This window comes from Leptinotarsa decemlineata, unplaced genomic scaffold (assembly GCF_025532065.1).
Source record: "Leptinotarsa decemlineata unplaced genomic scaffold, Ldec_3_MD MMD2_tig00026361_RagTag_RagTag, whole genome shotgun sequence".
NCBI lineage: Eukaryota > Metazoa > Arthropoda > Insecta > Coleoptera > Chrysomelidae > Leptinotarsa > Leptinotarsa decemlineata.
Window position 1 is genome coordinate 7,125,621 of NW_027412704.1, and position 72,089 is coordinate 7,197,709.

The 72,089-nt window shown below is 34.3% G+C and overlaps 1 protein-coding gene across 1 annotated transcript; it reads right to left on the reverse strand.

Annotated features, from left to right (window-relative positions):
* Positions 1-8,438: 8,438 nt before the first annotated feature.
* Positions 8,439-50,555, reverse strand: Dfd (homeotic protein deformed). The gene is made up of 2 exons (XM_023156253.2): positions 49,307-50,555; positions 8,439-11,927 (listed from the first exon to the last, which is right to left on the reverse strand). Exons 1-2 carry the CDS (start codon positions 50,019-50,021, stop codon positions 11,344-11,346), a joined length of 1,299 nt encoding a protein of 432 aa, XP_023012021.1. The 5' UTR covers positions 50,022-50,555; the 3' UTR covers positions 8,439-11,343.
* Positions 50,556-72,089: the final 21,534 nt, after the last annotated feature.

Here is a 72,089-nt window from a genome sequence, read left to right on the forward strand (position 1 = left end):
GACTTCTTCTTGTTCCCAAGATGAAAGAAACTCATGGAAGGACGGCGTTTTGCGATAATTCAAAAGATAAAAGTGAGTCTCAGTGAGATCTCAAAGACATACCAAGAAGTGCATATCAGAACTGCTTAGAGAATAAGAAAAATCGCTGGCATAAGTGTATTATATCTGAGGAGGACTACTTTAAAGGGGACAAAAATAATTTCTCATTTTTCCGATAGATAACGTATTGAAAAACACCAATTTCATCAGCTGCTCGAGCAGCTGCCTTAAAAGAAGAACTCCAATCCCTTCTGGCGACTCGTCAAGCTCCACGCAGTACCAGCCACATCCATTATTATTATTATTCTTTCACTCACACGTGCCACGTGCTGCATGACACGTCCTAAAAGGAAATTTTCTTGTATTCGTCTGATTATTGTATTAAAAATGTCCATGAAGGACAAAACTGCAGTAAGGTTATATACAAATACAAGTGGTATAAAAACATGGACAGTTTTAATTCTCATTTTTCAAGAACAGTGAATGTTTATTTCAGCTGTTTGCAAACGTAATTTGAAAGGGACATTACAAAATGAACTGGCAATATTTTGAAATAACTTTTCATGCAAACGTAGAGTCTATAATTGACGTTGAGTTTACTTGGAAGACTTTTTCAGTTTTTGAAGATTGAAAAGAGTTCTATCACCAACTGACTGGCCTATAAAATTCCATTACAAATGAATTTCTCATTTATGCAGGTTCGCAATTGAGGATGATAAAGTCGACACTTCCATCAAAATGTTGAGATACGATGGGGGTTCATTCAGTTGTCATCAAAATGAAGGAATATGTGGGTACAAAGACATATATGTTAACATCATCCTTGAATTATGCCTTGTAATGAGCGATACCTACTTAGTACACATCAGTTACACAATGCTTCAGTTCCCAAGACTGTCCTGTAGGTACTAAAAAATACCATCTGCTATGAGTCTTTCCATATGCCAAAACCATATAACAAATGAACTTTGTAATTATCCTTCATAGTTGAACTAGCATCAAACTAGAAATTGATGCATGTAGCCGTTACTACGTGGTAGGAAATTATAATGAAGAAAAGAAAATCGAAACTGCCCATGTTTTTACTACTTTTATTTGTAACTAACTTTACTGCAGTTTCATCCTATAGGGACATTCTCAAACTTTTATACATTTAATGTATATGTCCTTATAGCCCGAAACTGCAGTAATAAAAGTGGTAAATATATAGAAAGTTTTAATTCTTTTTTCTTCACTAATATCAAACTGTTTTATTGAAGTCCCAAGTTTTGGCAAAACAAACATTCTAAAGTGATTCATCTCGAGGAACATCATAAAGAGGAAAGATTTGTCTGTAATAGAAAAACTCAAAAACAACCTGACCGATTTAGGAAAATTGGAACACCTTTAGGAAGCTTCAGCAAGTAAAATTTCGTTGAAAAAATTCAGAGATCTCTCTCTCTAACTTCAAAATTGTAATATACCGCGATGTCCTACCTTCATCGTTTGCTATTAGCGACCCACTCCGATTTTACACGATTTAATTTCAAAGTTATGATTTCATCTTGAGAGTTCATGGCCCAGTGAATTATTAATTTGTCCTGGACTTTAGCGATTTGGTTTTCATCTCCTCAATCCTCAACTATTTTTCCACGGGTTTCTTCGATTTTGAGAACAGTAAAAAGTCTCAGGAGGCCAAATCTGGCGAATACGTTGGCTGAGCATGGAAAAACTACGAACACGCAATGACAAGTGGACAAGTGCATTATTGTAATGCAAAAGCCCTGAATAGTTTCTCCATAATACCAGACGTTTTCTTCGTATTGCTTCTCGCAAGCGGCGTCAAGATAATACTCCTCATTGACCGTACGATCATATAGCAAGAACTCCTGATGCATTATGCCACGATAATCGAAGGAAACAGTGAGCAAAACCATGATATTTGATCGAGCTCGGCGTGCTACTTTTGGTCTTGGCTCTCCTGGGCTCATCCTTTGGAACAATTAGACTTTGGTTTTGAAGTCATAACCATATACCCATGAGTCGTCACTAGTTATGATCTTTTTAAGATAATCTAGATGGCCGTTGATGTCATTCAACAATTCCTGAGCGATGCTCATGCGACGGTTTTGTTGGGCGAAGTTCAGCAATTTTGGAACTAACTTCGATGCCACACCCTCCATGCCCAGAATTTTCAAAAAAAATGCATAACATTAGCTAACTGATATGCCGACATCCTTAGAAACTTGTCTAATAGTGATTCGATGATTCTCCATAAAAATTTTCTTCACTTTCTCAATATTTTCATCGGTTGATGATGTGTTATGGCGTCCAGGGCTGTTCCGGGGGTTGGGTTACCTATCGGACTGGCGGATAGGAGAACGGCCAGAAGACTGGGGGTCCCGTCCGGGAAGCCAATATGTGGCTTTACAGACGGGATCGCCGTACAGGGTGAGGGGAACTAAAACTCCCCGAAAGCCTTTGCAAAACATGCCACCGTGGACCAGTTTGCGGTCACAAACAATCCCCTTGGGGAACTGAGCGAAACTTCATTGTAATCTGCCCACCTCTGGTAATGCGGGGCTTTGCCAGAGGTGACCAACTCTTTCCTTGCTACTCGTGGTAACACACACGAATGAAATAAACAAAACAGAAACAACAAAAACAAAAACCAATCCGAGGCTGGACAGAAGTGCTCACCTCAGTCTAAGGTGGTGGCTGCGGATGAACAAAAACCTCAATCTACGGCTTGGAATGAGGCTGGACATAGCAGATTACCTCGTGATGTAATACAAAGGTCAAGGCGTGATCGCATTTGCGGCGCCTAGGCCTAAAGGAAAAAGAGAGTCGAAGAGGCCGGAGTGGCAGCATCTACAAGTGCACCCTCCTCCTCCACTCCACCTCTAACAGCAAAGGCATTTTCTGCGGCGTGCGCCAAGAGCTCCGCCTTGAATAAAGGCAAGGAACCGGATGCCCCTGCAGGAAAGCTCCCTCTCTTGTGCACCTCCATGGAGGAAACCTCAAGAAGGTTGAAGAAGCCGCGCAATGACATTAATGTCGCTGCACCTTACAAAACCCTCGCTGAGGCCACCGTGAGATATCTCAAGGTTGCCAAAGAGAGTGTGTGTTCGGCGAGTATTGGTTTACACCTGCTAATATGAAGGAGATGTCTCGTAGTGACCTGTCCACCTTCCTGGAAAGGACATGATTGACGATGACCTAGGGGGACAACTCCTTGGGAGGAAGTACAATGGGTCACATGTGGCCTAAGTGCTATGGGTCTGCACTCACCCTGCCTACTCTACAGATATAGATGACGTCCAGTGCAAGAGTCGTCATTCACATCTTCTCAGTCTTCTGTGAAAGCTTGTACCACTTCTAAACATTTTTCTTACTCAGAGTACAATCACTATTTGACACTGTCAATATTTCAAGTGCCATTGTCAACTTCAATGCCTCTCACCAACAAATTGAACAGGCTAGACAGCTGAAACTGTGATCATATGTTCCAGAAGAGTGTACCAACATGACAAAAAAAAAACGCTAATCAAATCTACGTAGCCCGCGAAATTTGAACATTCATTTTTAAACAGTTCACGAATTAAAACACCCGTCTAATTTCAGATTCCGTGGACATATAGTGATCCAAAGTTAGCCTACTTCAACTCGTTTACAAAATTGAAATACGATGCGATATATTACATATTTGAAGATTTATTATCTTCACACTTATCACTCTTTGAAAGACAAAAGACTCAATTACGTTGCAGTTCAACATTCACAATTTTATTCTCTTTGGATTATTTTAGTACTGAACATCCCATTTCTTTTTTCACTAACATTTTTGATAATTTTGAATTTTATCATTCTAATGTTTATAGTCCATCATTATGTCCACTTCATTATATCCATTCATTATATGTGAGGGCGGTATCAGTATGAAAATCTTCAGAAATTATGTCATCTCTTTTATTAACTCGCTTTTATCAGCTTCACCTGTATGTATGAATGTTTGTTTGTTTGTAACTCTCCTTTTCATTTCATATTCATTCCCGTTTGGATGCTCGGGATCTATATTTGACAGAATTATCGACATTATTGCTTGATCTACTCGCGGGCAGATGGCGCTGTACGTAATCTCCTTGATATAATTTCGAACTCACTTTACATGCATTTCTTCATTTGAAAAAAGGCTTTTTTTTATCAACATGCGCGTCTGCTACATTATTTGTATCCCTCCTTGGTAGCTGATTTTCAGGCTCCCTCTTCGGAATCGAAGAATATCAATGGTCATTTTTCTAAACAATATACGGCTGATTGATCCCAAAATTTAAATAAAATAAATATAGTTCAAAACGACTAAAAAACGAGCTTTTATAGCATACGAAACTAAAAAATTCCAAATGAATATAGTTTGAGAAAACTAAAACACACGCTTTCAAAGAACATTGAACTAAAAAGTTAAAAATATTATTTTAAATAAGCCTAAAATAATAACGAACGAAAAATACTAGTATTATTGTGAAAAAAGCGTGGGTGCTTTGTGCCATATTTTTGTATATCAATCAAACGTCGTTTTTTTCAAAAGAATACTACTATTTTTCGTTACTTATTGTTTTAAGCTTATTTGAAAAAATATTTTTATCTTTTTAGTTCGATGTTCCTCAAAAGCGTGTTTTCTATTTTTTTTCAACTATATTTATTTTGATATCTATTCTGTATTGTTTAATGTTCTCAACTGTGTGAATCAGAAAACAATTTTCAGTAGTGACTCCGCAGTATTTCATTCATAGTTTCGATCATGTCATTCATTTTGGTGGATATAAAGAAACTGGAATAGAGAAGGTTGCCAATAAAATCAACCCAAAGTTAGAAGTATACATATTTATTTCTAATATTCATATATACATGTCTATTTCTACATAACTTATATTCTCTTAGGATCACACTGGGCTCAACAACCGTAAAAATACATGCACAATATCAAAGTGATCATACAGAACGAACGTGAATGTAAACCCTCCAATAAATAACTTTACAATGATGGGATACATCAGTTATGTCAACAGTGTCATCGCCTATTTTTCAAAAATTTCACTCTGGTTGTTGCTGGGACTTCTGTAACACCGACTCTCTAATTGAAACCAAATCACTCCAAATGTGACGAAGAATTGGGAGTTCACCACAGTTGGAACCAAAAGAACCTTTTCAAATTAAAATATTGTGTGAATTGTTTTCCAAAATAAGTTTTCAATAAAGTAAGAAATTCTCAAAGAGTGGAAATGCTTTTACTTTCGTCAGCGAGCAATACGTATGAAACAATTTATTTTCTAATATTTGTCTGGTTGATTTGTGCGTTCTGGAAAATTATAAAAGAACAAGTACCAGCCTTTTTCGGTCGATTTACAGAAATTTCCATTGGATCAAAAGTCAGTTAGTGAAAAAAAGCAGATATCATTTACATTCGCTCTGTATTGGCAAAACAAATATTTCAAGAAACATATTATCCAAGACCAAAATATGAAAATTACCCTGAGAAACCTGTTTGGAAATGTATATTTACTGGGTGCTTAAGATTACGATAAGAGTGTTGAGAACATGTATTTCAGGTCTTAAATGATATAACAAAAATAGGTAACAATAAAACAATTACTAATTCAAAATGGCACTGCTACTGAACTGAAAATCAAAGATGTTCGAATCATCGGAGAGATAACATATTAAACAGGAGGAAATAATGTTTCGATTCAGAATGAGAAATTTAAAAATATATTAGTATTCTTGTGGACTAACTATGAGCTGTGTTCGAAAACAATATTCATTGTTATTTTTGAATGTACAGAGTGGGCCTGTTTCTAAACTAGATAAATGAAAACTCATGGCAATGTCTGTGGGTCCAATTTTATGACAAACTTATTGGTGAAAATGAGCCTTTTCGAAAAGTTGCTGTAACTTTTTTCTGTCAGAAATTTCTTGTTTGTTTTTTTCAAATGTAATGAACCATTTTTTTAATTGAGACACTGTGTATATTCCTGCATATTTCAATAGAGCTTGAAATTACCTATCCAAAAATGTAGCACACTTGATGTTTTGCTAGAGTCATCTTTGAAATACAGAGTTTTCAGGTTTTTTCATGTACAACTTTGAAACGCAGGCTTTAATCAAATAGGCTTCGGACGTATAGTGTATGAAACATAATGCATATCTCTACTGGTAGCTGTCAAATTTGGATTTGGGCTCTTCAATAAGTGTTCTTTTTTTGTTCAATTTTCAAACAAATTCGCAATGAAGTATGAGAGTTAGTAAAATTGGATATGATCGTGTGTTTTATACAAACCGGGGAAAATGCAGAAGAAGCAAGCAATTTATATCACGAGGTGGATCCAGAGAGTTATTAACAACCTTTCAGATACATTTTCTCAAGATTGCGACACAACCTAATTGTTGGTGGTTAATTTGAAAAGAAAAGGCCAAAATTATATGAATCAAATATGGATAAGGAGTTAGAAGAAATAGTCGATTCAGGAGCTGTTAAAAATAATCCCAAAACGTCAACGCGAAATTTGAGAGTATCAACAGGCAGCAAGAACGAACTTCAGGATGATTCTGGAAAACACATATTCAAGCCATACAGGACCAGGAGATTTTGAACGGCGCATGGTTTTTTGCCAATAGTTCCTGGAGATTCTTATATTTGGGCACAACAACATCCTCATTCTATTGTGGAGCAGAGAAGTCAAAGAAAGTTATGATTTAGTGTGTGGGCCTGCTCATTTATATTGGCACTCTCACATCTCAGAAGTATTTAGAAATTTTAGGACAAGATATTGAAACACTCGTTGATGAAGTGCCACCAATGGAGTTCAGAAAAATATATTTACAACAAGTTGGGGCTTCGCCTCACAACATTGCAATTGTCTCCAATTTTTGGCTGCAAATTTTGGTGATAATTGGATAGCCAACCAAGGACCCAACCGTTCACCGGCCAGGTCACCGGACCTAACGCCTATGGACTTTCATCTCTGGGGAATGTTGACATATCTCATTTTTAAATTGCCGACCAATTCTAGATACGAATTGGAAGCGTTAGTGATGCAAAGTTTTGCTTCTCTCACTTCTATTGAACTCATTTCTGTAAAAACCGTTCAGAAAAGATGACGCCTGAATATAGGAGAAGCTGGTGGATATTTCGAATAACTTGTTTGAAGAAAAATATTTCATTGTTTGTTCTTTATCATTATTATTATTATTATTGAAGTGATCAAAGAGTGCGTTTCAAAGTCTTAATGTGAAAACACAAAAGCTCTATATTTCAAAGATGACTCCAGCAAAACATCAGGTGTGCTTCATTTTTGGATAGGAAATTTTGAGCTCTATTGAAATTGCAGGAATATAAAGAGTGTCGCATTATAAAAAATTGTTATTCATCAATAACTATTAGTCTGGGCTTTAAGTTTAGATTCGTGTTAAATTGACATACTTTCAGTAAAATTAAGTGGTTGGGCTCATTCGATCCGGAATATTGTGTAGATCATTTTGAAAAAAAAAAGTAAATTAGTTCATAAAAAATTCTAAAAGTTATAAACAAATAAAGACCCTAAAAAGCGGTGTTCAGTTTTGTTGTTTATACTTAGTAAACTATAAATATTTTTGAATTTTGAAAAAAAGATCCTTGAAGAGAAGGAAATTTACTAAAAAAAAGTTCCAACTCCCGAAACGGTATCTCCATTATTTATAATTTTAATTTAACGCTTGAAATAGCCGTTCGCGCGCCCTATTTAGGTTGCGCGCACGGCCTCTAAGCGAGTACATAACTTGAAAATAATTTAAAAATTTATGATATAATTTAAACACCATAGAGAATTGATTCCCGTTGAAATTTTTCATTAAAGTTAATTTTTCAATAATCTAGACAATAATTGTTAATTAACAAACTTTAAACTTTTCTAAAACTTCCTTTATCGTTCAAAGTAGAATAAATATTTAAATAATTACCGTAACATTTTTTCGCATCGTGAAGCCCTTCTTAGATACATACAAAAGAAGATTGTATGATAAAAGTTCTGAAAATTGTAATACTTTGTTTATAATAATTTTTTGAAGTAAACAATAAAGAAAAAACACAATAATGTTGTAAAAATTTTTTTTCTTCCTTTATCATTATTTTATCATTTTATTGTCAATAAAAGACATTTATAAACAGAAACAAATGATTTTTATCTCCATTTGTTTGTGAACTTTTTATAAACAAATGGACTATTTCAATATTTATCAATTATGATAATTAAAAAAATAAATTTTCTTAATAATAATATTTAATTGTTTATAATCTATATCAATATAGATCTACTGTTTATATTATTATTTAAGACATTTTTTTCTTTTCTAAAATCATAATCAACAGTTCTCTACAAAATAAATAAAACATTATTGACAATTTAATAATATCTCATTTTAAAAAATGAGTTTTTGACACCGTTAAATTCTACGTAAAAAAGTGTTTTGGGAATGTTTTCATAGAAACAAGAAATTTTCAACAAGAAAAAGTTACAGCAACTTTTTGAAAATGCACATTTTTGAAAAACATGCTGCAGCTCTGAAACTATGATAGATATCGATATGCGGTTTTCACTTTTGACTTTTTCATAAAATTCGACCCTCAGATACAGCCATCAGTTTTCATCTATCCAGTTTGAAAGCAGGAGTTTCCCTTCAAAAGTATCCAATTTGGCTCACTCTGTACAATGTATCGTAAACAGTTGAAATATATGTCGTGTTTGATATCTTTGATTTTCAGATGATTTAACCAACAATCTAGTCCACGTCCACAAATAAAATATAAACACATTTCCGATGCGTTCCCCCGTTAAAGCCAAATAAGATGTAATCTGGTAAATTATCTTTAAAATCAGTGAACATCAAATTACAACAATAGATACGGGCTTCGATTCGTTTCGAATTTAACCATTTTGTTTCCGCTATTCAATTCAAAATGAATTATCGCAGTCCAGAGTAAACGGTTAAAAAGCGAAAAAAATTCATATTGTCGGCGTTTCATTTATACATTGTTATACAGGAAGTTGTGTGATTGGAATGCAGCTATTTTAAAAGCGGTTTTATTGTAATTTCATGCCATTTACCATGAATATTGGAGAGAAAAAATCAGGAATATATATTTTACTATCTCGCTTGATATATGTAGGTGAATCAAAGTTGGCCTAATGGAAAAAGTCCTATTTTTAGTTTCGGAATGGTTGCAAGAAATTACTAATGTTAATAAAATAAGAACATTTTGAGTAGTATTTCTAGTGGTTAACTGATTTTGCTCCTTTGATTGACGACTTGTTTATTTCGTGGAAATTTATGTTCACTATACACTATAAAACACACTTTTGTTGGAATCTATGGAAATAAACAAATCAAAAGAAAAATCCCAATTCGATCATCCTCAACGAACAACTTGATCTAAACAATAGTCCTTTACTGAACCTATAACCCAGTTATCAATACCTAAATTTTTTTCAAATTTTTTTGTGATGCTCATCGATATTCTTCTATTAACTGAGGTTATCCCAGGTACAGACAATATATGCATCAAATTATTTATGATAGGTATAATTAATGTAGGTATAAATACTCAGATTTGAATGTAATCTAATTAGTTTTGAAAATGCTGTAATAACCGAAACTATTCAACAAATATAAAACTATCGTGAAAAATAGACAAAAGTGTGTTTTCATAGTTCATCCAGCTAACTGATTTTATGACTCTTCACTCTATGAGATATTCTCTCAATGAATATAACTTGAGTATAACATGATCTCTCACCTAAATTATACACAGATGAAATTGCAAGTTTGTTCATCAAAATTTCATTACAGTCATTTTGCGTTTTCAAAATTCAAAATTATTTTTGAAAACAATCTCGATTAGAAATTTGTAGCTTCTTCATGAAAAAATTTGGTTTTCAAGAACGGAAAAAAGCAATTCTCTGAGATCTCAGCCATTTGTAAAAAAAGTTAGATGTATAAATGATATTTCCTTCAATTCATCTTATTTGATAGACAAGTTACTGAGTATACTCTTTATTGTGTAATATGTGCAATAACTTTTGGCGTCCTCAGTTTACCTTCATCAGCTTTGAGCAGACCTTCTGCTGAACTAGATTCATTTATATTCCTCAGATTGTGAAAAGTTGAGAACATCAGGAGTACTGAACATTGTGTTTGATCATTATGCAGCAATTCTGAACAATGATCCTCCAAATCGAAGTTATTACCTAATATCGTTGACAACCTGAGGAAAACTTTGCTGTTCACTCACAAGACGCTTGGTAATTATGGGGTGACACGTTTTGTGGGCTCGATCTGACAGGAACAAAGTTAGAGCTTTCCATTAACAATGCTTTTAAAGCGGTCTCTTTTCTGATTGCTGTGGAAGTGAATATTACTGAATTTCTATTCTAACACGAAACAGTTATTTTCAACACCTCGACATGTGTTTCAATTACCAAGTGATCATCTTCAACAGGAAGATAAAACAGTTTGATCTTCATTAAAACGGGTTTTGAACTCACTAAGAAGATACAAGATAGCCTCAGGTCGGCTAAAGACAAAAGGGACCCATGATCAGCAACAGGGGTTTATCGCATACTGTTCACTTATGGGAAGGTATACATCGGAACCAACAAAAGATCCATAGCAACAATGCTGAAGGAGCACGAAGGAAACTGCAGACTAGGCCAAACGAACAACTTGGCTGTGACCATAATACGCAGTCAGTGGAGGAAACCACAGGATTCTGTTTGAAACGGAACTCATTGCCCCAACCAGTGATAGCATAGTCGACTGGTACGGGAGACAATAGTAATCCACAAACACACGAATAATTTCAACAATATGTTTTTTTTTTCGATATGTGCAATATTTTTGAGCAGATTCAGTAATTTTTCTCAAGAGTATTTCATTTATTTACATAAAAATTTTCATTTTTATAAAGTGAAAAGTCGTCAAACGTCAAATGTTTACCTTCTTGTTAGATTTCTGCAATTAACGCCAGTTTTACTCATAAAGTATAGAAAATTATAGTAACTATAGAAGGGTTGATTCCGTGAAACTGCACTAGTCAGTGTATAATATTATATCTATGTACTACGCCCCATATGTTTTTCCTGAACCGTGACCTTTCACCCGTTACTGAATCGTAAAACTAAATGAACTATAGAGTGTTAGAAATGTCTTCCATTTCAAAATAACTGATCAATCACACAATCCTCCAACAAACCTAACCTTTTTACACATTGAGCTTCACACTCTCCCTTACTCTTAAAGGGCGGTGAGACCGTAATCCGATTTAATAACGGGCTGCGGCGTCCCTGGCACCCCACACCCCTCCGAAGACGAGAGGGCGGCGAGCGACTGCCCCATCGACCCTATGTGCATGCCACCGTCCCCGTGCAGCATGCCCCCGTGGTGGAGACTCGTGGGGGTCATCTGATGGGCCAGATGCCCGCTCAGCGACATGTCCATCATGTCCTCCCTCAACCCCTCCAGGTCCCTGTTGTTGTTTTTCCGTTTGTCATTGTTATTGCCCGGAGTGCCGTTTTGTGTTTTTCCCCGAACTTTGCCCCCCGACTTGGCGGCGGTGGTGACCCCGGCGGGGTTGGTTTTTCTGCGGACGTTTTTCGTGTTGGGCAATTTGTTATCCTTCTTCCACTTCATTCGACGGTTCTGAAACCAGATTTTGATTTGTCGCTCGGAGAGGACCAACGTGTGAGCGATTTCAATGCGGCGCCGTCTTGTGAGGTAGCGGTTGTAGTGGAATTCTTTTTCTAGTTCGAGGATCTGGTGGCGGGTATAGGCGGTGCGCTGCCGTTTTGGCTCCATGCCCGGGGCGAAGGCTCCGGTGGCTGTAACAACGAGAAACGAATGTTAGAAAAAGAAAGGACACATAAAATGATCATGTCACTGTATTTCAGTATCCGTCGTGGTATTATCTAGGAAAGAAGTTGATTGTGGTAGGAATTTGACAGATTTGAAGGGACGTTGGCAGAGGAGGTGAATTATAGGTATTTTTTTTAAAAGACCGTTGTTTTCAGATGGATACTAAATTGATGTTAAGAGAGATGAATGAAAATCAAAGATCCATTCTAGAATTGCTCAACTAACGGGGAACATTGTTATGTTCAAGCTGCGTTGCACACATTTTTGTGTGTTGTTATGATTGAAATTGTTCGTTTGTGTTTATAATATAAAAATGCAGTTTGGTTAAAAGTAAAAAATACATTTGTTTCCCCATCGAAAGAATTTTCTATAAACACCACTGATTTCAAAGAAAAGGTTAAATTTCATAACAAATATATTCTGAGATTATTATTCTTCAGAAACCAATAAAATTGTGGTATCTCGAATAATAATAATAATAATAAATAATAATAATAAAAAATTATGCATCTCTATAGGAGTTTGCATCCCAAATCGTCCGTTCCACGGTTGTACTTCCCCCGAAAACAGGGAGGCCGTAGACTTTTGAGTTTGGAGAGTCTACATGACAGAATGGTACTGGATGCAGCCTGTAAAGTCGTCAGAAGTTCGGATCCCCTTCTCTGCATGGTCCGTGATCATGAGAGAGCAGGAATTGGAGCATTTCTTTTTAGGGCAGCTGCCCGAGCAGCTGATGAATTTGGTATAGTTTTCGACACTGAACGAGGTGACCACAACTCTGTTACTGAGTTGGAACCCGTTCAGCAAAAAGCTCAGATAAAAGCCGCAGAGATCACCTTACTTCTGCGGAAACAAAGATGAGCCAATGCATGGGTTCTTTTTTTATAACATTGGAGACCTTGGCTTATCAAAGCGCCTGACGTTCGCTTTTCTCAAGCCGAGTGGGCTGAAGTCGGAAACTGAGGGGTTCATCATGGCCCGACAGGATGGTGTCTTCAACACCTTAGTCTACCGCAGTCGCGTGGTGGGTATAGAGGTTCCTGACACAAGGTGCAATGCCTGTCGCGAGGCGCCCGAGACCCTAATGTACTTGCTATCAGCATGTCCGGCATATGCGGTTTCGCCCTATATCCATCGAAATATTGCGGCCATTAGAGTGCTATATTACCATCTACGGCACTCTTACGGTATTGACGAGACGTAGATGTTGCCCTACGCTTTGGAGGATATTGAATCCTTTGTGGGGAACGAGAAGTATGAGCCTGATGTAGTCCTTCTCGACCACCAGAGCAAAACGAGGAGTTTTCAGCTCCTGGCGAGACAAATATCGTCAGAAAAGAGGAGAGAGACGGATAAAATATCGAGATTTTCTCTTCGAACTCCGCAGACTCTATTCAGATCACTCTGTCAAGATGGTTGTTCTGATTATTGGAGTCATTGGTGGAATGATGTCTTCTCTACTCTCGAATCTTAAAATCATACCGGCTTACCGCACTAAGGCAGAACTCTTAGCCGCACAGATGCAGAAGGCTGTCATTCTTGAATCACAGCGTTTGCTCAGGCACATGATTCTCGGACCCAATGATCACTTACCCCACGGTGTGGGGAGTGGTCATTGGTTGATAATGCTGGCGCGCCCTCCCGAATGTATCGGGGCTTCGGGGGATAGGGCCTGACCACCGCACACTACGGTGGAAAAAAATAATAATAATATGTTTATTTACCAGCAATAGAAAGAGTTTTCATTACATCGTATGCAATATCAGATAGAAAAAAAAGAAAAACAATCAATTAAAAGGAATGTTCTAGATATGGGTAATAAACATCGAGAAAACCCATTAAAACCCTAAGGTTGTGCATGGGAATTCTTTATTAATTGTGTTACCAAATAACCTTCGAATAGTATTTCAGTGTGAGTATTTACAATATTTACAATATTCTGGACCTGAGAAAAAGTAAATGACAATGAAAGGAGAATCGAAAATTCAGATCATTTCTATAGCGATGAAAGTAGGGAAATTTTGATAAGTTATTTGTTATCAATTATATTTAATATGATTTCATGATCTACATTGAAGAGATACTTTTTGAATATATTTTCTATTAGTGGTATCGAGTTGACTTTCATTACCTTATTTTTATGCATATCGTCTAGAAAGTTATAGAATTTATTTGCTAAAAAACTGAAACAACGCTGTCCCACCAATTTCTTTGTTGTCTGTATTTGTACCAACATTTTTGCTTTGTTTCTTGTGGTATAACTATGCTCTAACTGTTGAAGGGTGTATTTATTTTCACTTGTGAAAATTGCTATGTCGTTTAAATATAACTTTCAGACGCTGAGGATAGCTGAATCCTCAAAAGCTTTTTTAACGGATACATATATTTTTCTTTGGAAATTATTTTCAAAATTTTTTTCTGTACTATTTCAAGTTTTTGAAGACGGGTATCAAGTACACCACTTCAGCTAAGGATACTATATCGCAGTCGTGACTCCACAAGAGCATAATATAAAGTTTTGAGGGAACGAGTATCTAATATTCTATTGAAGCATTTGGTCTTAAACTTTTAGTTACTTCATCGATATGATGATTCCATCTTAAATGACAATCTATTGCAACCCCTAGATATCGGACTCTCTCTGCTTGTTTGATGGCAATCTGTTGATTGGTTTTCACCAGTGTGAGTTCCTTGAACTCACGTAACTCAGTTCTGTAACTCGAAAGAAGTATATAAAAAGTTTTGTCAAAATTTACGGTAAGCAACTTATGGTCAAACCAACTGATAATATTTAACAGATCGTTTTCCATTTTTATTTTCAGACTCTTCCAGGTTTCTGCAGTGTATAGAATTTGACCTGTAGTTTCATGGATGGTGAGTAGACTATTTATATATAATGAAAAAAGTAGTGTTCCTAGCACTGTACCTTGTGGTACTCCATATTTTATAAATATCTCTTCGCTGATTCCATTTCCTATTTTCACATACTGTTTGCGGCAACTCAAATAATCTGAAAATAATTCATTTGCCACATCTCGCATTCCTGAATCTTGCAGGAAGTCCAACAGAAGTTGGTGATCCACAGTATCGAAAGCCCTTGTAAGATCCAGGAACACACATGCGGTTGGTCGTCTACTACACTTTCATTCCGAAGCAGTTTTTATTCATTGAAGGGCTATATCCCGTGTCAAGCTATTATTTTGATAGGCATTCCATATTGATATGTGAGACATTGTTAATCCACACCTCGGACAAATTCGTTTTCAAAAAGTTCCAGTTCCACGTCAACGGAAACATCAATTTCAATCTCAATTTCAAAAAAGTGTTTATAATATCCACACCAATTCCAGAGTACAAGGATTCATTACTATTAATGTAGAATAATGCCGTTTGACGGCATTCAGAGCAATGCTGAAGGAAAGTTGAAAACTATTATTTTCACCCACTAGCTTAGTCTTTCCCTATATCTGTAATAGGAAGTAGTTCTTTCAAGTAGAATCTTTCTTCTTCCTTTTATTTGTATATGATAGGTAAACAAGAATTCAATCTTTTTTCTATTTTTCCATTCGAGCTATTAATAAAAAAAACCGTTTTCATCATCATCATCATTTTCACAGAATTGATTTCACAAACACTTGTATGTTCATTAATTCATATCATCTATAAACTAAATAACTTTCAAGCGTGAAATACTGCGGTTCGATGAACCTCAATATCATGAATCTCAAACTCAGAGATTGTTAAAAATTACTGTGTGAATAAATAGAAACTGTTCATGAGTCATAATCTTGACCTCTGCTGATTCTTTGGGCAGTAACTCATTTTAGCCATGAGAATAATATGGATCAATGCCTTCAGTCCTTCAACAAACTCAATAAAACACTAGACAAGTGCCATAAAGTCGTGGCAAAAAATAAAACTCTTCAAGACAAAACAATGAGAAACATCGTTCCATGGAACTTGCAGGAACACCCAAAATTCAATTAGTCGAAGAATTTCCAGTGGGTAGACATCTAGAGTAACCTGGACCACACCAAATACTGTTCCTAACCTTGGTTCAACCTAGACTGTCGGTGCAATTGTTGTTTACATCAATAATGTGCACAATCATGATTAGGAAAAACAAGAATGTCGGCCAGTGGAGACTGTTGCCTCTTTGAGATCTTTGTACCGACCAGTGGTGTACACAAAAATATTCTAGAGGTGAATTCGGGTAAGGTATATTGAGATGCCTGAAAACTAGTACAGCGACTCATAGGTAAGTGCAGAATTTTCATGCAAATCACATAAGCAATATGACATGATGCAAATTGACTTTCGCCTGTTATCTTCATATAACAATCAAATTGTACCTGATTAGTTTTCAGAAAACTGTATTTGAAGACGATATTATCATTATTGTCATTATCATTAAAATGTTCCTGCCAGTGTCTGTGCAACTACCGTGCATTGAATATGGAACATATCAGAAACATACTCTGTTTGAAAAAAAGGCAGTAAATAAAAAAAATCAGAACAATATCTATAATTTGTAACTGTTGTAAAATATTTGAGATGCGTCTAGAAGAGCCACTCTACTGTCATACAAGCAATATAATTGATTTGGACTGGTACACTCTACACTACTGTTACTATCTAATTACACCAGTAGGTGAAATTTGCAATAGAACTTGTATCCAATTAGTCGATGAACTTTTTGGACCTGACAATCACAAAAACATGAAACATGGAAAAACATGATTTCGCAATTCACCACAAACCAATCCACACAGACACAACACTCAACAACCATTTTAAGCACCACCAACAACCTGGAAGCATAAACTAGCAGCTAACCATAGATTGATCTACAGACTCATTATTCAACCGAGAATTTTAAAAAAGAATTAATTTTGAAAAAAACAGATCGCAGTTAATGACAACTCCAATCCGGACATGATTCCTTATATCTTTGATAAAAAAAAGTTAAAACATGCCGTTAAACAAATATACAAAGATAATCCTAACACTGACATATACAGAAAAGGCATCAGAAAAGACAAGTAGACTACTAACTAAAGAGTACATCAAAATAGCATTCCAGACTGAGAAAGGTATTGGGAAAAGAAGAAAAACCAAAAGAAAATGCTGGGTGGATTAATTGATCGAGAGCAAAAACTGGAGAAAATTAAAGCGGAGCTCAACAGAAAAACATAGACACAATTTTGAAAGAATGAAAACAAAGCTCATCAGCTGCTACAAAATTTGTTTCGAAGATGAAGATGGAAGTCTACTAGAAGACTCAGAAAACATAGAGGAGACATGAAAAGTATACTTTTTAGGGATACTGAACGAAGAATTGATAATAAAAAACAATGGCACACCGCTAGAGAGAAAGCGAATGGCAACATCTTGAAGCTTATGAAGGTCATCAATATGGAAGAACCATATGAAGAAGAAATGAAACTGTCCATTAGGTAATTGAAAAAGGCTCCTGAAAAAAAAAGGATAAGTGCAAAAATGTTGAAAAATGGCGAATAGTACAAGGCTAGTGACACTAGGCTGCTGAAGAGGGCAAATGGAAGAAAATGCAATAACTACTCACCAAGGTATGACAACGCTTGGCCTAACTTATAATAGTGTTCCGATTCTGGTTAAAGAAGGGTCACAGATGATGAAGTATCACGTTGGATATTTCAAATGAAATGTTGAATTGGACCTAATAGAGCAAGAGCTCGTGAATGCCACACATTCCTTATTTTATAAAAGCTGCAAGTTCCTCAGCGTATGCCCGCAATATATGTAAAGGAACGATGGTCTATTATGAAGTTTGAATCATCATTGTCCCAGCAGGTATAAAAGTATAATAAGAGAGGTTCCATTTATATTTCGAGAATAGCAAATAATAACAAACATTTTTTAATAAAATCGGCTTTATTATTTTTTGAAATAGTTCCTTTGACGATCAATACAGTTTTGCATTCGTTCAAACCATTTGTCAAAGTAGTTTTTCCATTCCTCTTGACACGCCTCCAGAGCATGTATTATGAAAGCTTTAACTGATTCATCGGCGCTCGTAAATCGTTGACCACATAGTTAACCTTTGATATTCGGAAACAAGAAAAAGTCTTTGGGTGCCAAGTCAGAACTGTACGGAGTATAAACCATCAATTTGATGTTTTGACTGCTCAAAAATGTAACTATTTCACGAGATGTGTGAGAGCTCGCTTTGTCATGATGGGGAATGATTCTTCTACGGCAACACACATGGTCATGTACCACTCAGAATTGGCATTTCGACGTTGCTCAAGCAGAACAGTGTCCAAATGAACCATTAGGCTAAAGAAATAGACTACCATTTGCTTTGTTGTGCTTTTTCCACGAACAATTTCTTTGGATTTAGCTCGTCTTGTAATACCCACACAATCGATTGCTGTTTTGTTCCCAGCTCATACGCATATATCCATGATTCGTCACCTGTCACGATTTTATACACGTCATTACGGCCACACCTTTTAGCTATTTTCTCACACCAATTGACGCGAGCCATTTTTGGAGCGATTAAAATTATGGGGTATCCAATGAGACTATTTTTTTACAACTGAGTGTTCACACAAAATCGAATGTAATGAAGTGGAACTAATGTGCAAGGATGCCTCTATCTCAAAATATGTCACATTACAATCGTGCATTATTAGTTCACGAACTGCATCAATGTTTTGTGGCACAACAACCGATTTTGGACGACTGACACGGATTTCGTCGGCGAACGAATTCACTATACCAGCGATATACTGTGGTTTTTATTGGGCTTTATAGACATACAAAGAATTGCATTCATTAACATAGTCTTGTTGAACATTGCAAGTTGTGAAAAATAATCCAATGAAATTCTTCTCTTGGAATTTTCATATTTTGGACGAATTGATTTTCCTAACTAACTGTAAACAAATAAATATCACTTGTAAATAAAAATGTTGTGGGTACGTTCATGATGAAAAATGTCGAAGTTTATTATGGTGTTGTCACATTTTACCTATTGGCATTAGTGTTGCCAGTTCCTGAAATAGTTCCTGAAATATAAATAGTACCTCATCCTATATATAGATGATATAAAAGCAGGTATAAAATAGCAACCTTAAATTATCAGAGAATGAAGCAAGTTTCTTTCGGGATAATACTAGAAATAATCCTGATAGCTTGGATAAATTGTCAATGTAAAATTCAGCTTTCATACTAGAAATTCAAGTATTTACAATTACCACGGAATATTAAAAAAGTTGTTCACTATACTTTGACGATTTTTGCTTGCTATTTCATAAACCTTCAATAGCTGATATCTGCCAAAGCCGCGCAATGATCCAAATTGAATAGAAGCCTTCTATTGTTGATAGACTTTATAGAATTCGAGCTCTTATACTGTGAAAAACCAGCAAATATTGGAACTATTGAAGCCATTTCAAGAGGAAAAATGTGCTCTACAGCAGTTTCCGTTGAAATATATTGGTTTCAGATTGCAAAAATGAGTTTCAAATTTTGAAAATTTCAAAATTGACTGTAACCGACGCCACTGATCCGTCGGCAGCCATCTAAGATCTAAAACTGAATTGTTTACAATCCTTTCTTCTCCACACACTCATACACGCCGATAATCCAACAATAAATTCATTCTATTTGTTAAGTCTCTAATTAGCGTTCATTCAAGTTGCCGTTATTGAAAATTTCCTTCAATAAACAGTGCTTCTTCTTACTTCTTTAGTAATGTGTTGAGGTGCCGAGTCAATTTTTAAAATTCATTATCGTCCAATGACTAGGCAAAAATACAGCTGCTTCAGTTGTTATTTCTTGCCCCTATATGGGCTGAAATTTGCCTGCATACGGACGACTTCAGAAGGTTTTCGATGTTGTTGTTGGTGTCAACTGTCAACGGAAGCTGGTGGGAAAGTAGTCAAATGAAGATGCCAGTAATTGCCTCTATGAAATCGCTTTCAACCACGAAATTAACCGAATTTCTGTAAATTTTTTTGGAAAAAGACTGCGAAATTTTATCGATGAATTTCAATTTTCTGACGAATATTTTGTAATTTAGCAATACTATGATAGCAAACAGCCCCAAGGTGTGTCCTTGTGCCCCAAGGGTCTGTTTTGAGACCCCTTCAGTTTACATCAATGATCTTTTTTACTACCTTTTTCCAAACACTATTGTCAAGTATGCTGATGATGCGACATTGGTTAACAGACACTCAGACTTGCGCACTCTTAAATAAATTGAAGAGGAGGTGGAAAATATAACAGATCACTGGTATAGTAATCTACTCTGTCTGAACAGAAACAAAACACAAAAACTGAACTTTTTCGCAAATCACACACTCTCAAACGGTGGCACTGTTAAACTACTTGGAATAACTTTGGACGATAATCCCAACTGGTCCGCTCATATAGATGAACTATGCAAAAAATATCCAAATACACGTATGTTCTGCGTCAACTCAAGAAGTTTGCAAAAATAGAAACCTTATTGAGTGCCTTTCATGGCCTCATACTCCAAACTCAAAAACAGTCTTCATTATTCAAAAGCGAGAGTCACAGCTAATGCAGGACATAGGGATCAGTGCTGGCCGCTATTTGCTGAGTATGGAATACTGTCTGTACCTTTCCTATACATATATCACTCACTACTACATATACATAAAAACAAAAATGCCTACTCAACTAATGCGGAGTTCCATAACTATAATATCAGAAATAAAAATCTGCCAAGAGAACCAAGACATCGAGCAAGTCAGCCAGAAACTCTGTTGATATTAGGATATATAACGCATTACCTGACGAAATTAAAAATCTAAATTATAATCAATACAAAACAGAAGTCAAGAAAATATGCTCCCACCACTGTTTCTACTAAGTTGACGAATTTATGGCCTGCCAATATATGAAGTTTTGTCCTATTTTCTGCCACACACCTATGAAACATATTCACAGGTCTGCCCCACAATATATTTGACTAATAATTTACCTGTCTGATTGCCTGCTTGGCAACATTCATAATGTTTTATGCCTATGTAATTTTTTGTCTTTGAGTGCATACTGTGTTCTACTATTTTATACATAACCCACCCCATGACCTACTACAAATGTAATTTTGTATATAACGTAGTCGATAAACATCTATCTATCCATCAATAAAACCACTAGTCCGTAGGACGAATTGCAGTTACCTGATTAATATTGCTCAAAAATAACAAAGTTTGCGTTTAAAGAATTTAATATTCACCTGAAAAAATTTTTGAGTCGAGTGGTAAAAATTAGTCCCTGAAATATTATCAGCTGAATGCATCAATATATGAACAATATATAAATATACCTAAATGAAACCAATTTTATCACCTGAATAACAAAAATCGAAAAAAAAATTAAGTTCAATCATTAAAGACCCGATGTTCCAATATATGAATAGAGTAAGTAAATGACTAAACTCGCATTTTTCAAAAATAACCGACCTATTTGACGCGATTGGATGTATCAACAATACGTCGCGTATTCTTTTCGATTTGATTGGAGTTCAGAATAATGTTTCTATTCAAATCGAAAATGTCTCATTACACGAAAAACTTTCGTTTATGCAAAGTTTCAATATTCAGTCACAATCATATTGAATATTTGATTCCATTGGTTCAAATTGATTAGGCCAGTAACATGGATTGAAATTTTGAAGTACTGAGAGTCATGTATGATTCAAGAATAATGACAACTAGATGTTAATTTCATGGCTGCCAGTTTTATTGCTGTTGGAAAAAAGCCTTTTATCACTGGAAAAATATGTTTTGATGGCCTAGCCTTCAATTTTTCATAATTATATCAGAAATTATCGAGAAAAAATTACAGTGAGATAACAAACATTTCTGTAACTGAAATAGAATAAAACAATTAGAATTTACTTATGTAATGTATAGACATTATATAACAAAATGTTTTCTGGAAGTGACTGCTGGAAGGAATTCGTAGAGAGAGCGGAATTGTAGCTGACAATGTATTTTTTTCACAAGCGGCTGGTCCAGTCAAGCAATTTCTGAAAAGTATCTTTAGAAAACACTGTCGAATTCTCAATGTGTCTCTGATGTTCCAGACTTTCAAGTTTGTTTATGAAGTTTGGGTCTAAAATAGGGCAAAAATCACTTTTGGTCTTTAGCAAACTCGGGTTATTCTTGGTAGCGTTCAACGTGATGCGTTATGGAGTGTGTTTTAGGGGGTGACCACCTGACATTTTTTGTGTTGAATCGTAAATTGAGAATTATTACTAATACTTCTGGCAGAGCTGTCGATCAATTTTAAAAAATATCTGAATTTTGACACTTTCTGCTTAAACGTTGGATGCATTTTGTCCTCTTTAGTACCTGTTGTTGATTATTTCTATATGTATCTTACATTTTTGGGGAAAAATAAATGAACTATTAGTAGACCCTCAGCTTTAAACCGCGAGAGTATATTGTAGCTCAAACCTATACAATCTTGGCCAAATAAGTCCAAATAACGAACGACGAAGAATTCTTACCTCATTTGGTGAATATTCTCTTAGGTCAGATGTCAAAAGTGGATATATATTTGCCAAACACTGGAAACCTGTCTTCCGGCAGTTGTCATATGACGATTCAGACGTCAGTTACCTGTGAGTAGACATGTAAGGCAACATAGTCTTTTTCTGCTGTCATCAGATCTGCAGTAGACTAACAATTCGAAGAATGTATGAATGCCTTGGAATGGCCAAATCTTGGTCGTTATGCCAATTGAAACTTTTCTTGCAGTCTGGATATTTAGTGTTTGTTAAACAAAGCCTAAAGGTATGCAAATGACGTATTCTATTCCGATGAAACCGCTTGCAGTGCCCTCCCTGCCAAGTCACCAGCTTCCATACCTTCCAGGTCGGTGTCGGCAGGAATCCAGACAATTTGTTGAGTCTTTCTATTGATGAAAGACTTTTCGGCAGTACTACCAAGTCATAGTTGACAATTGTAGGCATTAAGTCACAAATCATTACCGGAATGATGTGACTATTTTAGACTATTTTATGCACAATTCAGTATGTTGTCTACCTAGTACCCCTGTCCAAAAAGATGCGGAGACGAGGCAGGTCTGGAAGAATTTCCATGGCCGCTGACGATGTGTTGCTGACGGCCTGACGGCCTGCCTGTACATTAGAGAACTTTGCCTGAGCCTTTGCTGCGGAGCTTTCAGCCATCAGACATTTTCTCACCAAGTGATTATTGGTTTGACAATCATCAGATATATTCAATGGATTTGTTTGACCCTGAGCTTGTTTGAGTTCCGAATAATATTATAAAAATAGAACTATCTAGAAACTAGTAGAGGAAACAAGATTGGTGTATGACTCAAAAACTTCAATGTGGTGAATATTATTGTTGGTTATGAAAAATTAAGCTCGCCATAGAGCCAGTTGCGTTATTTACATACTATTGTAACTAGGTATATCATTATATGTTCTCGTTAAGTCCGGTTATAAAGCAATTACTCGTAGAGTTTACCGAAGAACAAACATTCGTAAATGAAGTAGTGAGCTAATGAAAACTATTTCAAATCACAGGTATAATTACTAGTCTCATATGCACTTTCCGTTTATATCAATGCTTCATAAACAGTTCGCGTGTGCCTGATTGCCATGAGGACATTAGCGATTGAAGCTCGTAGTTTTTCCTTCGCAGGACGATCAATAATTGATGGTTATTTCACCGAATATTACCTAGAACCTTTCACATTACTCTATTTTGTCCATGAGCGACTTCTGTGCATGCTTCCAACCAAATTAATGTTTGGGATTGATAATATTCAGTGGACAGTTGATGCCTGAGGATCGATGATATTGAGAACTTTGGTTTTCGGACCAAAATATATTGGGTTCGACTTCATCAGAAACGTGCATTTTGAAATATAGAACAATTAAATTATCCAGTGAAGGTATCATTATGGACAGCTAGAAACAGAAAACGGTAGATGTATAGCTGATCTGAACCAGTTCTCAATCAAGGGGGGAGGATTTTAGGTGAATTATCTCAGAAAACTCTGCATGATAATAATTTTAGAATTTTCACAATAAATTGCATTCAAGACGCGCTGCGCTATACGGTAGCTCCGTCAGTTACTGATGAAGTAACTGCTACAAAACCGGACCAGCAGCATAGGTGCACCTGGAAGGTATAACTCTAATCTCCCTTCGATACAGGCCGTGGGTCCACAGGTCTCACCATTCGGCATTCTTAAAGAGTTCCTAGATCACGAGGCAGGGGCACCCACAAAGGACATGATTGGAGGGATTGGAAGCAGATTGGTAGGACCCAGCCCGATTATTTATTTCGCCAATGATGATAATGAGGATATATGTGGATGTACGCCGCCAAAATCATCAGGAGCATATCTTCATTAAGATCAAGTCAGCGAGACAACAAGCATCTCATATCCAATATGTGATGGACTAGAGGACGGCTAATAGACATATTACGCTCAACGTGGGGCGCATACCGTTGAACTGGGATTTGTCCACCACACTTTGAGCAGAGGAGTGGTGCTAACCATCAATCTGTATGGCTTCCATGGTCAGTAGTAACGCAAGCCAGCAGTATCGCGAAAGTAACAAATTTTGAAGAAATCCTCAATCAAGAGTGTCTACTTGTTGTAGATATCTCGCCAACCTCTGATCGGGTTGAAACCTTGAAGGACATTCGAGGGCATATACAACCATTCAACTCAGACCCACCAGTCCTACCGCAGTTCGACACATATGTAGAAATCTTCTACAGCCTGAAGAGAAGAACCACCAAAAAGAAGAGCCCTTTCCAAGTAACTAACGAGTACCCAATGCCACTTGGCCAGAATTTTCAATTTGGATGAGGAGTAGCAGATTCTGAATTGGTTTGTCAACTGATGAAGTGTCCATACCCATAAAGAAGATTTGTCTAGTTCAAAGATTAGATACTTGATTTAGTGCTGTGAGTTATTCACCGGCAACTTATTTGCACGCATACTCTATGAAGTTGACCCAGTATTTTAAAGTGCATTTGGGCAGGAAGAGTCAAAGAGAGGTGTGACTGGGTTCAAAAAGAACCTGTTCATCAATAAATGTATAAAGCAGGACTCAATTACCGCAAAGCGTTTGACATAACATCCCATGACCTCTTGTGCATTTGTTCAGATGATTTTTGGTACAGGGTCAAATAGCGAGATGCTTTGAAGAATGTGCAATGGTACTCCTCAAAAGACTACGATTCGAGGATTAGGGAGATAATCGTCATGTCGCAGACATGCTACAATAACAAGAGACAAAGACAGGAAATAACTCTCTCAGCGGGAAAGTATCAGCAAAAACTCAATAGATCTGGTCATCGGAACTATCAAGGAAAAACAAAATTACTGTCAAAAAAATGCTTGCCATCGTGATCCTGCTCTACTCGTTTCGAGTAGTCGAATGGGTTCGACGTGAAGACCCAAAAATGATGCTTTTTCAGTTCTCAGTAACTTCGCGAAACCCTTTGAGGTGATTATGTACAACCACATTTACCTGTCATCCAAACATTCTCAATCATCAACATAGTTTAATGAATTATAGATCCACAATCAGTACCTTGCCTGTTTTTGATCATTTTTTTATGTGAAACACTGGACCCTAGGGGGCTGGTTGATGTGGTATACAGAGACATCTCGAAAGCTTTCGATAAAATTAATAATGCGATTCTTATTCATGAACTTTCTGGTATTGGTTTCAATGAAATTAATATTAATTTTTTCAAATCATATCTTGATCTAAGGAAGCAGTTTGTCTACTAAAATAGTTTATCTTCAAATATTCATTCTGCCTCTAGTGGAATCCCTTAAGGATGTAATCTTGGACCATTACTTGTTTTACTTTCCATAAATGATTTCTGCAACACATTGTACATTAGATTAATGTTCGCCGGTGGTATGAAGTTATACACCTCTGTTATCGATATAGATTTATTTTTTATTTATTCATTTATTTATTTATACACTGTTCTACAGGTTACACCCAATTACAGAACAGCCATATAAGTCAAATCACAATACAATACAATTACAATAAGTTATAAGATAAAAACCATACGAATTGAAGGGGTTATATTTTTAGGAGTGATTAATTTTAGGGAAAGAAAGTTTTTGGCTTTCTACTACTCCATCTTGATACAAAAAAAATGAGGGAATCTTCCAAAGAAAGGAAGGATGTAATCAATTTGAAAATGAGTAACTTTATTCATGTATGTGTAGATCATGCAAAGAAGCAACTTTCATACACAAACTGGAAGAAAGCCCTTCTGAAACAGCTACTTTCATATAGACATTGAATTACTCGAAAGAAAAAAAATCTTTCAAAACAAATACTTTTATATGAACACTGAACACTGATACTTTTCTCTACTCAGTTTGTATTCCATGTCTAGCTAACAATGCATCATAGGGAAATCCAATTGGTGGATAGATATTGTCTGATCTATAGGAGAAAAGTGAGGGTGAATGTGAGAGGTTGTTGAAGTGGAATATCGTTTATTGAACATTGATATGAAAATGGAAGAATTTTTATTATGTCATTACATTACATTTAATCGCGTTTAAAGAAGATTATTGCGAAAATACCATTGCTCAACACGTTTCAGATTGAGGGAGAGTTGAAGGCAGTCCTTGATGCCATTGATCTCACAATATAATTTCAGGTCATCCGCGTATATCAAACAGTTGATGTCGATGACTCCAACTATGTCGTTTATGAAGGCGTTAGAGAGATGACTGTACTAGACTGCAATAGCGTTTGAACACTTTAAATGACTGGTGCAGCAAAACCCTCTCAATTTCCAAAGGCAAAATTGTATGATTTAACAGAAAATTCGATACAAAACAATTTGCATATAGTATCGATGAAACTATTTCAGATAGAACTAACGCTATTAGGGATCTAGGTGTCCATTTTGATCATCAACTCACTTTTAATAATCACATTGACTATCGCTGTTAAGATTTTATTTTTAGAAATTGTAAAATTTCAACAATATTTTATCTTCTACTTCTCTATATTTTAGCTTAGTAAGGCCAAAGTTAGAAAATGGATTCATAATATGGAATCCCATTTATAATCAGTATATATCAAATATTGAAAGAGTTCAAAGAAAGGTTTTCGGCTCAAAAAAGGTTTCAAAACTACTGACGTGTATCCTCAAAGAAATTGCAATTAAATTGAACTGTTGCCAACATTCGATCCTGTATCTTGAAAAAAGGAGAAAACAAGTATCTGCTTTTTTACCTCAGTTGTTGAATGGTAGAATTGATCCCCCGGAATTACTTTCTGCAAGATGTTTTTGTTCCAAAATCAACATCTATAAATGATACCACTACGTTTGTGCAAAAGAGCTCAAACCAGCTATATCTTTTATTTTAGTATATGCGAGCTGAAAAATAAATCTCGTGCACATTAAGTATGATTTATAATTGCTATATTTTATAACGGTATAATTTCTTTAATTGAATTGTTGATTTTTGCTCTGTGAATTATGTAAGTATCATTATTATTATTTTAATAACGATTATTATTGTATGGAGCTGTATGGAGCTATTGTATAGCTTCATACTAATATTAATATTTTAGTATTTTATGTATATATTTTTCAAATAATTGAAATTTCAACCTCTATCATTCGTTATGACGACATTGAACAAATAATACCACGTTTACTGTTTAGCATGAATTTTTCATAAAATTTATATGTACATAAATATTGATACGTATTCATCATTATCAAGTAAACAAAGTACATCATTTCATGAATATGCAAAAAACGTATGTATGTATCAAAATTTTCGGGCACATAATATTTATTCGTCGAATGGTGACAGTAACTTCACAATGGTAATTTATTGATGCCTGATGTAACAATTATCCTTTAGTGAAGTTACACGTGAATATAATCTGTCACAAAATTCAATCGACCATCAAACTTTTGACATCACGCATGCGAACAATTGAAGGTTCAATATGTATAAAAATGACTTATTTCCATTCGATGGTAATTCAAGCGAAATGAAAACTGTAAGGACGAAAACAGCTCATGAGGATGGTAATAATTTTTTGTTTTATTAAGTTTAATTACGATGCGGAGTCATGGATATTAGTACCTAGAAGACATGATAAATGATGTGCTCATGCATAATTCAAATCGTTGTATATTATGCGTATATCCGATGAAAACAACTGAGTTAATTTATTAGTATAATTGATCTACTGACTTCTTTCAAATTGCCGTATTTTGCTCCGTGTTTTTCGTTGAGATGAGCGATCCATGAATATTACCTTCATATTTGTCCTGAACTGAAATTCAAGAAGAAAAAAAAACATGTTGAATGATATTCACGTCAAATGTTGGCGTCAGTTTCTTTATCAAAAGAGTGAACATTTCTGAAACAACACATAGGTTGTATCCCAATGCTTCATTTATCTAACTCGTTAATGATATAACCAAGGTGTTGTTTTGTCGAACTTTTTTAGCAAGTGTTATGGAGCTCATTGATTCAACGCAAACAAAAAATCATATGTTATTTTCTGCGTATTATCAACAATGCAGAAAAAGCATAAGGAAGTGCAGCGCACAGTTTTGCTGAGTAAACGTAGATTCTGAAGTCAGAACGGTTAAAGAATGCCCACACTGTCAAGGGCGTCGCCAGCTTATGATTTAGGGGGGGCAATGGGGCAATATCATGGAGGATAAAAAATATGAACACCTGGTACAGTCGAAAGCATGAAGCGTTACATTTTGAAAGACTTTGCCTCGGTGACGATTGGAATAAGAACGGTATGCATAAAACTTCACAAGCCCTCGGCAGCATAATAACTGAATCAAACTTTTAAACACAGTAATCATTATTTATTTTAACAAAACTAATATTTAATTATAACATAACCTGCGGGAATTTTCGGCAAATCTTTCAACCACTTTATCATTAAAATTATTTCTGTTTTCATTTAATATAGCTGTGTGTACACTCATCATGGCCAGACCATTAAGGCGATTTTCTGCAATGGTGCTTCTTCGCCATCTTTCAGTCTTCTGAGGCCGCTAAGGGATCGCTCTACTGTACAGGTCGTGCATGGTAAAGCTATCAAAATTTTCAATGCTTTTTTCGTTTCGGGAAAGAAGGAATTTGTTTCTTTTAGGACATCAACAACTGTAAGATTTGCAAGATTAAGCCTATCGTGCCGCAATTGCTGCCAAAGTTCGATTTCATTCTTTATGTTCGATAAATCATAAAACAGGGTAATTGATTTACAAGTTTGTTTCAGATTTTCAGTTGTCATCTTTTGCATCTGCGCCGGGTGTAACTTCAGCAAAATGAACTTCAAGGGAGGTGATAACTGAATCCAAGTATGGTATTACTGAAGACCTCCCCAGTATTCTGAAGGACTTTCTGCTGGATGATAGCTTCTATGACGTTGTTTCCCCGTAATATGCGGCATTGATGTAATGTCCTTCGCCAGTCCGACTTTCTCCGCAACAGCAGTAGCTTCCTTTATAATTTCGTCTTTCATTTTTTCCGGATTTTCACGGTGGTTTTTAAATAAAAGTAAAATCATTTTAACGTGTTCCAAGGCTTTGACCACGTCCAAAGCTGACACGGGTTCCCTCAAAGCCGAGTATTTGGCTACCAACATAATCCCGTAAATGAATGAAATTCTGGAGGTAGCCGCCTGCAGTTGTAAGGCACTTTTCCGAGTTGCACTTTTTCCTTCCTGAGATAATGTTTGTAAGGCTTCCAGAATTATTGGAAGATTTTCTTTAAAAACTCTGGTGATTTTGTTTCTCACTCCATTTCTTCTTGCGAAGTTTGGAAACATTATGTATTAACTTCCTCCTCTAAACTGATTCCGAAAAAAGTTTATACTATCTTTGCTGGTTCCCATAGCATTTCTAATTTCAGGAACTGAACTTAGATCATTGTTCGTAATAATAACTTCTACTTTAGGTATGCCGAATACACATTATACAAAACTAACGCGAATGCCAGTGAACGGCTGTCGTAGAAAGAAATGCAATGCACACAACACGCACACACACCGTACCTACGTACTACCTACATATTTTTACACTGTTTAATGGCAAATCTGATATAGTTGTGATGATAATGGCGGGGATTTTGAAAACGGATGTCAAAATCTCAATGTTATTCTGAATACTTCAGTACTTTCTACAATGTACATTAAACCTTCCTGGAATGAATTGATAGATGTACGCTAACTTACGAGTAACATACATCAGACCAAATATTTTTTTGTATGAATAATAAGAAAAAAGGAACTGAATTTAACATTTTCATGAAAACTTCCCGAAGTTGACATTATCCAACCGAATTTTTGATTTTCTCTAATTCTGACATATTTCCCTATAAAAACAAACTTCTCAAAATTGACATCCACTAAACCGATGTTGATAATTTCAGCACTCAGTCAGTTATATTCCGATATTTATTCAGAATCTACTTCAACTGTATTTATTCACTTCATTACAACCGCAAACATGCAGAAAATTTTTTTAATTTTAAATTGTATTCTTCTATAATTTTGAATTGTATTTTTGTATAAATTTGTAAACTCAATAAATGTCACGCACAAGCTCTATGAGCTTCAGTGACTTCTCATGTTTATTTCTGTGCTGGCTATATGTTCATCTTTCATCTTTTTATACATTTTTTTGAAATAAATATTATTATAATTATTATTACTACGTGGTAGGAGTATCATAAAAATTAAGGAATAGAACTGAAAAATTTAACATAACTACTTGTATTTGTAACTAATGTTACTTCAGTTTCGTCCTATACGGACACTTTCAAACACTGAAGTAATTGATGTTAACCCCTCATATATCTGTAGGTAATAACAGAGATCCTCAACTTAATTGAGTATCTTAATTTTGTTTACCTGACAATGCGTGTGACACTAATCTGAAACCTGCGAGTAGTCAAGATCGATTTGGAACTTAAGTAGGTTACATCTGGAATTCTTATGCATGCATGAATCTCCAAGGATTCCAAATATTTGAGTTTCCAACCCTAGCTTGCATAGTACAAAATTTCCGTGTCGTTTAGATTCGGAAACTTGTGGTTGCATTTCCAGGAATGCTTTGAAGTATGAGAAGTATGGTCAACATACTGTTTTGAAGAATTTCGGCCACATTGTTCCACAGAAACACTATTTTACTCTGGATACTTTTAAGCTTATAAACTCCAGATTCATCAATCTTGTCCATTTTATCTTTAGCATGTGACCTCAATGCCACCTCTACATTATTTCTTCTGAAAAAGTCCGCAATTGTCTCTGTTCTTTCACCAAAATATGTTGAAGTTACCAATTTCTTGATTTCTGATTGTTTGATCCGGGGGTTTAATAATCTGAACGTAAATTTGAGGTTTCGTTTTCTAACTTTTTATTTGTGTCTGCGCTGAAACCTTCGTTATGTTCTATCTGTATAATTATTTTGATTGTCCTATCTAGATTGTTAGCAGAAAAAGGTACCAAGCATGCTCTGTGCATCATAAATTGGTTCAGCTGTCGTGTAGTACCTCTGAAACTGGCGGGGACATTGTCTACATATCTGTACCAAAAATGGATGTTTTTTACCCAGGTCGGAATTTACTATGGTGGTCTTCAAGCTGTTCATCAATATGTCTGCTAAAAGTGGACTAAGGGTTGAGCTCATTGGAATTTTTGGAAGAAAACATGTCAATTATCAGCTTGACGGCATCGATATCTGTTTGCCCGCAAGTCACATTGCGAGGCCATATAGTTTCAACTCGATTCAGAATCTCTCATATTTGAATCATTAAAAGTTATAATCAACAAAATCTTCATAGATTCACCAGAAGAATTGATAAAACAGCGACAATAATAAACACTCCTAACTTCTGAGACAAATAATGTATTTGTCTCTATATAATTCACAATATCGAGACCACGGAGAGTATCGTATATTTTGAATTCCCAATAAAGCGAGTGTTGTCTACATTTGTTAATATACATTTTGCAAATTATAGAAAATGATCAAAATATATGAGTATTTCGATTGTCACCACAAGTAAACTCAGTCAAACAATTCGAATTATTTATATATCATTAGAATGTTTTAATGTTTCCACAGAAGAACACGCGTTTGAATAAATAAATGTCATAGTTACATATTTGATGACTTTTCATAGGTTATAACTCAGTTGAGTATTTTCAGCATAGCACTTTTATTGAAAACTCATTTTTTAAAGAATTTATGTGTTAGTCTTTTTCATAATTCATGTTTATATTATCATTATCCATTGGTCAACTTTTGTCTCTCCCTCTCATTGCTTTGCTGGGTTATTTGATTAACAGAAGTTTTGTTAACATAACATATAATCACAACTATTTTCCGTCGCTTAAGAATTTGTTGTGTAAAAGTTGGTATATCTACTTTGAGTGTCAGTTCTACGAATAGAATGCAAGAGGACTTCAAATTAATTAACAAATAGGAATGAGATATGATATTTCTTATCTACGGTCAGAACAAATTTCAAACATCATCATGTCTGACAGTCAATAACTTATCCATTACACAACGAACAGACTCTGTGACAACGCGTGTCCATTAAAATTCTTCATAGGTGTGATACATTGTTATAACCTGAAGCACTCGTATACTAGTTGGTATAACATCAAACTTTCTGAACATCGTATAAAAAAGGGTTGTTTGAATTTGAAAATATATTTGCTTGATCTGAGTAATATTTGTATTGAATTTGACAAATCGATTTATTTAATTTCAACGATATGTATTTTTCACATGCCTTGTTGCAAATTATTCAAACGCATGCATTTTTCTACTTCAGTCAGAACTTCAGACTGTTATTCCACTGAGAATATTTATTTATTCATTTCAAATGAGCATTTGAATTGTTTTCTCATAATATTTGTGAGAAACTTAAAATTATTTGTACAGTAGTGACAATGGTATCTAAATTTTGATTTTACAGTAAATGAGGAAAGTTTGAATTCAGTATTTTGATTTATTCATTCGATCCGAGTAATAATAACTCCATCGTAAGATATTTGTACTGAATTCAACAAACAAATTTATTTAATTTCAATAACCTGTTTATTCGAAATGTCGTTTTGTAAATAATTGAAAAAAATGCATTTATTAATTTGTCAAAGCTTCAGATTAATAAAATCTACTGAAACTATACATTCCTTCAATTCAAATGAATATTTGAAGTATTTCCTCATAACAGTTGTATTGAAGGTGAGGAACGTATAATAACTTCTTTTTCAAGAATATTTTGTTTGCATTCAGAAATAAAATTTATTTGTCTTGAGAATCATATTTTTCATGTATTTTTTTCTATTCTGAGTTAGACTTCAGGCAATATATTGGAAAATCATAATTATAAACCATAATATAACTACAAATTGCTATTTTCGCTTTGCAACCTACTCTTCTTCTAAATTGTAAACTCTGTGCTAGACTCATAGTCAGTTGATTTTACATTTGTAGTTTCGAAGGAAATATGACTAGAGAAAAATATAATATCTATATAATATCCAATATCCAATATGTAATATCCAATTTGAATTTCATTTGCAAAAACAACTTGAATTTTTTTGTCTTTCTAATTAGTTCAGTCAACTATATATACTGTAAGTACTACTTGTATATGTACTGAAAAGTATTATTAACAAATTTGAATGAATGTAAGTATATTTCAAAGATACATTTACGTTAAAAACGTTCGAAACAGATTTTAAACAGATTTTTTTTAGCCTCGAATGTTTAGAAACATGCATTATTAAACCGAACAGTGATCTATTAAACATTATTGAACAGATATTTATTTTTTCAGTCAAGTAATTGATTTGGTTTTGGTGTGTATATCATTTATTATAATCAATAAAGCTAAACTATCTGTTCTAGACTGAAATCTGACTTATTGGATATAATAATGGGACTAGAGAAAGAAGAAAATATTCATAGGTGTTGCATTTATTGAAAACACTTTTCAAAAGCTTGCCAATTGTTATGATAGGGACACTTTAATCAAAACGACACTTGGCATAAACTGGCATTGTGATGCTCTTTCCGATATTGCAATCAGGTGTCTGATGCTACAACCGGAAGCAAATAAGACATATTCCGATGGTACTAGGGAAGAGGAGCTGATAAAAAGGTTGATCGACATCGTGAAAAGAAGAAATGAAATAGTTGAATGTCTGGAAATGAATCGGGTCAGAGAAGCAGAGGAAGACGACAGTATAAGTAGCCACTTCAACATGTACACCCTGAATCGGGATGTGGATAAATCGATTTCCGAAAATCCTAAGAATGAGGAAGATAAGGACAAGAAGGAACAAGAAAGGGAAGAAATCAAAAAACAATTTCAAGGATACCGTTGACATGGACAAAGACGTTCGACTTATAATACTTTGGAGAAGAAGAACAAGAAAAAATTCGCTCTTTTTAAAGGAATCCGAATTCGTTGCCACTATTCATGACACCAATTATATACCAAATTATATGTGGTCATTATTTCAAACATAAAAATGGATATTTTATGTTTCACTTAGGAGATAGACATATGCCATCACTGACATCTTTGTAAACCTATTAATGAGTTTTGTTGTAACGAGGGCTGTTCGATGACTTTGATGAATAATAACATTATTCCATTCCATATTTAGGGTGATGGTTATGCATCCGGGTAGGTTCAGATAGTTTCTCTCCTGCTGTTATTGTAGACAAGTGAAAAGGTAATCCACTGTTAGGCGAATTCCATCCAGAAAAGAGACATTGATTGCCTGAGTCATCTAAGAAAGGTTGGAAATTTGTCTCTCTTCTATAGATACTTTCACCGGAGGTATACAAGTGACTTGTACATACAATTGTACCACCAAGACTGGTACATATCAGAAATACGCGACGGACTATGGCTGCTCATCTTTTTGAGGTTCAACTCAGTACACCTCGAGCTTCACTGTTTAAGAAATCTTTCATCTGGAAAACTGCGTTTATGTGGAATAAACTTCCTGCGAATGTTTTTCCTAATCGATTCAATCTCCAGCAATTCAAATCCAATGTGAATGGCTACTTTTCCACAGGCAACGCTCTGAGAGCGCCTTAAGGGTTTTTCTGTAGTGCTTGTGTTTTGTTTTCGCAACTTAGTCCAGCATGATTTTTTATTTCCATGTGGGGATTTATTTTGTGCAGTTCATTGGTGCAATTCATTGGTGGTTGAAGTTTGCCATTTCTGTTTTCAGACAAATTTTATGAAAGTTTTTATCTGCCGATATATGACAGTGTGCATGGTTTTTTGATACTTGCTGGAATTGCAGTTGTATAGTCAACTTATTTTGCACAAAGCCATGTTGATCTTGTGTCATTAGATTGATATAATTGATAAAAGATTATAGTCACTCTATAAATGATTATTCAAAAATTTTAGAGAGAATTGAAAGCTATTCAATATGTGAATTCAATGAAGTGCTATTGAATAATGATATGAGGTATTACGAAGAGCCAGAAATGATTAAAATGCTGTAGACAATACAAACATGGAACCTTTCACCAAAAAATGTGATATTTGTTTTATGGAAATCATGATTTGTGGCACGTGAGATATATGATCGATGGTCGAAACCCTTGTTACGATTCATTTTGATATTTAGAAGATTCCACCGTCTCTTTAGGATAATTCAACTAATTGAATTATTCATATTCATTCATTTTATTGAAAAACATATCGTTGAATATAAGAAATGCGTACTTACACATTAATTCCTACAGATGTCATGCCAATTTTGTTTATCATAAAGAACATTTGTTGCCTATATTACATACTACAAACTTCGAAATATAACCAAAACAAATGGGAAATAAGACGACAAAAAGGAATAATCACAACATATCTTGGCTTGAAATGAAATTATAACTTCCTCTCGAGGTATTTCAAAATCCAAATCATCAGTTTTCATAATCGTATACACGTCTATTCTGAATATTGACCAGTTTATACTATGATTTCTATTTCCACTCTGTAGATAACAATACTGTACTGTAAGAAATTTGGACTATAATGAGGATGTAACGATCACAATGAATGTTGAAGCGTGTATGGTGGGTCAATATAGTGGGCCAAGTTCTGACAAATTGTTCCCGAAATATCTACTGCATATAGTGACATACATTCATTTATTGTTTCAATGATTTGATCTATTCAAACATTACGATCGTAGATCCAATTACAAATACAACGTTTTCATAATAATTAAAATGTTTGTGGTGAAGAAAACACACTGTACTTTCTGAAATGAGGCACATAGAAATGTTTAAGAGAATGAACCTACAGAGCATCAATATTGCTCTGTAACAAGTTCTCTGCATATTTCGAGACATTCTATTTTGAATGAAGTAAGAAATCCGTATAGAATAATTATCAGACTAGATACCATGAGATTTGAGATAAATGAATTTCAGGAAACGACGTTGAACTTTCTCGATTAATGTAGTAGAGTAATTATGAAATGAAGACCATACAACAAAGCAGAGCCATAATCTAAGCTTAACCTCACCTATGCTACATAAAGAGTGATTGGAGCAGACAAATTTGATAAAGATCTGCAATTGGAACTATAAAGCCATAAAATCTCAAAGCCTAACTTACTTTCAGTACGATATGGTTGGGAAAAAAACTGATCAAAAAATACATCAAGATCTTTCATTTAGTTACTATGTGACAGTGAAATGGTATTTAATCGATAATTGTACTCAATGACTGATATTTCCCTACTTCAGGACCTTCCAACAGAAACTTCCGAACTTGTAGAATTTTATTATGGAAATGTGTATTCTATTCAGGCAACGTATCGCGCGCACAGTAGAATTTATATAACCAGTAGGCTCTCTTACCCCGTGATCCGCCCGAATTGTTGCCGGGGACCTTCAACCACTCTTAGGATGAGATTCTCATCCAAAGCGTTCAGTGCTGTAGTATCGAAGGATTCAACGGTCCCACGGGCATCTGATAAGTTATAATAAATGAACGGAAATTGATATCGTGATTAGTTTATTCGCTGTTATTATTGTTTTTAGTTTTTATAGCTGGTTATAAATAACTATACCATAATCTCCTACCGAGAGGACTATTCGCAATGTTGTGGATACATTTGAGTTCACTGGTTCAGTAAACGAACGACATACCTCCGTACGTCGACGAAACTTCATTACTGTCTATGAGAGTGTGCGGGAGAATCTGAGGCAGTCGATTTCGCGTTGCCTGTTGTAGACCACAACTTGGAGAATTTTGCATCGTGACTTGAGCCTACACCCGAAGGAAATTCAACTGAGCCAGAAACTGAAGGTAAACGACCATAGATTGGATATTCACGTGAAGGTGATGTGAACTAGACACCGAGATCGTGAGATTTGACCCCATTACACTTTTCCTTGTGAGGTTTTCCTGAGTTGTGGACGTATGAGAATTCGCCACAACCCACAGCGGTCTTTAAAGCCAACATAACCTACGCCGTGGATCAAATCCAGCCTGATGTATGCGCCAGAATCATGGAGAATCGGACGTTTCGGGTGCGCCCCACTCAGAGAAGCCGTGGCTGCCATTTTGATGATATCTCATAAACACTTTGTTTCATTCAAATTCAAAGATAGGAAGCACCTAATATAAGCGCCCTATAAAAGATGCTACTTGATTGCATACCATGTCAGTAAATATATCGTAACTAACATTAAAATGCAATAAAGAGAATAGAAGTAGTCCGAAATGCGATCACTGAGGTACTCCAGATGAGGGATTTTATTGAAAAGAATCATAGGCGTTATATGATACAAATTGTTCGCATTGAAATGAATCTAATGAAACGTACTGTAGGATAGTGTAATAAATAAATAAATTGAGCAATGTATGCGATTTTAGTTGACAATTTCGAGAAGTTCAGCTAAGTTAAGAAGTAGGGAGCAAATAGTATATTTGAGTACTTTTTTGAAAACCGGTGGTATAGTAACGGAACAAGTCAAGGAAATTGGAAAATCCTCATATAGTTTCACTATCAAATCGAATTTTGATGATAATGCATGAAAATCACTCTTGCGACTACTAATACTTGTTCAGTTGTTGATTATATTGATTGAGAGCCCTTCAAAATCCTTGATGTAGCCTGTAGAAATAGTCCTCTTGTTGAAACTTTCACCAGATTCAGTCATGACAATCAGGTAGAGGAAAATATAACCTTCAAAATCACCCAACCTTCAAAAATGTAATCCAAAACGAATGTGGTTCAAATTGAACAGCAAATACATTCTTTGACATCTACCACACACAAAGCTACCCTCAATAGATAACTAATTTCATGAATCAATCAAATCCTCCAGTCAAAACATCACCTTGAAGTATCCACCTCACAATCAAACCCCCGACTTGAGAATATGCAACCGCAATCGATTATTTCAGCCAAAGCTCTTGTCGTACACAAAACTTTAAGCACCTCCAATTTATAATCTTTTATTCGGTAATGGCAACGATTTGTAACTCCGCATCTCTGTGACCTCGGACTGTTTACATCGACGGCATAAGCATGCTATTGTGCCGAAGATATGCCTAAATGGATGTTAAATGCGCTTAGGACCTTTTAGTGAGAATCAAAATGAGCCACTTCAGTATTTTGACTGAATAATCTGTTTGGCGGGACTGCGAGACAAATGGCTTGCTATCAATTTTCTTGGATCCGAAGGACTCGATAATGTGACAGTGTTACAAGGACGACTGGATTTTCAACGCTTCCTGTGGAAGGAATGTGATCACAGGAAAAAATAGCATCTATATATTCAAGATTATCACTATTGCATCAATGTTTTTATTGGAGCGCCGTAATATTTATACCTCGGAATTCGGAGCCAGTCAATGAATCACTTTTAAAATGTGTTTTTAGAAAAGAAATGGAAAAAAAATGTGATCCTAATTTATTAATTATTTGAAAGAATATCTATAAATTTTTCAGAGATTTCTTTGATTTTTGGACCAGGGTCAATAATTTTTGAAACCAAAAAAATAACAGAGAAAAATATGATAGAAATTAAAGGAGAAATAAGGGTAAAAAATGGGTTTATCTCGATTTCCGGCAAAACTACAAGTCATATGGAAAAAAGCTGAGAAGTAAAATTGTAGGTAATGAAAAGGTCTACAACTTTTATATTCACAATTTTTTCATATAACCTCAAAATTTATGTAAAAAATTCAAATAAACAAGTGTTTGGTTTTTATTTTTATCCTTTTGAAAAAAAAATTACGAAATTTGGAAAAAAACTCATTTTTATGTCCCAAATACACTGTAATTCATATATTTTGAAATATTTATTTTTTTCACCTTATTTTGGACTTAATATTAAAAAAGCACCCTGATTTTCAAACGAAAATTCTCGCTTCAAAATATCAGCTTTTTTCAAAAATATACATTACTATAGTAAATGTGCTTAGAAAATGCAAAAAATCTAAATGAACTCGAATTCGAAATTTCTTTTCAATCATTATGTATAATTTCACCTACAAAATATGATTACTGCAATTTTATTCAGTTAAAAAGTTCATTTATTTAAATGTCATTTCATTCATGTCATAGAAAATCTCATAAAATATAAATTGTGAAGAATCCTTGGGTGAATCTCGTGAATTCATAATCACCATTTATGTCTTTAAGCTCACGCATATCTTGGATATACAGATGAACAGATTTTGCGTATAAAAAGTTTCCACTTGCATGAAAATAGGGTAGCATTCTTTCCACGCATTTCAAATGTAATTCCCAATTACCTGTACGTTCAGTCCATATGAAATCTTCAACGAATGAGATAATTTACCAGTACTGCATCCGAAGTTTTGCGATAGTACCTCTTTTTTGTACTAATTTTAGATGCTCAATGAATTTTTCTTTGATGATTTCAAAATCTTTTTGATGCTAATTGTATTCGAAATTGTTTGTTCCTGAATCCAACAAAAATGTATCCATTAGCCCCTTTTCTGTTTCCGACCACTCAATCGATGATAAAATTAATTCAGACAAGGCAAGCTGTTCTAAAAAATGTCCTCTGATAGCTCGTGCATATACGTGCCCGAGAAGAGCTCAGTCGGATGAATTTTTGGCATATATTTCCCAAAATGCCTCCTTAAGTCCACTACCATCCATGATGAATCCAATTGCTCCGAGAAACGACATCAATGAATGAAATCTCCCAAGTCTTACTTGGATTGAGGATAAATTGTAGAGATCATTATTTAAATCAATACTGGCTAAGACTTCATGAGCTCTTATTTTTGGCATTGTTTAGCCGCTTCTACCAACCATGTAAAAATGGTATCATAATCACTCGGTAGATTTCTTATGAATGGCAGAGGAATAGTTTTTGAAGTATGATAAGTCAAATTAGTGTGTACCTAAGAACTCCGAAAAACTCATAGTTGTTCGTAACATCTAAAATATCTTCTATCTGAACTGTTTTCAATCCATCGAAATTATTGTTTTCGAAACGTTTCAATTTCACAAATCCAATTTCGTCTATCTCTCACGTTTTTTGAGTAATAAAATTGTGAATTTTAATAAATAGCTCAAAATTGTACATAAAGATTAAAAACAAATTTTCGAATTTGAGTTTTTTTCGATTTTTGCATTTTCTATATTATTGTACACTTTTCACACCATCAGAGAGTAGAGAGTTCAAAAAACAAAAAACACACCAACTTTTTGAAAAATTATGACATTTCGACGCGAGAATTTCCGGGTGCTTTTTTGATATTAGGTCAAAATAAGATGAAAAAATAAAAATTTTCACTCAAATAAATTACAATTTATTTGGGACCTAAAATGGTGACTTTTTACCGAATTTAGTAGAAAAAACATTTGTTTTTTTTCAATAGATACAAATGAAAAACCAAAACCTTGGTTATTTAAATTTTTCACATACATTTTGAGGTTATATGAAAAAATTGTGAAAACAAACGTTGTAGATCTTGTTATTAACTACAACTTTGCTATTCAACATTTTTCCATAGGACTTTTAGTTGTGCCGAAAATCGAGATAAAGCATTTTTTAGCCTTGAAAACTCACCCCCTCCCACATCTCAATTCAGATCGCCCGTTATGTATTATTATTCCTTTCATTTTTCTCATATTTCCCTCCTTCTCTAATGGGTTTCATCCTACTATTATTTTTTTAATTTTTTTATCATTTTTGAAGGCTTCAGTCCTGTTCTATTTTATTAATTCAAAGTTATATTTTGAAAAAGAGAACTACTACAAACTTGTCTTTGGATCATAAGGGACCGCAGGTATGAAGATGAGATGTGGTGTGATCTATAGAAAAGACAACAGCATGATATTAATTTTTAATCATAATTTGAACGTAAGTTATTAATATTACTACAGCCTCGAACCAAAATGATTTTTTTATCCGAAATGACATGTTCATGGTGCCTTATATAAAAATTACTACTGGTATGGCCTGTATATATGGCGGGGCATTCACCACATTCTAGTCTATATATACCAGATCTTTCTCCTTTGTCTAATTTAGGTTTGGCATTAAATAATCTGTTTCCTAAATTTCCATTGGATGTGTATGATGTTTTTAAATTGAATTTTGATAAATTATTTTAAATATTCTCGGAGATTCTACCTGCATAACATATTTGTTTTCTGGTCTAGTGGAAATTGAATATAGTTCTTTCATTGCTGATTTTTGTTGATATTTCATCATAATGTTGTTAACTAGAGTAATAGGTATTTTGTTATTAACTGCTATTTGTTTAATGATTGCGTTATCACTTCGAAGGTTGATTATATAGGGTTATTGTGAAAGCCATATGTCATTTCGGATGAAAAATCATTAACGTACCAACATATTCAAAATTCGAAACATAAAATAGATGAAGATAATTTAAAAATCCTCCACACATGCGAAAAAGGAAAAATGATGGATTTTTTGCAGTCCCTGGAAATAAACAAGTCAAAGAAAAATCCCAATTCTATTATCCTCAACGAACAACTTGATCTGAACAATAGTCCTCTCCTGAACCTATAACCCAATTCCCAAAACCTACATTTTATCAAAATAAATGTTTGTTATGTTCATCGATATACTGCTATTATTGAGGTTGTCCCAGGTATAGACAATGTTGGTACCAAATTATTTATGATACGTATAGGCAATGTAGATATAAATAACTCAGATTTGAATGTTAAAATTACCAAAACTATTCAACAAATATAAAACTATCATGGAAAATAGACAAAAAAATGTGTTTTCACAGTTTTTATAGTGTTAGTGTTATTCTCAGTTAACATGGATTTCCACAAAATAAACAAGTCGTCAATCAAAGAAATAAAAATGAGACTAATAAACCATTATGAGAATATTGTTGTATTTTACAGCAATTATGGATCTAATAAAAATACGAAATATTGTCCGATAATTGGTACATTCAGAGGTCAAAATATAGTGAAGAAGAATTTCGTATTTTGAAGGCTGCTAGTGATATTTTACGACGACATATCCGGACACAGGTTTATGATAATAAAATTTATTTGACTAGTGATAAAATTTTTGACAACATTAATGACACAATACCGAAATCCCAATCATTTTTTGATCAGAAATAATTTTTAATGGCGAAAGAAGTAAACTTGGGTGTATTAATTATTATGAAACAAAATGCACCTCAAAAGCTCATGCGATAATATTTGCAGTAATGCCTCGCCCATTCATATCAGCACCGCACTGGTACTAGCTATAACTCATCATTTTTTGCGAAATATGATTGAATTAGGAGTGAAGTTTCTATGCGAATATTATTTATCAGACTGAGAAAAGGTTGGTTGGGTAACAGAATCAAGTTTTCTTACCCAACCAACCTTCTTTCAGAAAAATTACTGGATCACTAAACTAGTTAACTGATTTTTTATTAGGTATAAAACTGATAACTTGGCTCCAAATATTTTTCCCCTGTCCTTGTCAGTTTTTAGTAAATTGTTGTTAAACATTGTCGTAATCAAGATTAAGAATTTTTTTCCACTTTTTTTATCAAGACTGCAAAAATGAGGCCCAACAGTTTTTATTAAGATTAATTGATTGGCCCTGGATTCCAATATTTTACAGTTTTCAAGCCTTACGGCAGTCCAGTATTTACTATATTTGTATATCCACAAAACTATTATTGATTCTGAAGACAAAATATATTTGACACGCTGGGTTATCAGATCTTCATCCAGAATGGAGTTTTAAATTCATGGAACCGTGAAAAAATTTCACCGACGAAGAAAAATAAAACTTTGTCTACTTAATTCTCAATTTTATCCATTTTCAAATATAAAGTTCACACAAAAGAATCGTCTGCAAAACAAATAACTTATCATGCACATTCGATTATGGTTACATTTGTATAACTATATTAACCTTTTTGAACTGTATAGAAACCTTCTATTTTGTCATTTGGTTTTGCGACATCGGTAATATCAAAAGGTCAAACGTAGTGTTGTAATAAAACGCGGGAACTTTGCGAGAACAACATGCAAGCCAACAACAAGTTACAAAGTATCGTCACGATTCCACAGAGGACATTAATTATTAATAACTTAATCATCGGCTGATTTCGTAGCACCAAGTCGCTTTTTTGTCATACTCGTTGAGAGATAAAGTAAAGAGGAGATCTTTCTCCTTCTTAGGTATCACATAAAGAAATCAACCATTTGAAATGTAGTTAGTAAATTTACTTTGGTCGTTTTCAATACAGTGAACTTCTATTAATCGAACAGCATTATTGCATTCATCGTTTTTTCAGTTGGTACTAACCTTCAAAAGAAAGCTGTTGAAGATTCATGATATTCTACTCATAATTTTGAGAGTCATTGTGCTAAGAGTGTCACAACTTTTGTTATTTTCAAAACAGTGGATCAAAAGGGATCCGCACCATCTGAAATAATGGTTCAACTTGGTTTGCTGACTTCAAACGTTGACACCGTGGACACCGATGATGCAGAACGCAAGGGAAGTCCAAATGAGGCAGTAACACCAGAAAACATTAAAGAAATCCACAAAATTGTTTTGAATGATCGAGAAAGTGAACTTGCATGGTAATGATATGGTAATGATATCGAAAGAACGTCCTGGCTTTATATTGCATGATATGACTAGGAAAAAGCTCTGTTCAAAGCGGGGGCCGCGCGAGCTCACAATAGATCAAAAACAACAACAAATTGATGATTCTGAGAAGTGTTTAGCCATGTTCAAACATAACAAACCGGAATTTTTGCGTTGATATGTGACAATGGATGGAACATCGATCCATCACTCCGCTGCGGAATCAAAACGATCTTCATCTGAGTGGAGAGCAACTGGTGAACCTCATTCAAAGCGCCCGAAAGTACACCAAGCAGCTGGAAAAGTTGTGGCCTCAGTATTTTGGGATGTACATGGTGTAATATTCGTCGACTATCTTGAGAAGGGGAATACCATCAACAGTAAATATTTGATCGTTTGAAGGCCGAAATTGCAAAGAAACGACCGCATAAGGCAAGACACCGCACCGTGTCACAAAGTAAATCACAACAATGGCAAAACTACATCAATTGAACTTTGAATTGTTCCCACAACCACCGTATTCGCCAGATTTGGCTCCCAACGACTAATGGCTGTTAGCAGACCTCAACAAATGCTCACTGGTAAGAATTTCAAATGAAGAAGTCATTGCTGAAACTGAGGCCTATTTTGAGGCAAAAGGCAAATCGATCTACAAAAATATTAGAGTTAATTTTGCTTAGGCATGAGAATTTTCAGCCCATGTGATATACTAATGGATTTGTGTACAATTGCTATTGCTTTGGGCTGCGAAGATTTTTCTGCTAGTGTAGGATGGTTAGACAAATTCAAAAGAACGGATTTACATCGTTCCAAGGTCGGTTTGTAGGGAAAGTGCTCCTGCAGATTTGCAATCTAGTGAGGACTGGAAATAGATATTTTGCCGGATTTGAACAGACAATACGATATAAGCGACATTTTTAATGCAGATGAAACAGACATTTTTTTGAATGTTTACCAAACAAAACGTTATCGTTTAAAAATCAAAAATGCTCTGGTGGCAAAAACAGTCAAGAGAGAATTTCTCTTGTAGTTGCAAGCAATGTGATTGGATCGGAAAAATTGAAATTGCTCGTTATTTTAAAGGCACGAAATCACCTGATGTGGATTATGAACACAACAAAAATGCGTGGATGAGAAGTGAAATTTATGTGAAGTGTCTTGAAAAGCTAGATAACATCTATGCTGCTCAAAATAGGAAAATTCTAGTGGTATTTGACAATTGTCCGCACATCCTAGGAATCAGGAACAAGACTAAAAAACATTAAATTCAAATATTTCCCCCTTAATCTGACGTCTGCTCTTCAACTAATGGACCAAGGGATTATTAAATATCTTAAACAGTGTCATATAAAATGAATCGTAATGGAAGTAATGGTTCATATGGAAGAATCAACTCCTATGATTTTGTCGTTACTTGATGCCACAAGGGATCTTAACAAATCCTGGAATCTTGTTATGAAACAACAAACAAACAGCAATTGTTTTAGTAAGTCAGGTTATGCTAAAGATAAATGAATGCAGTATAACTGGGATGAAGAAAATGATCCTTCACTTTTTGAATTGAAACAAGTTTGAACCTAATGCAGAACAGCAATGGAAAGCGATGATGGGTCGTTTGAAGATTATGTTGATATTGACAATGGTGTACAAACAATGGACTTCCCAACAGACGACATTTTAGACAGCGTTATAGAAAATGTTACATCTTGTGAAAATGGTAAATTTGAGATGAAATGTTGAATTGTTAGACACAAATATTTTTCTCAGATCATTTCTGGCTTAGAGGAGAGGGAGAACGGTGAATCACCTCTTACCAAATCTACAATCAACCAGACGTATTCTTCTATCCAAAGCTTAACGTAGATTTTATAGAAAAAGATAAGTGAACCATATTTAAACAAGAAAACTATTAATTTTCCAGTCGATTTCAATAGTATAATATAGAAAGCCAAAATGCTTCTTTCCCAAAAATAAATTTCTCCTAAAAATATACCCATTCAATTTAAACAAAATTCCTTTGGCTGGGATTCAATTTAAAGTAATTTTCTTTCATGTAATTCAATGTTTATATGAAAATAGCTGTTTTGCATGATTTACACATCTATGTAAGTATAGGAATCACGTGTTAGGAATCACACGTTAAAAGGTAAGACCTCGTTAATCCTCAGCTCGCACAAGTTTCGACTTCTGAGGGTTGTCGTTCGTAGGGGTGCGACAGCTGGTTAACGGAAAAACAGATTTTTTTTTTAAACAGATAGAGTTATTTCTTATGAAATTGATTGCTTCTTTCCTTTCTTTGGAAGATTACCACATTGTTTTTGTATGAGGATGGAGTAGTAGAAAATCAAAACCTTTCTTTTCCAAAAATTACTCTCTCCTAAAAGTATACCCTTTCAATTTAAATACGTGTATCATTCATTTTGAATACTCTCTTGTTCATCTTGATATCTGAAAGAAATTTCTACACATATACTACACATGTCCCATATTTTATTATTTATGCAAAAGTTAAAAAGCAAAAAAGCGTTTTCCCAATAAAATATGTTTTCACCGTGGATATATCTGAAAGAAAACACATCTTCCATTTCAGAAATCATAGTAGGTACCTACTTCTCATTTCACTTGGCGAAAACGCACGTCGAGATAATTGTTCTAGTTGCTTTGCGGGTTGGGAATTTTTATTGCATTCATTATGCCTTTCCATGAATATATTGTTAAAAATGTTATTTCAAAAAATGACTATGGGGCTGAAAGAGTATATTATGCATCTACCTATGCGTATATATCCTTGATAGTTTCCACTTTGTTAATGTCTCCTCCATTTTCAAATATACTTATCTGGAATGTATTCGTATGAATAACTTGCGTATATAGTTTTACTCACTTATAAATACTTTATTTTGGTTCTGATTTTTGATTGAATGTTGTAAGCCAGTGAAATGTACAAATTTCATTACGTTCACTTTTTCATGTATCAAAACTCATCAACAAACTATATTCTTCAAATTATTTTGGCCTTGAATATTTTAGGTTTGGTTCAAGCATTTTTGTGAAGCGATCAACTGTAAGAGAAATCTATAAACAAGCAAATTATAGACAGAATATGATCGAACAGTTTGGTGAAGTAACTCAAGTAACTTGAGTCATCTCATAACGGTCACAAATCAATTGAAAAATAATAAATAATATAATGTATTTCAGTCGAAGGGGTTATATTTTTCAGGAGTGATTAATTTTTGGGAAAGAAAGTTTTTGGCTTTCTACTACTCCATCTTGATACAAAAAAAGAAGGATTAGGGAGTCTTCCAAAGAAAGGAAGAAAGTAACTCTATACATGGATGTGTAGATCATGCAAAGAAGTAACTTTCAGATACAAACTGAAAGAAAGTCCCCCTGAAACAGCTACTTTCATATAAACATTGAATTATACGAAAGAAAAATTTCTTTCGAAACAAATACTTCTATATGAACACTGAATTATACAGAAGATACTTTTCTCTACTCAGTTTGTATTTCAAATATTCGTTGTGGAGTAAAAATCAGATATCATTCATATGAGTTCTACTTTAAATGAATGGTAACAAATTGCACTTACATAGAACACTGCCATCCTTAGGGCAAGTGTCTTAAAGCGAAACATCGGTGTATACCAGTGAGGATGGCAGTGTTCTATGTAAGTGCAATTTGTTACCATTCATTTAAAGTAGAACTCATGTGAATGATATCTGATTTTTATTCCACAACGAATGTTTGAAATACAAACTGAGTAGAGAAAAGTATCATCTGTATAATTCAGTGTTCATATAGAAGTATTTGTTTCGAAAGAATTTTTTCTTTCGTGTAATTCACTGTTATTATGGAAGTAGCTGTTTCAGGAGGACTTTCTTTCAGTTTGTGTCTGAGAATAATGTATTTCATTTATTATTAGTAACAATAATGATACCTTATACTTTCTCAGGATAAATTAATTTGATTGTTACCAAAATTTCATTCTGATTTCATAATAATGATAATAAGTTTATTCAGTCATGAAGCTACTTAATACAAATTTCAATTAACATAATATAAACAGATCATTATAATTGGTTAACAAAAAAGGAATTATATATTCATATTATTTTTAAGTAAACTCTGTATAAAGTCGATATGATGAAAGAAAAAAACGAGAGTGAATATTTTAATGAAGTTATCAAATTATCACTCAGGAATCAATGTTATTTTGTGACTACAAAAATTGAACAAATTTTTCAAAATTTCACAAAATTTTCGGAATTTTTCATTTCTGATGGCAACTTATTATTATTTTGCAAACCTTAATAGAATACTTGATTTTGTCCAGAACTTGTGTTATATCTCTTCAATAGGATATCAGTTGAAATTCTTGTATTATATAGATGGCTAATATTCGAAAACTGCAATTTATCTTTGAGATATTCAGGAAGCCTATCATTAATGACTCTATATAAAAATATGAACTCATTTTGATATATTCTCCGTCTCTCACTGAAAATTTCAAAAGACTCATGCATCCACTTCAGTTTTGAAATTATAGCCTTATTTAAAATAACTCCCAAATGTCTATTATTTTATTTTGTATAACTGACGCTTCAAAATAATATCAATTATTCTCAGATATGCATTGCAATACAATTTTTCGTTAAGAATCGCACCGTTAAAATTAAGACCTCGTTAATCCTCAGCCCACATAAGTTCCAACCTTTGAGGGTTGCTGTTTATAGGAGGGAGACAGTTGGTGAACGGGAAAATAGGATTCAACAGAATTTTTCTACATCTTTTTTAATTAATATATCTCCGTTATAGATTCCATTTAGATCCCAACATTGCTGTTGATCAGTTCAAGGTCTTGGATAGTAACGATTATCATCATGATAATTTTCAATTTGAACTTCTTCAAAAGCTAGTAGAAATTTCAGATAATTGGCAAGGTTTTGTATAACTACAAATGGGTAATTTTCATATTCTGTATTAAACAGTCCTCTCTGAATATGTACTGATGAATATACAGTAGGAAGTTTTTCATCGTAACTAGATACTTTCCAAAATTTCAATGCAATACGTTAATTTCTTTCACTTGTCAACAAATTCTCGAGCAACATCAACGAACAAAGTAATTCAACAAACAAACTTACAAGCTCCTGCAACATGGACCTTTTTCATCCAAGGATAAATCGGCCTATCACCATTTTCATCGTCATCGTCATCTTCATCATTGTTCGTTGAGCTACCCTGATCATCCAGATCATCGGGTCCATCAGAAACACTATCTTCTAACCTGAGTCCTAACTCCTGCAATGAATGTCCGGGAGGAGACCCTCTGGATTCTTGTCCATGACCAACAGAAGCAGGACTACACACACTAGAGTTCACATCACTTGGTTGAGAAACAGAAGGCGCGATGACTGCAATGTTTTGCAAAATATTAGACGAACTGTTTTGATTGTGGCTGTTTGGTAAGGATTCGCAGTTGACCAGGGGTTGCGACTCGTGGAGCTGAATAGACGGGCGGATTTGGTGGGAATGCAAGGGCGGTGCATGATGCAGCTGATGGTGATAGTAATTACCATAAGTTCCGTACTGGTTCGATAAGGGCATTCCTCCGGAACCGTAGGAAGTCGTTTGGTGGTGGTTGTGGTAACCATATTGCAAGTGGTGCTGTGGCTGACTGAGGTGGTGGTTCCCGAAAAAATTTTCAGTTGGCGACGGGATGTAACTGTTCTGACTGTACTCCTCACTAGGGGGAAATTTCGGGTCAACTACGACACCGGCTGATATATGTTGAGCTTGCTGATAGCTCGACGGGAGAGCTCCAGAAACGGGGTTCATCAAAAACGAACTCATGATCATTAATTTTTCTAAAGCTCTAACGCAAAAGCTCTGAAGTTGCCAGAGTTTACGGTGGGGACTTCTAACGCACTACCTCATTGCATAGAAGTTCTTTTTTCTGTTCCCCTACTACCGAAGGCTCTCTCTCGCGCTCACACTTGTTTACGCCCACCGCGGAGTTTTAACCCACCACGTGATTACTGGCGCTCCAATAGAAACTTGTGACGTCACACACCATGATGGATGACGGCCGACTGGCGCCTGAGTGGGAAACGCTAGCACGAGGTAAATGTTACACGTTTACGTACTTAGATTAGTTATTGTTTGTTATCTACGAATTAGAGTTAGTCGTATTATAGCGTTTATCGAAATCAAGCATGCAATTTAACGTTACAGGAATCCACGAGGCGTAATTATCCTTTTTAAGCACAACAAAATTAACTGAAGCACTACCAACACCGTGAAAATAACAAACAACCAGTCTGCAGTCGGAAAAAAACACTTGTCATTCAACAAAATTAGAGTTTCTTTATCTGTCACTGCAAAATAACTACTCTCTCTGATGGGTTCACTGAGACTGGAGGCTGTTTGAAGGTTTGGAGTTGGAGGATTCTTGGCTCCTCCCACTTTGGTCGGTTGCCACTTATCGGGCTGTTTTACCTTTCTCTCACGCATCTCGCTGCCGGTCCCTTGGGAGTGAGGGAGAGGGGAAATGCTCTTTAGCGAGGCCCGTCATCATGTGCGTCCCGTGAGATGAGAGAGCTTGATCGCTTTCAGGAAAGAAGTGGATATATGTATGAAGTTTTTTTATTGGAATTTATTAATTGTAAGAGCGATGGATTTTCGCTCTGTAGTCGGAGTTTGGACGAGAAATGATGGGAATGTTCGATTGCGCAATTACGTGTGGATCTGGGATCCTTTGTTTGGGTAAAAAATGTGATGGGATATTTAATTTTTGTTGTTTGAAACTTGTGCATTTCAGAGGGTCATCTGCAACAGATTATTTCCAGTATATCAAAGAATTTATTTTTTGCCAGAGCCAAACACAAAACAATTATGATTCAACACTAAACGGCGCCGTTTAGACCTGTCACAGGTCTCATCAGTGGTACTAGACTGAACCGTTAATGCATTGCTGGATTCAACTGCCCTCAAAAAAAAGTTCAGCGCTGGAGTAACAACTTCAATGAAAAATTCTCACCTTCATGACAATTTACATTGTTGCAAAAATTCTGTTGCAAAAATAGTGGGACCTGTGTTCTGATTTGTATTTGTACTATTTTTATAATTATATATACCTTTCCCAGACCAAACCTTAATATAATCAAACCTAATTCTAAGAAAACAATTTATTTCTGAAAATAGAGTAATTTTATGTTTATCACTTTGAATACAAGAATTATGAGGAAATAGATCAATTGAATAGATCAAATCTTTGTGGACTGACAATTCGACTGATAATAATGAAATAAATGAATGCATTGAAACAAATCAATTCAGTTTTTTATCGACCTTTTTTGGTTATTTGTTACTTCCCACAATCTGAAAAATATAAAAATTATAATGTAGAACTTTATACAAGTGTAGAAGGGCAAACTTTTTAGTTCACCCCGATAAGTTACTGCGAGAAAATCAAAGTATTTTTGACAAAGAAAAATCTTCTATTTATCAGTAACTTATCGTTTTCAACAATTTTGCCTATCAAAAAAATTATTAAGAAATAATACTTATCTTTTACCTCTCGGAGGCCAAAATCTGCTTCCGTTTTCAGAAATGGATAAAAAATTCGAATATATTCGCAATTATTCATTTTTTGATGACTTATTTCTTTACTTCTTCGACAGATGTCAAAGAAGTTTTGAAATATGAAATTATGTCAATGTTGTTGATTGACAACTGAAACATTCGATGTAATACAAGGTACTCGCCACTATCGAAAGTTTTCTTCAAGATGGGTAGCCAAGTACGGTCTATTTCTAAGGAGCTATTCAAGATACAATTCTCTCCAGACATGAGAATATACGCTGATTCTTTAAGCTTAAGTCTCTTAGAATGACGCTCATTGGTAACAATTCTTGTCCTATTCCATTCCACCCGATGTTCACCGTCTGATTTTAAAATGTGTTCTGATAATTTTGATCTTGTCAATTGTCTATTTTTTATAAAATCTCGATGTTCATTCTCACGCACTTCCAATGGTCTTGAGGTTCCACCAATGTAACTTTTACCACAAGAACAAGGTATTTTATAAATACAATTTTTTGTTTTTTCTTCAGTGTTGTTGGGTTTTGTATGTGTGAGTATAGATCTCAGTGTATTTTTTTTTGAAAGTAGTTCTAACATCATACCTATTTCCAATTCGTCTTATTTTTTCAGAGTCTTGGAATGTAAGGTATAACGTTAGTTGTGAAAGGTGTCGGTGGATATTGGGTCGGTAATTGTTTAGTTGGATGTTGTTGAATTTGTGGAGCTGTTTGTATGTTCGTTTGGTTTTTAATTGACTCTTTATTTCCTATTGCATTTATCGTTGAATTTATGAACGAATCTGGATAAGCGTTATCTTTCAAAACAGATTTAATTAATGATATTTCTTTATTGAGATTTTCAGTTGAATTGCGTATCGTTTCAGCTCTTTTGTAAAGGAAATTTATTATACCTTTTTTAACACTCGCATGATGATTTGATGTATAGTGAAGATATCTATTTGTATGTGTTTTCTTCCGATAAACATTTGTACCAAATTGATCTGATGATTTCTCTAACATTACATCAAGGAAAGGGAGTCGACCATCTTGTTCAATCTCTATTGTGAATTTTATTGTCGGCTCCCGCTCGTTAATATAATTCAAAAAAGCATTCAGGTCATCATGGTTTCTATTCCAAACAGCAAAGATATCGTCAACGTATCTCCACCAACTTTGGGACCATTCTGATAAGTTTCAGCATAAGATTCTTCAAAATACTCGATATATATGTTACTTAAGATGGGAGATGAAGGGGAACCCATAGCCATGCCAAATTATTGTTGATAGAAATCATCTCTATATTGAAAATAGATTTTGTCTATACATAATCTTAAAAGTTCTAGTATAGAATTAACATCTAACTTCGTTCGATGTTTTAAAGTTGAGTCAATTTCCAACCTGGATTTGACAATTTGAAGAGTTTTATCAACTTTATACACTTGTATAAAGTTCTCCATTACAATTTTTATATTTTTCAGATTGTGGAAGGTAACAAATACCCAAAAAAGGTCGATAAAAAACTGATTTTTCCTCCACAAAAAATGACTTTCGTTGAATAAATCAATTCATTAAAATCAATTCTAATATTTCATGACGACGTAAATATTACACTATTTAAACGAATATATTTCAAAAGAGTGAATTCAAACAATCCTATTTCTGTGAAAATAGTTGTGAAAAGTACATTCGAAAATTTGAATTGGTTTTGATGCCAACTTACTACTTAGTTAATTGATTGAAAACTGAAGATCAATCATACAACCATTCAAATGTGTATCTTATGTATTCCTTTATCAATAATCATAGCTGAATTCTATTCATGTTTCTTTTTCAATGATTGGAAGCAAGTAACCTAAGAATATAATTCAGAATATTAACCAAAATATGTATTAAAAACATCATACAGTTGGAATAATAACAAAAAAAACTCAATATGCCGATAATTTAAAAATAATCAGAGAAATTTTGGAAAATTAGCAAAATTTTGATTTTCTACGATCATTCCATTAACAAACAGATCCAACAAAAAAGATCTCTCATGAAACTACATAAAAAAATTACGTATCAAAGCTTATGCATTTATTCGTATTCGTATCCATTCATTTCCACATACATATCATTTAAAACAGAGATTGCCAAACTACATTTCTACCATATTCCCAAAACTCGCCAAAAATTGTGAAAATTAGATCAAACTACGGAAATTTGCGTTGCAGCTACGTTCCAACCAGAAATTAATATAACAGTTTTCCAATGTAAAGTGAGAATTGATTGGTTGATTTATCAATTGATTGAGCTGTGAGCGGATATCAAGAAAATGAAGTTGGTCAATCAAAAAAGTTAATTCATCTACCTTTACTTTTTTGACATCTACTCACTTCAAAAAAAACAATGAATTCTCATTTATTATGTTTAGACAACTCACCATTCATTATGGTAAAAAAAAATTGTTAAATTTCTTGTGTTACTTGTAATGTAATTAAAATTGAACATTAATAACGTAACTTCTACACTACAATGACAATTCCGCAAGTTCTCACATATAACAGTCGCTGATCTTAAAATATAACCTGCCTACATTGATAGGTGAATTCGAACCTATATTTTCGGTAATTAACTATCGAAACCAGATAAATTTCCGTGGACCTCCGCTTACGAATGGTGAACCCCCATGTTTTGGTCATGCCAACGTTGAACGCCAGGAGTCCCAAGGGGACTCCTAGGGATCTATCTGGACCACTTTGGAATCACCGATTACTGATTTAGAACGATGGTTAATCAACGAAAATAAATAAACAAAGAGTTTTGAAAATAATAAATTGATGGATGTAGCCGTTACTACGTATTATGAAGACAAGAGAAATGAAAATTTCTATTTTTTCACCACTTTTATTTTTACTAACGTTACTGCAGTTTCGTTCTATAAGGACATTTTCAAACATATACATTTAATTTATACATTTAATGTATAATGTATAATGGGCACAAGACAATTTTAAATAATAATTATTGTTCTTCAATCGCCGGAGTGTTTTGGGGAATTTTGAGAATATCGAAGTTATGTTGACCCGCCAATCACCGCCGTTTTGTCTCTGCCGAGTCGACAAGATGAAGACTTTGTATTCCTGCACCAGTTTTTTATCATACTATCTTTTGTTTAAAATATATCGCAGCAGATTAGACCAGTAAATTTGCAGAAGATATTATTGTTGAAGAAAATGATGCTTGAAAAATAGTAATATATATGAATTGAAGAGGTTATATTTTTAGGTGTGATTAATTTTTTTGGGGAAGAAAGTTTTTGGCTTTCTACTACTCCATCTTGATACAAAAAACAAGGATGAGGGAATCTTCCAAGGAAAGGAAGGAAGTAATCAATTTTAAATTGAGTAACTCATTTAAAGTAGAACTCATGTGAATGATATCTGATTTTTATTCCACAACGAATGTTTGAAATACAAACTGAGTAGAGAAAAGTATCTTTTGTATATTTCAGTGTTCATATAGAAGTATTTGTTTCGAAAGAATTTTTTCTTTCGTGTAATTCAATGTTTATTTGAAAGTAGCTGTTTCAGGAGGACTTTCTTTCAGTTTGTGTCTGAAAGTTACTTCTTTGCATGATCTACACATCCATGTATAGAGTTACTTATTTTAAAATTGATCACTTCCTTCCTTTCCTTGGAAGATTCCCTCATCCTTGTTTTTTGTATCAAGATGGAGTAGTAGAAAGCCAAAAACTTTCTTTCCCAAAAAAAGTAATATATATTTTTCCATATCCAACCCATTTGTTGACTTAACTTGATTTTTATACACACATGAGCGAAATATGAACACATTCTGTTGTAATTTATTTATTATTTTAGCTCACCGTATAGAGGTTTTGGAGAGGAATGTTAAACTTTGACAGAGATGTCATGGAGATTGTTTCTTTTTATAATTGAAGTAATTTTCTTCCATTCTTTTACTTTTCATATATTAAAGTTAAATTCAACTTCGTCGAACACCCAGAACCAGTAACCGAAAATCTTGACCGATATTTCCAATAATTCAATGAAAATTATATTGAAAAACTGATAATTCATAATGAAGAATGATTTATATAATAACTTCAAAATGATAACATACCAAGAACTGATCAATAATTGACATATAGAGCTACAGCTATCGTTGTTTTAGAAGTAGTTTCAAACGTTTTTAGAAGTATATTGATCGTGTAGGGTCTGAAATCATCAGGCAGTACCTGGTAGAATCCAAACAAAACTATGAGTTTTGTTGGGCAAGAGTTGTGTTTGGAAATGACCAAGATATAGTCATTGCGAATGTAATAATGTTTAGTCTAGGGAAAACTAACAAGTCTGTTATATAAATGGCCAGTTTTTTTATAGTGGTTAATAATGAGAATAGATGTGAATCCTGAAAATATGTAACTGGTTTCAAGAGGTTTCTATGAGTCAAGTTTGTACTGTAATACTTATTCAATTTTATCAAAATTAGCGCCATTCGAATAAGTGCATTTCTGCCAACGTAATATTGGTCGATTAACTCCGTCAGCTTAAAAATTGTGTGGTCGGGATTCTATTCCTCACTCAATTCGTTTAATTTTTCTACGGAACGTGTGGACAGGCGTTATCGTGGAGCAGAATTGGACCTCTCCTGTTGAGCAATGTCGATTGCTGCTGACGCAAATTTCGGCACTCGTCGAGATTCTGCTGTGTTGATTTGGTCCGGTTGCAAAAAGTTATAGTGAATCACACTAACCGTTAACCACCAATGCAATAACCAAGGATTAATTTCTGCGTTTTTGCCTTTGGGAAGTGCCTGGGTGGCACATCAGTTTCCAACCACTGTCCCAAACTTCTCATGTTGTCGTAGAGGATCCACTTTTCATTACACATGATGATCCAATCTAAAAAAATATCGTTCTGGTTGTGCAAAAGCAAAAAAAAACAGACCTCGAAAGGTGGCAATTTCGGTCAATCATTCCGGTTGTGTGGCACCCACTTTTCGACCTTTACAATACGTTTTAACTCATCAAAAACTTCATGGAAGCTGGAAATATAATATTTACCCAACTATTAGATAAAGCCACATAGTAGCGGGAGGTTCCATATGTTCCACCTTCACTCTGAACAGAACAGGCTTTAGCTAGAAGACAGCAAGAGCTCCACAGAGGAGAGAAGCATCCACAACCAGTACTTGTTAGATGAGAAGGATTGGACCCAAGTATAATATCAGGACCTGCTTCAGATCTGGGAACACTATCCGTAGCAGCCTCACGAAAACCAGGCCACCAAACACGGACTGCGGTTCCAAGAATTGCATTTACTGGACACCTGCTAGTGCGGAAAATCATACATCGCTGAAACTAAGAGGTCATTGAAACTAAGTTCGCATTGCTGAGTACAAAAAACACACACAGCGAGGAGAAACCAGCAAATCCGTAATAGCAGAGCACGTTTGGACCTATCTACATAACATCAAGTGGGCTCAAGCTGAAATCATCTACAAGGAGGAACACTGGTTTAGGATAGGAAAAAATTCAAAGAAGCGGTGTTGTCCAACAACGCATTTAGCCAAGCTAGCGTAGAGATACGCAACATATGGAAAACGACCAACTCCCGCCAAACGGTCATCTCCCGCTAAAACCAATGAAGCGGGGAGAGGAAAGAGGGGATCGGTGAAAGCACTCGAATGACCTATAAATAGTCAGATCTTGGAAGAATAAGTCCAGTTATCACCCGAAGACGACTGTGGATACTAACAATTGAACCGTCGTGACTTGGTTTGGAATCTTTCAATTTCTAGTTTCATTTCCTGTTAATAATATTTTTCAATGTTTTAATTCTCAGCTAGTATTAACTTTTCAATTTATTTAATTTTTTTGGTTGTTGCTTGTATGTTATTTCTTTAAAATTTCAAGTTTTTGTTTAATAAAATTGTTATTTTCTGTTGAATTTTTTAATTCCTTTCGGGGATTTCGAATCAATTTATATTATATTAGACAATGGAAATCCGAACTGATGAAATAATTTGAGAGTAGTTGATAGGGCAACACTGTGAAATTAATTTAAGAGAATTAGGACGCAGATTCCCAGCAAAGGTATAAATAAGGACAGTTATTGTATGTATATTTAGTTTAATCTTCTTCTTGAAGATGATCACTTGGTGATCGAAACACGTATCGAGTTGGTGTTGGGATAAAACTCCAGTAATATTCATTACTACAATATTTTCAAGGATTGTCAACTATTCACACAGTAGCGTATGCAGATGACACAAATTTCATAGTGAAGGAAATCGATGTTACGATCCTACAGGAAAGAACCCAGGATGTACGTAAACAGGTAAACATATGGGCAGAAAAAAGTCACTTAACACTCAATACATCTAAAACTGTGATGATAAAGTTCACAATTAGTAACTGGCCCGAACATTTTGTTATCCATGAAAATGGGGAACTGCCAATTGAATCTTGTACTTCTACAAAAATGTTAGGCGTCACCTTGGACTACAAACTCACATGGACTCCTCATATTGAGACCCTCTTCATTAAATTGAGAAAAAACTGCTATGCTCTGAGATTCATGGCTAATTTTTGTAGTGAAGAGATTCTACTGAGCTTATACTATGCGACCGTAAACTGCCACTTGAGATATGGAATTTTGAATTGAGGTACCGGATCTGCTGCTGAAAGAATATTTATTTTTCAAAAAAATGCAATAAGAATCATTGCCGGTATTGGTTGGAGAGAATTATGTAGAGATGCTTTTAAAAATCTCAAGATACTGTTGCTGGTATCTATATTTATGAATTGTGTATATACGTATATAGAAACAAGCATAATACACCTTTCCAGCAACATAATTATTCAACTCGTTCTAGAGACAAACTGATGCCCAATATTCATAGAACAACTCTTTATCAGAAAAGTTTTCTTTATCTTGGACCAGAAATGTTTAATAAATTACAAGAATCAATTAAAATATCACCAAATCTTAACATTTTTAAATCAAGTCTGAAAAAGGCACTAATTGAAAAAAATTGCTACACACTTGACGAATTTTAAACTGTTTTTTTATATTTTAATGACAAAATATCACAACTATGTGATAAAATTGACTTTCATTTATTTATAGTTACTTTTTTTACATAATCTAAGCCAAACAAATAATTATATGTATATACCTATATGTATCATATTTTTAGATTATTGATTACTACAAAAATTATACTCTGTAACGTGTCCTACCCTCAGACGTTTTCCTTGTCACTGTACGTATAACAATGTACTTTTTAACAAGGAAATAATAAAAAATTATTATTATTATTACTACACCAAAAGTTCTAAACAGTGCATCACCAACGCGGTGAAGTAGTTTCTGAGTTCATCCATTAGAGACAAAAATACAAATTAACAAATCCTTTTTCTTCAAAATAATGTCAAATTTAGTTTAGTCGAAGAAAGTGATTGCAAGACAATTCATCGACAATTCCCTGAGGGATTCAATAACCCAATGGATATGGGCCAACATTATCAATATCTTCACGTCACGTCAGTTATCCATTCCTTCGGTGTCAGGAACCTTTCATAATTCCGCTCACCTGCATGACTAATCAGTATTGTTGAAGAGCATATACATTTCGGTTGCAGAAAGTGACTTGCACGACTCTCATGAGACTACGTTGGGTTCTCGGTGGATCGATATCGCTGTTTGGAAAAAAAATTATGTGCAAACATTCATTGTTGTTTGCGCATGATGCGTGGACTGATCCATCATGCGAGTCATAATATTGAAATTGATGCAAGCAGAAAGATGAATTCCCGAGTGATTGGAGGTGAAATGTGTTGTGTATGGAATCTGGACGCTAAGATGTAGATCCGTATCGAAACATGAAGAATAGAATTTCTTGGTGCTTTTCAGCAGCTGACAATATCAAATGGTTGCTTCCAGGTTGGGTGATCTCGATCTCTCAGTACTTTTTCACCTGAAAAAATTGGAGATATCTGAGAAGATAAAGACAAGGAGAAGAAGAAAAACAAGAAGTTCATCCAGTAGTCCAATAAAGATGTAGTGCCCTTTAGATAATTGTACTTATTCTTTTGCATATTTATTTATGTATATACACCCTGTACATTAATCATTTTCATTTATAACTAGGTCAACTACGTTTTGCTAATATTGCAAATATATTTATGTAGGATATACAAACTGTATCGATAATGAACGATTTGTCAATTGTAAATCAGAATGAGAAGAAAGACAATAGACTGAAGTGAAAACTCCATCAGCTTTTTAATTTTCACGTCCTTCTTTATGAAACAACCTTTACTGTATGATTTTTGAGCAATGCCGATTTGCACACAAATTATATTCAGGTTCTATATTTACCCTCGTTGATGTTTTTTTTTATTCAAACACCAAAATTGAAAGCTTTCAACATTTTTTGGGGGAAACTCATGTAACCTTACTGAAGTGCTCTTTTTTCTGAAATTGCCCAGCTTGGAAAACTGATGAAAATAATGTTTGACCCAATTGTTTTCTTTGAGAAAAATGGTAATATCACCCCTAATTACCACCCCAATCGAAGGTAATCGTTATCACTCTAAAATTCAATTCATTTTTGTATTTGTATATTATGCTGTGGAATTTTGATCGATTCAAAGTAGGTACTAAATTAAAAAAAAACACATTACAGTTATAGTCATAGTCAAAGTCATTTATTTTCACCTTTCAACATACAAAGTACATAGGCACATCTGACAACTAATATTTCATTGAAACAGTATAAATATACAGGGTGTTCCAAATTAAGTCGGCATCATTGCCAACTCCGTTATTATTGATGCAACAAATTCAATTAAATGGGCAAGCTAGTAGCATTTTTAATGGCCTTCTCGATGCCACAAACGAAGGGATATTGACAGTCGCGTTCTCAAAATATTTCATAAAATGATATTTTTTTAACCTCAATTCTATTAATCATATAATTTTCAGTTCATCTACATTATTATGTTTCATTTTGTACACCTCATTAGCTAAGGACTATATATATAACTATATATATAACTATATATATATATATATATATATATATATATATATATATATATTTTGTTATGATAAGTTTTTTATAAGATTATTCTGTTTTCAAAGTTAAAGATTTTCATATTTTAATTAGTTAAATGTTGAAAGTTTGCATTTATTTTAGTAGTTAAAAGTTAAAAGTTTGTATTTATTTTGATAGTTCGATGTTAAAAGTTTTTCATATTATTATTAATTTGATGTTAAAAGTTCACATATTTTGTTAGTTCAGTGTTGAAAGTTTGTGAAAATCAAAGTTATTCTTAGATGTTTAATTTTATTAGAAAGCCAGATACTTTACCTTTATTCAAATTCTTATCTGTATAATTTGGAGTAATGTTCATGCCCAGATCAGACAAAGTTGTGACTTATCAGTATTAGAGTATTTCAGATCATTTCCAAACAGCACAACTAACCAGAAACCATCAATCATCGGGATAAATACACTGAAAACAGTAAAGACATTAATACAACATAATAACATACAATAAAACAGATTTACACTACAAATTAATAACAAAAATTCAATTAACACTGACATTAGGAATTTTATCTGAAAAATGGTAAGAACACTCAGTACATGATTTGGATGCAACTAAAGAGTAGCCAATCAGATTGATAAATTGAAAAGTAGGTGTTAACTTCTGAAAAATGATGAATTTTGGAATCAAAATTAGAAAAATTCAAAACTAAATGTGATGAAATGTAATCAAAATTAATCATTATTAGTATTAGTGAAAATTGGGTAACAGAAATCATAGATATAATATGTGTGAACAGTGAAAAGTATCAAAATTGAAGAAATTCCAAAATTATTGTCATGAAGAGTAGCAGGCAGAAAAATTTTGTCTGGTTGCCAGGAGTGAATGAATAATCAAGGAGAGAAGCTTTTGAATTGTCCAGACGCGAATTTTTTTGAAGAGCTGTTAGAAATAAAAAGGGAAAAGAAAGAGAAAAGGCCGTTTTGCATGTTCTTATCAATATAAAACCATCAATAGGAGCCAGAGTATAAATAATAATAACGAGAAAGGACACTTACTGGATATTTTAGAGTGTCTGGAAGAATTCAAAATTCCAATCAGGGGAAAACCAATCCAGGGAAGCTGTACCAGTTTTGAGGTATTACAATATCATTTATAATTCCCAATCCATAAGAAGAATACATTTTTGAAAATCTTGAACAATTCATAACCTCCAAATCGAATCAAAAGTTTTCCAGTCACAAGGAACTTCCAGTGTGAAAATCACAACTTCTGAACTTTTATTTATCAACAAACTTCATCATTTTATTTACAAGAACTATTATTGGATTTAATATTAGGAAAATTTGAAAAATTCACTGACATTTAGCACAGATATTTTTAGAATCGTTTCCCACGCACGAACCACAGACATCTTAAGTTTTCAAGTAACTAATTTGCCGTTACACGTAAATTTAACTGTACGGAACACAATTCTAAGAATATTTTTGTTTCAAATTTAACATTTACTGGAACATTTCTTAGCATAAGGTATTTTGGCGCAGTTTTAGGGTAATTTAAGTTTGGTTTGACAAAACATTTACAAAATTTTACATTCATTATATTTTTTTTAACTTTGAGACAAAGTTTTATTTTCAAAAACACAGACATAAAATTTTATTCATAACACCTTTCCAAGAATTCTACTTTGGGAAAGAGAGCTGCATGAGCTTCGATTGAGCTGAGCAACCTTAAAGAATAGAGGTAAGATTTAGAGGTAAGGACAGGTATTTGCCGGAGCACTAAGAATTTTGATATCACAGAAAATTTTCAAATTATTTGAACCATCAGGATAACAATCAAGAATCAAATTAATTAATGTATATCCGTGAAAAAAGTACTCACTTTTTCCCGGGGAAAAGAGTAATTTCATGAAAGATGAAATTTTGTTACCTGTCATCAGACATAAAATGTCAAACTTTTTTTGCCGTCACAGAAAAAACACATTTTTTTCCAACCTTATTATTATAATTCTCCAGTATTGCTGCAGAAATTCCGGTGGAATTTCAGTTGGTACTCAATAATCTAGTTCTAGTTATTGATTCATCTCGATTTTCGCTTATATCAGCAACATTCCACTTTGCAGCTCTCTCAAAATGTATTTTATTGTATTTCTCTCGAACAACTTGCATGTAGGATGCTGGAACACTTCACATACTTGTTGGAAATCGCACCTTCATAGGTAGGACCTCGTTAATCCGTAGCTCGTCTGAGTTTCGACTTTGGAGAGTTGTAGTTCTTAGGGGGATGACAGCTGTTCAACTGCTGGTTCTTTTACATTTGACTACATAATTCCTGAAGCATTGAATATATGACTGCCCGGTCATCTTTTGATAGGGGTATATTCAAAATACTACGAAGATAGCGAAAGTAATAGAGAGATATATATATATATATATATATATATATATATATATATATATATATATATATATATATATATATATATATATATATATATATATATATATATATGAAAGTGGTAAAGATATTCGACCATTTTTTCAAATAAAACCCGACAAAACATTCGCAAAATCCTAATAAAATATTCATACGTATGAAACTTTCACTGTAATTAACCTCTTTTAGCTTAAGAAGGTCGCTGGATAAAATAAGAAGATGTAAGTAACAAAAAATTATTCCTAACTGCAAATAGAAATATACGCATCAGGGTTAAATTTTCCACATATCTCTCAGTTTTCCAGTTTGCAGTCCCATACTGCTGGATCCATTACAATATGTCAGTGTTTACACAGGCCTGAAGTTATTTGGGCTGGTCCTAATGCCATCATTCACAATTCAGAAATCTAGTTGTGTATATTATCTTCCTTCCATTTATTTCGTAGTACGAATTTTAATAAGACAGGAACCAAAAGCGGCATGCGTTTTTAAAACGTCGCGTCGTGTCGTTATTAATGATCATTTAGAGAAGTTGACGTTTTGACTGAATATTGTTGACGACTGTCCTGGATGAGATCCAGAAGTATTTTTTCTGTATAATTAGTTTCATCAAGTGACTTCAAATGTGACTGTTCGGTTTGAAGTCAAATAACGCTTGTCATCTGCTGTTCCTACATGCAGGGTTTTTTACTTTTTTTGTGTGGGTTATATTTCATTGAACTATTCGGTGTAAATAATTACCTACCTTCCGAAAGAACTTACTTTCCGTGTTTTTTTCAACTGATTGTTTGAAAGTCTAACTCTCCGGACCTATATATGCAAAATAAACGAAAAATAATCAAGTCGTGTTTTTGAATAAGATGGAAAACCTTTGACATTATGTGTCAAATATTTCGAAAGTAAGAACAAGTCGAATCCTAAGTTTAAGCCAACAAAATACTACCATTATTATTTTCTAAAGAACATCTATTGTTGAGGTTAGGTTGGGTTAGGTTAGGTCCAAAGTGAATGGGTCTAGTTGACCCTCCACCGCTACACGCAAGGGTTTATTGTGGCTCACACCTATTCACACTCGACCAAATAAACGAAGCCGATTAGTAATAATAATAACTCTATCCAGAACACTCTGTCAAGATGGTTGTTCTGATCATTGGAGTCATTGGTGGAATGATGTTCTCTCTACTCTCGAATCTTAAAATCATACCGTCTTGCCGCACTAAGGCAGAAATCTTAGCCGCACAGATGCAGAAGGCTGTCATTCTTCGCTCACTGCGTTTGCTCGGGGCACATGATTCTTGGACCCAATGATCACTTATCTCACGGTGTGGGGAGTGGTCATTGGTTGATAATGCTGGCGCGCCCTCCCGAATGTATCGGGGCTTCGGGGGATAGGGCCTGACCAGCACACATTACGGTGAAAAAAAAATTATTATCCTATAAGACAATCAAAAAAGAAAATTGTGTAGGATTAGTCAGCTAGGAGCTTAAAAGTAAAACAAAAATAAGAAAATTCACTAAGAGTAATACATTAATTGAATTTTCCATTTTATTATTCAATCATTCCCTGAAGGGAGTAATAGGTTTTCTCTAGTAGGCAAGTCTAATAGGAAAGTCTTATTTTGAAGCTGTGGATAGTACTAGAGTTTTTCAGTTCAAGTGGTAGCAGATTAAATAATCTGAGCCCTATTACATTGGGGGAATTGTAAGTCAGTACATTTTTACAATATGGTATATGAAAGTTTGTTTTGCACCTGGTATCAATAGAATGCACATTTTCATTTCTTATGAAACAGTTACGGTTATCGTATATAAAAACACATAATTCGAATAAATACAGGCATGGCAATGTTAGTATTTCAAAATCAAAAAAAAAAAAAGATTTTACAGCTTGAGACTCCTGCTATACATCTTATAATTTTTTTCTGGGCGATAAAAACATGTTTGCATGAAGAGGAAGCTCCCCAGAAAGTAATACCATACCTAAGACGCGATTCAACTTGAGCATGATACAGCATAAACAGCTGTTTCTGGTCTAAAATATTTCGAATGTTTCTCAGAAGATAATTCATGGAATTCAATTTTGATATAACTGTTCCATAATGAGTTTTCCAGCTGAGAAATTCATCTAAAAACCGTGGAGCACGGAGAAATTTCGTCATCTTCAATTCTAAAGTTGAAACTGGCTATTTCTTTTTGTTTAACATGAAATCTCATCAAACGTGTTTTTTAATTATTCAAATGTTGGGAATTTTCCTTGAACCAGGTGTTTATAATTTTTGCAGAATTGAGTTATCTTTGGTTTGTAGATTTTGATCTATTTTAACTGATATAACCAGTGATGTGTCATCTGCATATAGTGTGAAATGAGCATATGTAGAGATGAATTCCATATTATTTTCATATAATAAAAAAAGTATAGGGCCCAACACTGATCCCTGTGGGACACCTACAATAATTAGATATATATAACTTTCTCACATTATTAATATCATTGATTATAGTGACATATTGCTTCCGTGTTGAGACAAACGTTTTCAGCCAGTTAAGTGCATTTCCTTGTATGCCAATATTATGGAATTTTATATAAAAATTTTCGTCTATGATTAGTGGTCTTTCAGGTCAAATGATAAGAGTACGGCTGTGCCGAATTCTAAAAACCTGATTCGGTCCCCATCGGGGCGAGCACAAAGTATATACTCTGCTGTTTCATCATTTTCCAAACAGAGACGACACACATTGTAGGTCTCCTAATTGAAATCCCAAATGTGCTATTGATTTTATTGAAATCAATATAAAAGTTAGCAGACATTGTATAATTATATTGAAAATAATACTTTGAAGAAGTTTTAAAGAATACTAACCTGAATTAGCCAATTCCAACCAAGGAATTACCAAGAGATTTACTACTCGGAGAATTTCCAGACAATAGGAGAATCCAGTTGGAGACACAATCTTCACTGCACTTAAAACACACAGAAGGAAAACCAGGTATTTACTTCTTTCCATATCGAATACAAAAAAAATATATGCATATACAATGTGTCCGTAAAGAATGGAACAAATTCATTTTTAGCTAAACAGGTCATTTTAAGAAATAATCCTGAAACACTTCGATTTTTTAAAATAATAATCTAATATACAGGGTGAATTACGTTCGAGTAATGACGTCACCGTCATTTTTTTAAAATGGAACACCCCCATTTTGTCTCAATTTTCGGATTACTCTAGCTGAGCTGATTCCAAAAATGTATCATATGTTGATTCCAATTGGTACAGGATGGACAAAAATACAGTAGTTGTGTGTGTGCTAATAAAGTAACGCGTTCATTCTTTATTAGCTAAATTAAAAATATTATCAAAAATACTTATTGTCTAGCGGACAGAATATGCTGGAATACATGACTTTATATTAAATGTTCGAACTGCAGCCCTTGCTTATTTGACAGTAACCCAAACGGTGTACAAATTATTGTTGAACCTTGTGTATGGTTTCTTGCGTAATATTGTTTATTTCTGTTCGAATTTTCACTTGTACATCTTCAATATTTGCTGGTTTCGTTTTATAAATAACATTCTTCAGATGGCCCCACAAAAAATAATCCAAAGGATTTAAATCTGGTGACCTCGCTGGCCATTCAGTGGGTCCACGTCTACCAATCCACCTGCTCGGAAAAATTTAATCTACGTACCTTCTAACATCTACAGCATAATGTGGAGGTGCACCATCCTGTTGAAACCATAAACTTTCATCAAAAACCTCCAGGATTACGTCTGCTGGGAAATAAATTACGTAAAGTAGGTACGAGATACCCCCTTAAAAACTCAAGGTACTTTGCCCCGTTTAAATTACCTTCGATAAAGTAGGGTCCAATGATTCGATTTCGTACAATTCCAGCCCATACATTTACCTTTTGAGGGTGTTGTGTATGATGCTCACGCATCCAGTGGGTTTTTTTTACCCAGTATCTACAATTCTGACGGTTAACCTCACCATTCAACGTGAAAGTGGACTCATCAGAAAAAATAATGTTTTGTATCAAGAGAGGGTCTCGGTGACATTTATCCATAATTTCTTCGCAAAATTGGAGTCGTCTATCGGGATCATCTTCGTTTAATTCTTGCACAAGTTTGATTTTATAAGGATGCCATTTTTCAAGCTTCAATAGTTTGTGTACCGTTGTTTTGCCAACACCGATTTCGCGACTAACTTTACGAACAGAAGTGTGCGCATCTTCTTCAAAACTCAGTAAAACATCTAATGCTGTCTCAGCATTTGCAGGGGGACCACCTGATTTGCGTACATTTGAAACCGTACCAGTTTCTCGAAATTTCGTTTCCAGCTTACTGACTGTTGAACGCGTTATAGGTCTTTCTGGATATTTATCATTAAACAAATTGCACACTTCCATCTGAGTTCGCGATCTGTCTCCATACCCAATCATCATAAGTATTTCAATTCTTTTGTTTGAAGGTGATTGACAATGTTTCGTGATGAATTTCACTAGTTCGGACTTCCATTGTCTATTATATAAAATGATTTGAAATCCCTGAAACAAGTAAAAAAGAATAATTAAAAAAGAATAGTTGAAAATAACAATTATATTAAGCAACAATAAACCTGAAATGAAATGATAGTAAAATAACCTACAAGTAAAAATATAATAATTGAATAAATAAAAATTAAAGGAATGCAAAAAGAAATTAATAAAAATAAAAATCAAATAAAAATAAAAATAAAAAGGTGTAGAGATTCCAAGTCACGTTAGTTCACGACGTTTCGATTGTTGGTATCTACAATCGTCTTCGGGTCATCACCCGAAGACGATTGTAGATACCAACAATCGAAACGTCGTGAACTAACGTGACTTGGAATCTCTACACCTTTTTATTTTTATTTTTATTTGATTTTTATTTTTATTAATTTCTTTTTGCATTCCTTTAATTTTTATTTATTCAATTATTATATTTTTACTTGTAGGTTATTTTACTATCATTTCATTTCAGGTTTATTGTTGCTTAATATAATTGTTATTTTCAACTATTCTTTTTTAATTATTCTTTTTTACTTGTTTCAGGGATTTCAAATCATTTTATATAATAGACAATGGAAGTCCGAACTAGTGAAATTCATTTCAATTCTTTGTTTTACACTTACCTCCATTTCTATTTCCAATTTAATCTAAGCAATCATTCGAATATTCACGAATACCAAAAATATTGTAGTACTAAACTGTCACTGAACATCAATAAATTACTAAACAAATAATGATATTTCACAAAAAAACTAGACGACTATGTTTTTTATAAATGTAGATAAGAAATAATTTCTTTCATATTCTGTCTGCTAGACCACAAGTACCAAACATGTTTGGAAACAGCTCATTTTTATTACTCTAAACATGTAGCAAACTACGGGGTGTTACATTTAAACCAATTGCCGCTAGACAATAAGTATTTTTGATAATATTGTTAATTCACCTAATAAAGAATGTTACTTACGCGTTACTTTATTAGCACACACACAACTACTGTATTTTTGTCCACCCTGTACCAATTGGAATCAACATGTGATACATTTTTGGAATCAGCTCAGCTAGAGTAATCCGAAAATTGAGACAAAATGGGGGTGTTCCATTTAAAAAAAATGACGGTGACGTCATTACTCGAACGGTATTCACCCTGTATATTAGATTATTATTTTGAAATACGGTAAATTAATATCAAAAATCGACGTGTTTCAGGATTATTTCTTAAAATGACCTGTTTAGCTAAAAATGAATTTGTTCCATACTTTACGGACACAGTGTATAAACGATTTGTTCAAAAGGAAACTCTGGGCAATCGAACAAAAATCAAGTTCATGAATTTCCATCGAACATAAAACCACAAAGTGTCCAGGATAGATTAACTGACATTTTATAAACTGATAGTGCGTTCCAAAATTAACATTACATAATTCGGTTTAGCATAGAACATTATCTAGCGTAATTTGCTGTTCGCACTAGTTAATTTATATGTAGAATTTAGATTTCTTTTATTATATAAAACTTTTTCATTTTTCTATTATCAGTTGTGTCTCTCCGAAATTTATTTACAGGTACACCCGAAATATAGATTGTTTCTCGATAAGTAATATTTGTGTTTGAGCCTGAATCCCCTTGAGGTGTTGAGAAAATTCTCTATACATTGAGTTATAGGGATTTCAACTCAACGAAAGAGTGTAGCATAAAGAGTCTAACAATATTAATTGTAACTCACTCTTTACAATTTTATAATAATATACAGGGTGTTCATTTGAAAACTTCCCACCACGGATTTATCGAAAACTACTGATTGAAAGAAAAAACGCCGAGACACGTTAGAAGATACATCAAAGGGGAAAACTTTTTAACCAATAACTACTTCACCCCCTTTCACCCTCTGCACCCCAGGATCATTTCCTTGAAAATTTTAAATGACAAGGGGTATCGAGTGATAGCTTGTTTGAAAAGTCTTCCGAAGTCCTTCATTATGACGTTTATTTTTTTCAAATCGGTCGATTCGTTTTCCAGAAAATTACAAAAAATTATTGATCCTAATTTGGGAATTTTCGAAACAATACATACAAAAATATTACATTTTATTTCAATAATTGTTCAAAATGTTGCCCGTTGGTGGCCAAACAATGATATAGGTGATGTTCAAATTCCTGACGGACATTTTCAAATACATGTTGTTGGATATCATGGCAGCTGTCGATAATGCGTTGACGAAGTTCATTCAAATTTGCAGGTTGGGGAGTGAACACAATGGACTTCAAATGGCCCCTTAGAAAAAAGTCTAATGGCGTCAAATCCGGGGACCTAGCAGGCCATTCTATAGGCCCTCTTCGCCCTATCCATTTATCGGGAAACTCGTTGTCTAGCCATTGTCGAACCGGAAGAACATAGTGAGGAGGAGCACCGTCTTGCTGGAAATTTATCTGAGCCTCATCAAGTGTAGGGTTTCCATCCTCTTCGATTTGGTTTTCAATGGTTTCAGTGATAAGCGGATTGATAGTAGTTTCCAGCATATCCAAATAAATGTCTCCATTTAAATTTCTATCAATGAACAATGGCCCAAGCACTTTGTTTCCTAAAATGCCTGCCCATACATTAATTTTTTGAGGGTCCACAAAAGCATGCGGATTTTCATTGCTCCAATACCTACAGTTATGCTTATTAACAAATCCATTTAGATAAAATGTGCATTCATCAGTGAAGCAGACATTCTTCACACGAATGGTATTATCATTAATCGCTGCAGTCATTATTTCACAAAACTCCACTCGCCTATCAAAATCATCTTCGGTTAACTCTTGCAATATTTTCATTTTGAATGGATGAAATTTATGGAGTTTAGTAACTGTGTGTACAGAGCCTAATGAAATATGAGTCGCAGCAGCAATTTTGCGTAACGAAGTATTAGGATTTATTCCAAAATGACCTAAAACTTCAATTTGAGCGGCTTCATCCAAAACTCTTCTATTATCACGTTTTTTATTTGCAACCGATCCAGTTTGAGTAAATTTAGTAACTAGGTCCAAAACATACCTATGCGAAGTTAACTTATCTGGATGTCTGGCATTAAACGTGATGGCAGTTTGCCGAGCACATTGATTTTGGGCACCATAAATCAGAATAATTTCCACTCTTTCGGCTAGTGTGTAAACCATTTTCGAAATAGATTCTGAATCAATGATTTACTTTTCACGATCTGAAAACTGTGACAGAGGTAACTGACAGGAAATTCAATTCCTTCTTTCACCTAGCAACTGAGAATAACTACACATGTAAACAATAAAAACAGTTCGCCTAGGATATCTGTGTTGATGAAAAAATCGCGGAAAAAATTGGGATTGGTATTTGGTTATTGCCACGTCTAATCATTCGAACTGCTGTTTATGTTGGTAGTTTTCGTTTTGAATTATAAACGAATTGTGGATATGGCAAACCTTAAATGTAATTGAAATGAAAAGTGATATTTTCGTGTGTTTTTGTTTTCTATCGGAACAAATAAAAATTAATGCAGATTTTTCTAATTTTCTGGAAAACGAATCGACCGATTTGAAAAAAATAAACGTCAAAATGAAGGACTTCGGAAGACTTTTCAAACAAGCTATCACTCGATACCCCTTGTCATTTAAAATTTTCAAGGAAATGATCCTGGGGTGCAGAGGGTGAAAGGGGGTGAAGTAGTTATTGGTTAAAAAGTTGTCCCCTTTGATGTATCTTCTGACGTGTCTCGGCGTTTTTTCTTTCAATCAGTAGTTTTCGATAAATCCGTGGTGGGAAGTTTTCAAATGAACACCCTGTATATTTATACACGTGCACATGTATGTATTGTGTTATAGAAGTGATGGCAAACTTCCTGTCAAGCTACTTTCAGAGATATCGAAAAGATCTATCTTTAGATAGATAATATGCATCCCATCAAGCATTGCAATATCGCTAATATAATCGATTCGTTCATCCTGAAGCGACTTCGTACCTTGAGGGTATACTTGCAAAGCCAATTGGCACGAATTGACATGAATAAATTACAATGCATTCTAAGAAAATCCCTGACCAACTTTCAAACCCGGAACTAATAAAGTCAATAAATCATCACAGAAATGCAATATAACCCTTTGACTCCTGTGTACAACAAAGTGATTGCTTCTTGCGGTGTAGTTTTATGAACATCATAAATTATTTGCAATATTCTTCGTACTCGTCAGGACTGCTGAAGTCACGACAGGCTCGAGATGCAAAATAGGTTTCGCATACACTATTTCCCTTGCTGGAGTTGATGAACGGTGTTTGGAAAAATGGTGCCCATTGT

Excerpts from the sequence above, each read along its gene's own strand:
- Dfd (XM_023156253.2), bottom strand. The coding sequence starts at position 50,021 with ATGATCATGAGTTCGTTTTTGATGAACCCCGTTTCTGGAGCTCTCCCG. Across the intron at positions 11,928-49,306 it reads GGTCCATGTTGCAGGAGCTT|CCACCGGAGCCTTCGCCCCG; the intron begins GTAAGTTTGTTT and ends TCGTTGTTACAG.